The sequence below is a fragment of the Lissotriton vulgaris genome, chromosome 9 (genome assembly GCF_964263255.1).
Source record: "Lissotriton vulgaris chromosome 9, aLisVul1.2, whole genome shotgun sequence".
NCBI classification, from domain to species: Eukaryota; Metazoa; Chordata; class Amphibia; order Caudata; family Salamandridae; genus Lissotriton; species Lissotriton vulgaris.
The window spans coordinates 316,338,840-316,410,928 of record NC_141697.1 but is presented as its reverse complement, the minus strand read 5'-3'; positions in this window follow the sequence as shown (position 1 = coordinate 316,410,928).

The window sequence follows — 72,089 nt, the reverse complement described above, 5'->3', positions numbered from 1 at the left end:
GCGGCGTTGACTTACCGTGATTCTGAGTTCACCAAGTTGTTATTCTCCCGGTTTGCTTGCGCTGCGCCATTTTGGATCTGGCTGCGTGATCGCACAAGACTTTTCGACCGCAAGTACGTCATGGAGTCCCGCCATCTTGCACTGTGAGACTTTGAAAACGCGAATACGTCATAAGGGCACGCGATCAGGCATTGCGAGAATAAACAATAGCGAATACATAGATGCGACGCTCAGCTGACATCCGGCGGGAGATTTGAACAGCTTGCTTTCCCGAATTCCCAAAAATTGTAATTCTGCACAAGAAATAAACCTTCTGAAAATGATGATTTGAATCAGATAACTCCTCAGATTGACATTTGGCTGAATTTTTTTGTGCAAGGAGTCCATTTTTGGTGGGGTGGGAGGAAGGAAGTACCCCAGAGTCTCCAACTTCCTGTTCCTGTCCAGCAGGCTCCTCCCAGTGCTTTATCCATTTCCTGGTCACTTTTCATTTGCATCTGGAGCTGGAAGGATTACTCTTTGTGGCTGCTGCTGGATATTTGTATTGATGACTTTTTGTTTGGATCACTTTTGGATTTGAGATTTTACAAGTAAGTTGGTGTTGTTTGTTTGTGGCATTGCAGTTGCTGCACCTATAATGTATAAACTTTCTCACAACTTTAAAAAACATATATTTTGATCCAGGGCCTGGCCATGTGGGTGGGGGCCATTTTGAGGCCTGGTCCAGGGCCTGGCCATGTGGGTAGGGGTCTAGGGGCCATTTTGAAGCCAGGCAGTGTGCTTTGTGCCATAGGCCTGCACCCAGTCTGCCTGGCTTTCATCCATTATGCCCAGGGGTACTCAGTGGTGCATGGACCAAGTATTTCCGTGAGGTCTCTTGAATTTAAACATCATTTAGGGCATGGATGGCATTGGACTGGGGTGATTTTTGTGTGTATTTTGATTTTTTGGGTGTTGTTGGGGCCTGGTCCAGGGCCTGGGCATGTGGTTGGGGACCATTTTGAGGCCTGGCCCAGGGCCTGGCCATGTGGGTGGGGGTCTAGGGGCCATTTTGAAGCCAGGCAGTGTAGTTTGTGCCATAGGCCTGCACCCAGTCTGCCTGGCTTTCATCCATTATGCCCAGGGGTACTCAGTGGTGCATGGACCGAGTATTTCTGTGGGGTCTCTTGAATTTAAACATCATTTAGGGCATGGATGGCATTGGATTGGGGTGATATTTGTGTGTATTTCGATTTTTTTGTGTGTTGTTGGGGCCTGGTCCAGGGCCTGGCCATGTGGGTGGGGACCATTTTGAGGCCTGGCCCAGGGCCTGGCCATGTGGGTGGGGGTCTAGGGGCCATTTTGAAGCCAGGCAGTGTAGTTTGTGCCATAGGCCTGCACCCAGTCTGCCTGGCTTTCATCCATTATGCCCAGGGGTACTCAGTGGTGCATGGACCAAGTATTTCTGTGGGGTCTCTTGAATTTAAACATCATTTAGGGCATGGATGGCATTGGATTAGGGTGATATTTGTGTGTATTTTGATTTTTTGGGTGTTGTTGGGGCCTGGTCCAGTGTCTGGCCATGTGGGTGGGCGCCATTTTGAGGCCTGGTCCAGGGCTTGGCCAAGTGGGTGGGGGTCTAGGGGCCATTTTGAAGCCAGGCAGTGTGCTTTGTGCCATAGGCCTGCACCCAGTCTGCCTTGCTTTCATCCATTATGTCCAGGGGTACTCAGTGGTGCATGGACCAAGTCTGTCTGTGGGGTCTCTTGAATTTAAACATGATTTAGGGCATGAATGGCATTGGATTGGGGTGATTTTTGTGTGTATTTTGATTTTCTGGGTGTTGTTGGGGCCTGGTCCAAGGCCTGGCCATGTGGGTGGGGGCCATTTTGAGGCCTGGTTCAGGGCCTGGCCATGTGGGTAGGGGTCTAAGGGCCATTTTGAAGCCAGACAGTGTGCTTTGTGCCATAGGCCTGCACCCAGTCTGCCTGGCTTTCATCCATTATGCCCAGGGGTACTCAGTGGTGCATGGCCCAAGTTTTTCCGTGGGGTCTCTTGAATTTAAGCATCATTTAGGGCATGGATTGGGGTGATTTTTGTTTGTATTTCGATTTTTTGGGTGTTGTTGGGGCCTGGTTCAGGGCCTGGCCATGTGGGTGTGGTAAAATTTGAGGCCTGGTCCAGGGCCTGGCCAGGTGGGTGGGGGTCTAGGGGCCATTTTAAAGCCAGGCAGTGTGCTTTGTGCCACAGGCCTGCACCCAGTCTGCCTTGCTTTCATCCATTATGCCCATGGGTACTCAGTGGTGCATGGACCAAGTCTTTCTGTGGGGTCTCTTGGATTTAAACATCATTTAGGGCATGGATGGCATTGGGTTGGGGTGATTTTTGTGTGCATTTCGATTTTTTGGGTGTTGTTGGGGCCTGGTCCAGAGCCTGGCCATATGGGTGTGCGCCATTTCGAGGCCTTGTCCAGGGCTTGGCTATGTGGGTGGGGGTCTATGGGCCATTTTGAAGCCAGGCTGTGTGCCTTGTGTCATAGGCCTGTACCCAGTCTGCCTTGCTTTCATCCATTATGCCCAGGGGTACCCAGTGGTGCATGGACCAAGTATTTCTGTGGGGTCTCTTGAATTTAAACATCATTTAGGGCATGGATGGCATTAGATTGGGGTGATTCTTGTGTGCATTCTGATTTTTTGGGTGTTTTTGGGGCCTGGTCCAGGGCCTGACTTTGTGGGTGGGGGCCATTTTGAGGCCTGGTCCAGGGCCTGGACATGTGGGTGGGGGTATAGGGGCCATTTTGAAGCCAGGCATTGTGCTGTGTGCCATAGGCCTGTACCCAGTCTGCCCTGCTTTCATCCATTAGTCCCAGGGGTACTCAGTGGTGCATGGACCAAGTCTTTCTGTCGGGTCTCTTGAATGTAAACATCATTTAGGGCATGGATGGCATTGGATTGGTGTGATTTTTGTGTGTATTTCGATTTTTTGGGTGTTGTTGGGGCCTGGTCCAGGGCCTGGCCATGTGGGTGGGGGTCTAGGGGCCATTTTGATGCCAGGCAGTGTGCTTTGTGCCATAGGCCTGCACCCAGTCTGCCTTGCTTTCATCCATTATGCCCAGGGGCATCCTGCTGTTCTAACACCTAAAGAAGATGAGCCCAAAGAAAGGTGGCAGTAGCTCCTCTACCAAGAAAGTTGCCAGTGCCACTGACAGTAAGAAGGAGCAGAAGAAGCAAGTGGTGCCACTTACCAAGGAGACTGGGGTGCCGACCGACACTTTTTTTGGGAAAAACGAAAACTACGCCTGCAGCAGCAGTGTCCACCAGGAACCAAGCTGGGAGCAGCACCTCCACTTCATTGGTCTCAGTGCCACCACGCCAAGTTAGGCCCAAGCCCTTGAGTACCGCAGAGTCAGTTACTTTAATTTCTCTTTCACCATCAACCAGTGATGTTGGCGTTGACTCATCGCAAAGTAGCATCCAATCAACGCAGGGTGTAACTCTTCTGACGAGTGTTCAACTACTGCCGCAACGACATCCACAGGTGCAACAAGGAGAGGAGCAAGGAGAGGCACAAGGAGAGGCTCAAGGAGAGGTGCAAGGAGAGGCGCAAGGAGAGGCACAAGGAGAGGCACAAGGAGAGGCACAACTGCCCACAATACTTGTTACTCCAGAAGTAGCGGCACATCAGGAAATCGAGATTCATGCGGAGGTATCAGCTGAGAAAGCCACTCCTGATGATCCATTGTCTTCCAGATCCCCAGCAAGGAAAAGGAGGGCTAGTACAACTTCTTCTTCAAACCCCCTTCCTTCTGATGATCTAGATCTTGATTGGCACCCACCAATTCAGTCTGAGAGGGAGGCACGCCATGAGCCGACAAAGCTAGGTAAAAGGAAGGTTCCCGCAAGCCTTTCAGTTATGGGTGATGATGAGTCTGATGAAGAAGAAGTAGAAGTGGTGTATTCTGCTGATGCTGATGAAGAGTCTGATGATGACGGCCCATTCATCACAGTCGTCACAGTCGTCACTCCAGCCCCAGCGGCTATGATGCAGACAGACATTTTTAACCAATCCCGAAATGCTGCGCAGGATGTGGGCAGCATGGCACTGGTACCACCACCAACACAGGTAACTACTACACCAACAAGACCTACAGCTTTCATATTTTCTCTTCAGAAGGGCCTGCAGGGCCCTCCATCCAGCTCGACCTCCATTACCTCAAGTAGTGGTGCTGTAAGTGCACAACATAGTCAAATTCTGCCACACCCATCCTCCGCTTCATCTGGCATTGAAAGTTGCACCTCCACCACCACCAGAAAGCTCAACTCACCAGTTTGGGACTTCTTTAGTATTAGCAAAAAGGTGGAAAACCAAGTTATTTGTTTGATTTGTAAACAAGTAGTTAGTCGAGGTAAGCTTGGTACCAACTATGGTACCGGAGGCCAGAGAGGTCATCTCCAAAAACACCACAGCATCCAGTGGAAGGCGTACCTAAGTAACATCCGGAAAGCCAAAAGTACAAATCCAAATGTAGCTATTGATATTGCATCTGATGATGAGGACCTGATCGTGTAGGGGGAGGTGAAGAAGCAAGAGACATTTTATCTGGTACACACAGTACCCCTGGCAGCAGCACTGCAGTAGTAGCACACACACCCTCTACCCCAGCAACATCTAGGAGGCAGAGTAAGAGTCTGGTAGAGACACCAATGTGAAAAAGTATATCAATGAGCCTAACTGGGTTGAAGAAGTCTGGATCATCATCACATATGAAAATGGTCCAGACCACCATCAAAAGCATGTTTTGGTCGAAGGCGCTATTTGAACACAACCACCCAACTGCACGTCTGTATAATGCAATGCTGGCTAAAATTTTAGCACTGGAGCTTCTCCCTTTTTCTTTCATGGAAGGGGTGGGTTTTCTAGAATTTGTGGCAACAGTCTGCCCTAAATGGAAGGTTCCTAGCTGGTCCTATTTTGCCAGAGTTACGGTCCAGCACTACATCAAGATGTGTTGGACGTGATTGGTCAGCTTTGCAGAAGAGTGCTGTTCACACTATCCACCTGACAACAGACATGTGGACCAGTTGCCAAGCCGTTGATTACATGTGCATCACTGCACCCTGGGTCTCTTTTGCAGGGGTTAAAGAGAAGATAGCTGCATGTATTGACAGTGTCACAATTTTTCAAGCTACTCGGAAACATGCAACAGTAGCCATGTTTGCCATGGAGAAATCTCATACTGCAGTGAACATTTTGGAGGAGTTTGACAGTAAGGTCTTTCAATGTCTGCAGCCAAGAAGGTGCATGATTGGTTATGTTTCCACGGATAATGGCAGTAATATAATTAGGGCCATAGCTGATGGTAGCTATTTCAAAGTGCCGTGTTTGGCGCACAGCAATAACATTATTGTTCAAGATTTCTTGAAAAAAGAAAACACAGTCAGCAAGTTACTGACCATCTGCCGAAGAATCTGCACACATTTCAGCCATTCTTTTAAGGCCCGGAAGCAGCTGAGGATCATTCAACGTGACTGTAGAGTGCCAGTCATAGGACTCATCCAGGAGGTGGCAACACGTTGGAACTCAACCTTCTACATGCTTGAGCGTCTGTTTGAGCAGTACTTGGTAATCAATGAGTATGTCTTTCACGCACGGGGTGCTTCTATGAAAGACATGAGGCTAGAGGTAGAGGAATGGGACCTAGTTAAAAGCCTGACAGACATACTTTGTCCTTTTGAGGTCTTCACACGTGAATTCATCAGGGAGGACTGTACTTTGGGCAAAGATATCCCATTGTTGCGCATGCTAGAGCACCAACTGAAGGAGGTGTCTTCAACGTTACGAGTTGATGCTGAAAAGCAAGACGCATATCGGTTGGCGGGGAGCTTATTAAGCCGCCTAGTTGATAATGCAAGGCTTAAAGCAATACATTCAGAACAACATTACATTTGTGCCACTATTCTGGATCCTCGGTACAAAAAGGCACTGGCCAGCAATACATTCATTCCTTTTTCTGAAGTAGATGTTTCCAAGTACGAACATTGGCTAGCTCTGTCAGCCACCCGGTTAGAAAAAGAGCGTCAGGAAATTGAAGGAACCACCACAAGTACTACCGAAGCAGAAGGCCATCTGGCGTCAAGGTTCACTTCTGTGGCCAAAGGCAGTAACTTTCCCTCAGAGCCATTACCGACACCAGCAACCGTATCATCATCACCTGCACCAGGCCCAGCCATAATATTGTCGGAAGCGGATTGGATAACTCATCAAGGGTTTGCTCGTTCCAGTGTTGATGCAAAGGCAACAGATGGTACGCAAAGTGGAACACCCCTGGAGGACCTTGAGTGGATGGTACAGGCCTATCTGGATGACCCAACAGAGGTCTTCTTTGATCAGAACCCATTGGCGTATTGGTATGGGAAAAGGCCTCAATACCCACTGATCACCAAGATGGCTATAAATTATTTGGCTTGCCCATTAGCAAGCGTGTCTTCTGAATGTGTTTTCAGTGCTTCTGGTGCCATTGTAACTTCAAAAAGGACCCGCCTCTCGCCCAAAAATGTGGAGAGGTTAACAATGATCAAGATGAATCAGCACTTCATACCACCAGATTGCAAAATACCTGAATCCACGCAGGAAGAAGAGGACACTGACTTAGGTGACGGATGTTCTTCTCTGTTAGCTGACCTACTCCCATTTCAATTGACAGAGTTTGAGGATGAGCTCTACTTCCCTGACACCTAGACTTGAAATACTTACTTTTTTTTCATCCTTATTCACTTTTATTTCTGTGTGTCTTTCTTTGTTTTGCAACTTTTAGCAGAACAAAACTCTAATCACAACAAATCCATCAGCAGGACTGTCTTCGTCTTATTTCCATATTGAAGGTGCCGCTGTCTGCATTCCTCAAGTTCACAAGTTCACAACTCAGTCATGCTCCTCTATCCTCCTCCTCCAGGCTCCCCTTATCCATTTCGCTCAAGGCAGATGGCCGGATTATGCAGAATCAAGAAACTGTTGCTTCATAGACGAGTCCCCTCAAAAGAAGTGGGACTGGAATGACTGACTATGCTGACTGTTACTTCTGAAATTGACACGAGAGGCTGCCCTCTGGCCCTTCACTTAAGAATAACGGGCCAGATGTAGGTGGCCCAATATCGGTCGGTAACGGCCGAAATGACCAAATTCCGTCTGTTACCGACCGGTATTGGGCATTTGGGATGTAGGGGACCAAAGAGCAACTGAATCGGTAAATTTACCTAATCGGTAAAGTTTCCGAATCGGAAACTTTACCGAATCGGTAAATTTACAGAATCGGTAAATTTACCAAATAGGTAAAGTTTCCGATTCGGAAAATTTACCGAATCGGTAAATTTACAGAATCGGTAAATTTACCGAATCGGTAAAGTTACCGATTCGGAAACTTTACCGATTCAGTAATTAAGAAATGGAAAAAATGAATTTCGAGATGTAGGTACCCTTATAAATACGGAATTTGCATGAAATTCGGTATTTAAGAGTCAGTATTTACCATGGATTGAAATCAGGTGGTAACCAGGTGCAGGCTATAAAAAAGGCCCCAAAATGCACCACTTTAACCAAAATGGTGGCATTCTATGTCATTGCGAGGCGGCTACGGCTCCAGGCAGAAGGAGAGAGGGTCTGGAGGAGGGAGGAGCAGGTGTACAGGCAGAGGATCACTCTATTCCAGCTAACTAAGCCTGATATCCTACAGAGGTACAGGCTTGCCCCACAAACTATCCAGGACCTTATCAGGGATGTCCACCCACTGTTGAACCATCCAACCCCAAGGGCGTACGCCATCCCACCCCATGTGCAGGTGCTGTGCAGCCTACACCTGCTTGCATCTGGGAGTTACCAGAGTGTGGTTGCTGCGGTAGGTGGGGTGTCCCAGAGCTGTCTGTCCTGTTTCTTGAAAAAATTCCTTGACGCCATGTTGCAGAGAATGCATCACTACATAAGCTCCCCTGCAACACATGCAGAACTGCTAAGGACAAAGACAGACATTTATCAGATGGCGCAGTTCCAAAACATCATTGGCTGTATTGATGGTACCCACATACCAATATGCCCACCTGCTGCCACAGAGTACATTTATCGGAACCGGAAGTCCACCCACACCATAAATGTACAGTTGATCTGTGATTCCAAGTACGTGATCACTGACATAGTAGCCAAATTCCCAGGGAGTACCCACGGCTCCTACATCTTCCAAAACAGTGGGATCTACGCATGCCTGACAGCGGGGGAATTAGGCGAAGGATACTTGCTAGGTAACACACTGTGTGAAACTCCCTTGATAGGTATTGCAGGTGGTGTGTGTGTGTGTGTGTGTGTGCATGTGAGTAATGTTTTTTCTTCTTACTATTAGGGGACAGTGCATAAACCAAGTCAGAGGAGATACAACAGGGCACACAAAACAACCAGAAACATTGTGGAGCGCACCTTTGGTATGTGGAAGAGCAGGTTTTGCTGCCTCCATAAGAGTGGAGGGGCCCGCCAGTACACACCAATCACCTGCTGCAAGATGATTGCAGCCTGTGCAATGCTGCACAACCTGGCGGTCAAGAAGGGCACAGAAGAGGATATCTCAGATTATGAGGACCATGATGATGAGAAAGCAGTGCCTGAACCACACACATCTGGAGTTGCAACACCAACTGATGGCAGACGCAGACGGGAAGAGGTCACACGCAACTTCTTTTAAGCAAGTAAAGAGACACAGACAGGTGGAGTATGCACCCAATGTAGTTTAATAGTGTAATGACGTAGGTTTCTAAAGCACAAATGTGCAACAAAAAGTATTTAACTTCAATGATGTCAGTCCTGGTTCACTTCACCATGAACTGTAATAGTGATTTCCTTCCATGCTTCCCAGTGTCACTTGTATGTTGCTCCCCGTGCTCACTGTCTTGCTGGCCTGTGGCCTCAGCGTGGCACCCGCTCCTCCTCGTCTCTGGGACATGGGAGCTTGCAATGCTGCTCCTGCTTGTGCTCTCCTCACTTACAGGCACATCCACAGTAGCTGTTTGTGCAGTCTGGGCATTTACCAGTGCCTCAAGAGCACTGGTCATCCTGCCCATGCCCCTAGTGACCTCATTGGTGTTTTGGGTCATAGCCTCCTGCATGTTACTGCTTCTCCTGCATAGCAGGATGTGGCAGTGGCCAGGTGGTTCAGCGCTTTATTTTGGCCATGAGCACGCTGCCTTTCCTTGCGCCTTGCCTCAAAATCAGTGTCTAGTTTGGTGCATAGCAGCTGCACCGATTGGCTAATTCCGCGCATCCCTGCTGCCATCTCTTTGTTCACTAGTACAAGTTCATTGATGCCCTTCCCTATTTCTCCTATGTTATTGTTCAGGGACCTCATTTGGCGTTGGCATGCCTGGATGGCTCTTCCCTGCATCCTATGTATTCTCACCATGCTCCCCTCCAGACCACGAAACACACTTGGACCCTCCACAGGTGCATCTGCTGGCCTTTCATGGACTCTGCGGGGTATTGCACCACCATGGCCCAACCCTGCACTTGAGTGCATTGTACCAAAGCTGACATCTACAGGCAAGTTGTGTGTTTTGTCCCCCTCCATGTCAGCTGCTGATGACTCCATTTCTAGTAGTGGGGCCACACATGCCTCCTGCTTGGTTGTGATGCAGGTGTTGTATCATGCTCTGATGCTGGCATTTCAGGGGGTGACAGCAACAGAGGGGACTGAGATCTGCGAGGGGACACATGCAGCTCTGGAGCCATTTCTGAGTCTTGTGCAGGAGGATGGCTACTTGGTGCACCTGTGTCCTGTGGTATGTTCTGGGTAGTTGGACCTGGCTCCTGACTCTTCTCCCTCTCTGGTGGTGTGCCTTCAGTCTCCTGCGAACGCCTGCGAGACGTATCACCTGTGGACATATGAGCGTACATTAGCTAAGCTCTACTGTCTCAGAGTGACTTCAATTAAATATTGATCACATTAGATTTGTTCTCTATGCAATCATTTAGCTGACTTTGTGGTTGGTGTGCTGTATCACATGTTCTTACATTACCTGACTACATATACCATGATGCATTGCCCCTGTATAGTGCTAGCAGTACTGGACTGGGGATCACTTGCCTACAAAGGGTACAGGTAAGAATGATGGTATGGGGGGAATGCTGTGCATTTGTCTTACCTTTTTTCCTTGCAGCTCTGGCTGAGCTGTCTACTTCTCCCAGTCCGCAGATGCTGTCTGGTTCAATGGTTGAGGCCACCATCTCCTCCAGGTCAGTAAGGGTGGGTGCTGGGTTCTTGCCTCCGCCAGTTTTTGATGCCTGCTTGTGGTGTTCAGCCAATTTCTTTTTGGTTGGCTCCTGAGGTCGTAAAATCACTTTTTTCAGGTCCTCTGTGTCTCTGGTAGTCACCCAACAGCATTTACATTGTCCAGTATGTCCAGCCAGAGTTTCATTTTGGCAGATTCTGCCACAGTGAGGGACTGCCTGCCAAATAGTTTTTGGTGCACCTTCACCACCTCCTCAACAAGGACCTGCAGCTCCATGCTGCTGAATTTGAGCTACCTCCTCCTCTCAGGCTGCTCTTTTTCTTTGCTGCTTGCCATTTTGCAGTTTTAAAAGTGCACAAAACCCTTTCTGCTGCTCAGGGACTCAGCTCATCTCTAACTGCCTTTCCATAACCTTCTAATTAGTTGCAGCTGCCTGTGTAGCCACTTCCTGGTAGGGAGGGGGAGGGTGGTAGCACCTGATTGGCTGCCTACTTAAGTTTCACTTTTGTTTGCTTACCGATTCGGTATTTACCGAATCGGTATTTACCAATTTGGTATTTCCTATTCATTCCTATGGGCCAAAAGGCCCATAGGAATGAATGGGGAATACCGAATCGGTAAATACCGATTCGGTAAAATACCGATTCAGTAATTTCCGATTGTCCGATTCCGAATTTTACCGAATCGGTATTTTTTACCGATTATTTATCTACATACTATTTTCCGATTCTAAAATACCGATTCGGTAAAATTCGGTATTTTGGAATCGGTAAAATCGAACTAGCTACATCTGGCCCAAGATGCTGACGAAAAGTGGAACAGGTAATGAATGATGAGATGGCATGCAGTGGACAACACTGGCTGTCTGGCTCTGATAAAAGCAATTGCTGTTTGTTTGTAGTGCATGAAATTAATCCTATGTGTTCTGTTATTATTTGATCTTGTACACACTAAATGTAACTAAAGTCTACTCTGTTTACCTTGTTTAATGCAAATTGCACTTTCACTACGTTGCATGATTTTTTAATATGGAAAATGTCCTTGGACTCACTGTGTGTAGACTGTGACTGTATGAACAATATTGAGTTTGCCAACACCATGATGATTGATGATGAGTCATGATGACCAAAGTGACATATCATCTTTACAGTCACTCACTTGGATGGATGGATCATCATCGTTGATTTATGGAAAACTATGGCCATTTTGTGAGTGGCAAACAGGTAAACAAATCAACAACAACCACAGCAGAACTACATGTCTGTCTAATCGTGGTATGGAGTGGTTGAGCCAGTGTAGTGTTATGCCAGAGTCCAGACAGCGGTTCATGTAAAATTGCGGCTATGTGGCTTGCTGTATAAAATTAGATCTGCTTTGTCTGTCTGTGTCAAAGTGGTATGCTACATGGAGGTTGGTTCACTCAGTGGTACCTGCCTTGACCGTCTGCATGGCCCTGGCCTGCTGTGTGCTAATTATTATCCTGGAAACAGAGACTCAGAGTAGGCTTTTTAGAAATGATGCATATATGTAATACTGTCGCCTCTGAAAGTGAAAGTGTTATTTCTGCACTACACACCGTACCTTATATTTTTCCTCCGGGGTGTTTTAATATCCCTTTCTGTTTTTCCATCGATAATTACAGGCCGGCACTTACCCTGTGCGATGGGAAAAACATTAACTCAGGCTTACCATAGCAATCCACAATTCCGCATCCGCTTGGCAGGCAGTGGACAGTGTGGTGACCAAGATAGATCGACGGAGCGCCCGATGGAATGGAGGAGTACCGCGAATAAGAGGAATGGCTGGATACATGCAACTTCCCAATTTGACCAGGACATCTACAACATATGGTTACAGTATCCACTTCACTTATCCTTATCTTTTAAATAATGTTATTGTTGTGAACTTCTATGAGTTCGACTCTGTGCGTTTGCTCTCTGCGTCAAATTCATCCCTACAGCTATTTGATAAGTTTCTTTGCTATTTTTAAAACTAATGTAATGTACTACTAAGTGTTTATTCTCTCTGAGGGCAGATAGGCAAGTGAAATTGTGTAATTACTGCTGCCCTGTACTGTCTAATTGTTTAGTACTAGTTAGTAAGTTGTAGTAAGCACTACTTTTCAGTAACCTAACCATCCATTTAGCAAACAACTTCATGCATGCACTTCCTTTATGTCCCTTAAAAGATTCATGGATATCTTCGTATCCAAAGATTTATTTTTCTTCATTTGTTGTTTGTCCATGCTGTGATTTTTTTCTCTCTCCAAAAAACTTTCCTAAAAACCCTCATTCCCATCCATTTTTCAAACCCTAACCCTCTTCCCCCAGGCTGTGTGGTTTTCATTGAGGTGTGACTAAATGACACCAATAATTCCACATGCTTGCTGGGGAGGATAAGGTCAAAAGCAACAGAAAATCAATTTCAAGACAGGTCAAGGAATCCGAGGATATATTCTTATTTTGCTTGACACACACCCATGAGAATTTGCAAATCAATTCAGAATTTCATGTACTCCATCCAGTGGATTCATCATCAACAACATCCTCCTACACGTGATGAAAGCTTACGCTGCTGTGTCCTTCAGTACTAGTTCTTGTAGTAGCCATAATCCACACAACTAGTAGTTAATTTTTGATTGAATACTTTAGCATTGCTTAGGCTACAATTTATGGCACTGTTCTTGTGTACTGTACTATCATACTGTTCTAATGCTCCTCTCAGGCCACTCAATGTCTCATTTCCTTTTTTTTCATATGCTGCTACTGCCAGTGTGTACCACTACTACTACCACCACAACAAAGCCATTTAATCCGTTCAGGATTCCATAGCCAACTTTAATCGCCATTTGCCATGCAGCCAGCCCTGTGCCTAGCCCTATTCTCAAACACGAATCAAAGGTAAGATAAGCATTTTGGGGGAGGAAGAATAATGGAGTAGGAGGAGAGGAGAGACTGACGGTAGTACTAGTAAAGTAGTAGGACAATTGAATTCACCAACTCTGTCAGTAGCACTTTTGTACAAATTTGGAAGATTACTTAGACAATTTGAATCAACCAGCCATTTAAGTTTCAGGAAAACAAACATACAGTTAACCCCCCTGCCTCCCCCAGAAAACAGTAAAAACGCGTTTGCTATGTTTAAGTGGAAAATAAATAATTATTTCGACCCTAACAAAAATAAACTATCCCACAAGACCCGACCCACCCCCCTCCCTAACCCCAACCAATGTCCATGAAATGTCCCGAAACGTTCCAAAACCCCAACGCCCAATTTCCCCCCCTCCAAAAGTCTTAAAAAAAGCGGCAAGGGACAGTCTCTACTTTGGCCGGCGGTGTCTTGTGGGCCAGGAGGTCACGCAGAGATCTCCGGAGGGCCTTGAGCAGGACTTTCTGCCTCTCCACCTCCTGCTCAAGGTAGGCCACTCGCAGGGTAAGGCGGTGCACAAGCGCCTTACAGGTACTGTGGGGGGCAGCTGTTGGTTTCGCTGCTCGGCGGCGGCGGGTGGCTGCCAGACCACAGCGCTGTACCGTTGGAGGATTGTGCTGGCTGTATAACCCGGGGCAGTGGAGGAGGATGCTGCTGTTGTTGTTGACTGAGAGTCATCCTCCTCCTCCTGAGCCACCAGCCGCCGATATTCGGTGACAATTGCCTCCAGCTTCCGGCACCTGGCCCGGATAGCCAACTCCTTCCTTGATAGTTTAGAAGGAGTATCTATACGAAAAAAGAAAAAATAGTATAACCAATACTCTTTAAGATTAACACAAAATAATTCAACAGAAATTTGTGTCACAGTAGCACAAGCAACTTGCTAGCATAGTACATAACATTTGTGGCACGTATCTATCTAACCTCCCACTTTGTCGGCCTCTGCTCTAATATTAGTGGGAGTTTCAGGAATTCTGCTAGCACTATGGACTCACTACATTAAACTCAGACAGTACACCAGTCTTCTTCTTCTCTCTTGTTTAGCGAAATTAGTACGTAAACTTGTGGAAGCCGGCATAATGCCAGCGCAGTCAGCTTGCACCCAGGAAAAACAGACGCAAGCCATGATGAAGCAGACTCGGGTTACTGTTATCAGCACATGCAGGAAGGGAAGCTCTTACTTTTCTATTACGGGTGGCACTGGCCATACTCTGTTACAAGGGCTACTGCTCAATTAATTTAACTTTCACCCTGCCCTGCCCCTGACTACTACAAAAGGAAAATGAAAAAGATAATATGATCATCTATCCCTTCACATGATATTTGCTTATATAAGGGATGACTTTAGGTGCTTTGTTTTAATTGATTGAGTGAACACCGATAGGCCACACATGAATGACAAAGTTGAAAAAAATTATTAACATAGGTAGTGAATGGTCCCCCGTAATCGCCGGAGGAAGGCACTTGTGACTTGACTTGATAATGTGAACTATACAATATAGATACACAATATATGCTGTGCTTGCAAACTGCTGTTAGTCAAGGGAGTATTCTGAAAAATTACAACTTCTACTTTGCTCGGCTTTGCTACTCTGGCACGGACGTGCAGTGTTACATGCTCTTCAAACTAACACTCTTCATCCAGTGAATGTCTACTCTGTCTACTCTACATACACATATGCTATCTATGAGGAAGATACCATCCAGGCATCCATCCATTCAAAGTAAATGTCAATCATTCTTCTTAATGTCTCAACTGGACAAACCTTACTTTTTCTCACCGAAAAACACCCTTTTTATTTTATTTTGTAAACCGCCACCCATGCATCCATGCTGGACTTGCATTTGAATTTAACCCAAAGGATATATTGCACACACATACAGTTTCTGTTTCACCTACCCAGGCAGTCCTCTTTTCTTTCTCATTCCACCCATCCTTACTTCAACCGGCCATGCATCAGATTCCTACCAGCCACCTCTGCCTGCATTCAAAAACACGTATCATTGTTTGCCAGTCATTAATTCAACTCGCTTGTCCTTCCTCCTTCCTTACACCCTTCTTTCCCTTTTCGTTCACCCCATCCTTCAAGTTCATCTATGATCTGACTTGGCTTCTCGATAAAACTTTCACAGCTGAGTTGAAGTCAAATTTAGAGGAGTCCATTGGTTACTCGTCAACTCCCGCCGCTATTGCTAATGCGAAGTCAAGGGTGACTGTCTTCTACCTGGTTGACAAAAACTTAGTTCTAAATTTGTAAGTCTTCTTAACAGTAAAGTGTATTTGTACTGTACAACATACACCCCTGCAGCCAGCCTACTCTGCAATCTCAATAAGTGAGGAATATAATAGCTTATCGCTGCCCGCCACTACCGAGGCATCCCCCACAGCAGTTCCTGCAGCCACTGGTGGCACCGCATCCGCCCCTTGAGTGACCACCTCCGCGCTGGCCCCAGCACTGGAATTTCTCTGTGCCGATGGTGTTCCGCCTAGAATAAACAGTTCATATTTTTAGATGCCATATATATACCGCTCCCTATTCTGTCTAGGAATGAAAAAAAATGTTACTACATAAAGAAATGTAATTATTTGTGACTCTCTAGTCTAAACTAAAAATTCCCATTTCGGAAGGGGAGGGTGTTTTTATTTATGCTTAGCCATAACATGCTACACTTTTTTGGCACAACTGATGAATGCTTGCTTTTTAACATGCACCATTTTTCCCATAACAGACAGAAGATTCCCTTCTACGAACAAGAGCAATATGTCACTCATCATCATCATCACCAGTACTTTAAGTTCCAACCAGGTGAGGGGTCTCCCACAATTAATGTGTAAATCATCCACTGTTCAGTTTTCATGAGTTACCCTTTCTCTTGTATGAAGTTGATTTTAATAAATGTTTTTATATAATGCACAATTTAAAATTAATATACAGAGAACACACAGAGCTAGTTGTTTTACTTTTAATAAAGCTTTAAAACTTACATAGACTCTATGGTTTTTGGTCATGAGTGAGTGAGCGAAAGGGTTTGCAATTTGCAAGCATGATCCCGCGATTCTGAGAGTTTGGGACTCTGACTCCGTAGTCTTATGTTCTTGGTTGTATAATCATTGGGGATCATCGCTGCATTTGGGAGCAAAATAACGACTCTGACACACTAGCTAGTCAGTAAGGAGATTGGGGGTTCAACTTCTGTTATGACTGAGGTATGTGGAAAGTCTAACTACGCCTATTATCATCAATGCCCTTTTTCTTGTCCATAGTTCTGTATGTGCAGAATAGTCCCTGCAACAGTAGTAGTATGTCCTCCTATCCAATCAAAAAGTAAACTAGTATCTTATTCTTGGTGGCCATTGAAATTTTATTGTTGGGAATTGTCAAAGCATAAACATTAAGAAGACTTCAATAGACAATATGGACAACCCTGAGGACTGCACTCAGTGCCTAGACCTATTGCTGAATAGGAGTTTTGTTTACCACCTTTTGCCAACTGTGCAAGCTTAGCTATCTACACAGACAGACTAATAATAATAAATAGTAGTAGCACAGAGAGTCATAGTAGAGGCAGGATAGGAATTTAGAAACAGTTTACAAGAAGATCAAAGACAATTTAGGAAAAAATGGAATTATGATGAACGTTTGGAATAAATAGGTGCTTTAAAAGTTAGGGAAGTATAATTATTAATATCAACAGGAAAACTTACTGGGGCCAGCAGAAGAGCCCTCGGCGGACCGATCCTGGCCTATCTGCTCTGCCGACGCCACCACCGCCACCTCTGTCCTCTTGCCCCTGGGAGGAGCTGATGTGCATGAAAGAAATGTTATAAGAAAAAAGGGGTCCTAACCAAATTGTTTCAACAACCAATATATGCACAACGTTAATTATTTCAGTGAGCCTCTTGAGTTGACCTGCTCCATTGAATCAATCAAAAAACTTTTTTGCTACTGCCAACAGCAATACGCAAATGATAAAGTACCTGACACAAACCAGAGATTATTTGGAAAACATATGGAGTTTAATGGATTACTCCATCTGAAATAGTCATTTCTATATACATTTATACAGTTATATACATTTTATTCTAACGGTAAAAATAGAGAGCAATCGGCTTCTAAAGGGGTGCAAGAAGAAAGAGAAAAGAAGTGATTGTAAAGGAAGGGTGTAAGCCTCAAAAGAAAAATGTGACAAGTGAAATATTTTAAACAGTTTCAATGTTTTTGCAGCTGTATATAATTATTCAGCTTATTTAGCAAAAGACCACAATAGATGACTGCTGTTATTTCATTTATACAGACATGTATGACATGTATAATGTTTTACTGGATGGTGGTCCTATTTGCACATGACAAGGGGGCGTCGACGTTTCGACCCGTCTTTTGGTGCAAGGGCGATTAGGAGCCTCGACCTGCGGGTCTTCCTCAGGACTGATACGGACCCGTTTTTTTACCGTAGACTTCTCAAAAATTAACCCACTGTTAGCTAATGGTGCGTTTTTACCGAAGTCCCCGTTCCGTTTAAAGGGCAACCGCTGAGCGCTTTCCTTCTCGCGTTTTGCCGCCGCCACAACGATCCGCTGAGTCAGATCCAGGCATCAAAAGGAAAGCGCTCAGCGGTTGCCCTTTAAACGGAACGGGGACTTCGGTAAAAACGCACGGAGGCTCCAGAGTCCAATTGGTATGACGCCCGGGCGACATATAAGTGTCCGGGACGTTCCCCCCTTCTTTTGAACTGTGTCTGTATCAACTTTGGAACATCTAATACAGACGCTAATCCACCCAAGTTGGGTGGTCTATCACGTTTATCCATACTATACGTCCATCCCCGAACAGGAGGACAGAGGCCACCCATTAGCTAACAGTGGGTTAATTTTTGAGAAGTCTACGGTAAAAAAACGGGTCCGTATCAGTCCTGAGGAAGACCCGCAGGTCGAGGCTCCTAATCGCCCTTGCACCAAAAGACGGATCGAAACGTCGACGCCCCCTTGTCATGTGCAAATAGGACCACCATCCAGTAAAACATTATACATGTCATACATGTCTGTATAAATGAAATAACAGCAGTCATCTATTGTGGCCTTTTGCTAAATAAGCTGAATAATTATATACAGCTGCAAAAACATTGAAACTGTTTAAAATATTTCACTTGTCACATTTTTCTTTTGAGGCTTACACCCTTCCTTCACAATCACTTCCTTTCTCTTTCTTCTTGCACCCCTTTAGAAGCTGATTGCTCTCTATTTTTACCGTTAGAATAAAATGTATATAACTGTATAAATGTATATAGAAATGACTATTTCAGATGGAGTAATCCATTAAACTCCATATGTTTTCCAAATAATCTCTGGTTTGTGTCAGGTACTTTATCATTTGCGTATTGCTGTTGGCAGTAGCAAAAAGGTTTTTTGATTGATTCAATGGAGCAGGTCAACTCAAGAGGCTCACTGAAATAATTAACGTTGTGCATATATTGGTTGTTGAAACAATTTGGTTAGGACCCCTTTTTTCTTATAACATTAATCACCCAGGTCCTCAAACCACATTGGGTTACCCCATTCCAGTAATGGTGCATGAAAGAAAGACACAAACATGGATGATTGTTGTCAATGAAATCAAACATTTAAAAAAAACAATAACAAATTATTTTGCGGAAATAAACAACAATTGCACAAAATTTATTGACCTATCTGATGTGGTCTACTAAGATATTAGTATTGCTGGATTCGCGGACCGTCTACTTGGAAAGTTATGTAACTCACTAAACCAACTACAAAAAGGTTCTACTAGGAAGGGCAGCACTCAGCAGCACGCAAAGTGACAGACACAGTCCGTCATGATTGCAGACCACTGAAATTTCCTACTAAATAACAAGTCATAATATACTCAACCTATCAATCCACCACCACTATCTCTTCTTAGTGGCAGGAGTACAAAGGAAGTACTGGACTTTAGTCTCTAGTCGCTCTAGCATTACGCAGTTCTGTAAAGTACACTCATACATAATCACTCAGGCCAAATGAGCACAAAATTGAAAACAAGTAAGTATAATAGCACCGCCACTGACTAAGCAGGCGAGCACCTGCAATCACAGAAGCTTTTGAAACATAATTTACCTCCAATGTAATCGGCAGCATTCTTGCTCTTACATATATTTGCAATATAACACAGAGCAGAAGAAAACAAAGTAGTCATTAAATAGCTACTAGTACTCACCAAGCCCAGGGATCTCGACGCCAAGCAGGTCTTGTTCCCGGTCCAGTATGTCGGACCACCGGTGCGCCACCTGGTTGTAGGTGCTCCGGACCCCTGACTCCTGATCCATGGCTCGGCACACTTTACCCCATAGCTGGCGACGCTCCCAGAGGCTGTACCCGGTACCGGGCCTGCCGTGTCGGTCTTGGGGAGGTGGCGCTGCACAAAGAAGACCAGTGGGGCCACCTCCACAGTGCTGAAGATCTCCCTTCGACTTACAGACTCCCCCCTTAAACGCCCGCAAAGCTCCCTTTGCCATGGTCCTGGGTTAAAGAAAGGAAAAATAGGAAAGAATAGGGAAAAAAAACTAAAGAAAAGAAAGGAGACAGCAAAAGTTAGTTATTAAAGTAACAAAAAGTAGAAAAAAACACAAAATATAGATGTACAAAAATATAAAGATAGATAATGAGTAAAAAAGATTTTAAAAAGTTAAAACAAACAAAGGATTACAAAGATTGAAGCAGGATAGAAAAGGCATGCCCAGAACCATAGCAATGAATGAAAAACAATATGGCTGCGCCCATTGCAACCACGTGGGTAAGTTTGCTCAATATTTTCCCAGCGAGCACGCAAAAAAGGACGCAAACACGCAATTGCGCCCCGGGAACAGGAAATGCACAACGCGAACATGCAACTAGCGCCTGGAAACAGAAATACACAACGCGAACAGTGAAAACAAGATGGCCGTGCTCATATACGACCGCATGGGCAACTTTGCGGTAGTCGCAGTGAATAAAAAATGTGCGAACTCACAAAAATAAAAAAATCCGCAATCTCATGAAAGTTCGCATATATTGCGAACCGCGAGTACGCTTTCGCGCGAATTCGAGTACCGCGAATTCGCGAAATTTGCCCATGCTTAACTATAACGACAATACCCCTGTTCCCAGGGACACAGGGTTACTCTGTTGACTTTAATCGCATTACAAATCGCTACAGACACTTCATTCTGGTACGCAATCAGAATGAAGTGTCTGTATCGTCTAACTCAATGGCAGTATGGATCTAAGTCAGGCAATCCTAACTTAGATCCATACTGCCATTGAGTTGAACGCTACCGACACTTCATTCTGGTTGCGTACCATAGCAATATAATAATACCACACAACTGTTTTAACCCTACCAAATACAGCAAGTACTTATGGTATGCAAAACTGCACTAATATACAATATACTGCACATGGCATATGAGTTCGGGCCAGATGTGGCTTCTGCTTTACCAACTAACTATGCAATAGCCAGAAAGGATAGAGATCTTGGGAGGGGAGGTGGCATTGCTGTAATTTTTAATAAATCCTACAAATGTAAACTGGAAGATTTACCTTTCACAGGCTGTGAGGCAGCCTTATTTAAACTTACCTTGACCCCTCAATTTACATTCTCTGCAATTCTTGCTTATCAGCCCCCTGGACCATCAGGCCCCTGGGCTTCATCATTTCCAGATTTAATCATTCCTTATCTTCGGCCAATTTTACCATTCTGGGTGACCTTAATCTCCATCTTGAAAACCCTGAATGTTTAATCAGAAGTACGTTAATTTCTCACTTTGCAGCTATGAATCTGCTGATCTGCTATAACGGCCCAACTCAGACAGCAGGTCATTTACCTGATCCCATTTTTTCTAACCTATCCTATGTTCATTGCTTCCCTGCTCTCCCTCTATGCTGGTCCAACCGTAATGCAGTCAAGTTTCCCTGCACAGTTCCGGTGAACCTGATTACAGCTGTACCTCAAATTCATTCTAATTCCAGGAAGTGGAGTAAACTAGATATGGATGCTTTTAATAAACTCTTGTCGGATAGTGCTTCCACTATAGATCAAATATTGACCACCTCTTTGGCTAAAATACAAAACTAGATTCTTAATGCTATTGATCACTGTCTTCCACTTTCTACTAAAAGATCCTATAATCATCGTCCACCTGCTCCTTGGTTCACGGAGTCCCTAAAAACTGAGAAAACTACGTGAAAATCTCTAGAAAGACACTATTCACCTGACTATAAATTGAAATTTAAAAAAGCTTTAAAAGATTTTCAAGCCCGTTTTAAATCAGCTCAGGCAGATTATGTTTCCTTCACCATTTCCAATGCACAGAATTATTTGTGCACCTTATTCACGATGGTAAAAAAAGTAGTTTCTTCTGACACACGGCCCACACCCCTTATTTTAGATGAACCACAATGTGACAACCTTGCCAACTTTTTTGTAAATACAGTGGAACAAATACATTCTTCACTTTGTAAAACCCAGTTAAAGGTCCCTTCTCCATTGACCTCTGTCTCTGGACCTACCTGCATTGCTGAACCTATCATTAAGCTAGAATCGTGGGAACCTCTTGATATTAATTCTTCAAAAGAAATCCTAGGCAGAATTAAATTCTTCCTGTCTCAATACTACAGCAGCTTGAATTACCATCTAGGATGTTATTCATAGAGCTACTCATTGCTTCCTCACTAGAGGCTATGGTTCCATCTGACTGGAAACATGCCTTGGTCCTTCCTCTCTTGAAGACGGCTAACGCCGATTGTGCCCAGCCATCAAATTTTAGGCCAATTTATTTGCTTTCTGTTTACTCTAAATTTCTGGGAAAGCACATAAACCTACAACTAACTCAGATTACTGAATCCTCCAACTTTTTACATCCCTCTCAATCTGGCTTTAGAGCCAGTTTTTTGACTGAGACAACTCTCCTTGGAGTTACAGAAATGACACACCACCGCCTGGAATCTGGGGACACGGTGGCCCTTATATTACTCGATTTGAGCACCGCATTTGACATAGTGTCTCACACTGTGTTAATCAAATCCATGCAGTCCCTTGGCATTTCTAACCCAGCACTTGGTGGGTTTTCATCTTTTCTCATCTAAGGCTACTTCTAAAACGTATTTTTCCCCGCACGGAGTACCCTAGGGCTCCATTTTGAGTCCCCTTCTGTTTAATATATATATTAAACCTTTGTGAGTGATCGCAGAAGAGGCTGGGCTGTCTCTTTTTCCCTATGCGGACGACACCCAAATCATCTTCTCCCTTTCAACTGAAATGTTGTCCGGACCATTAGTTCTTCAGGCTGGTTTGAGTAACATCGCATCCTGGATGCAAGCTAATTTACTCAAACTTAACGGCGAAAAGACTGAGGTCTTGATCTTGGGTAAAAATAAAAATCTCTGGGCCCCCCAGCACTGGCCTACCGAAATGGGCACCCTACCGCTGCCCACCTATCAAGTCCGCAATGACAAATTATCGATGAATCAGCAGGCGGTGAAGGTGGCAGCCACTTGCTTTACCATTCTGAAATGGTTGAAAAAAGTCATCCGAATGCTCCCAAGCCATACCCAAAAAAAAGTTGTCTAGGTGCATGTGACCTCCAGATTGGATTACGGGAACATCCTCTATTTGGGGGCTAATAAGGATGTAATACTGAAACTTCAGGTGGTTCAAAATTCAGCCGCAAGATTGCTTTTCTAGATTCCTAAAACATCTCCCACCTCTAGCGCCCTGAGAGATCTTCATTGGCTTAGGGTTGAAAGCCGTAAACAAGTTTAAAGCTTTGGTATATATGTTCAAGATCAAGGCCGGCACTGCTCTTCAATATCGGCAAAAACTGGTCCATCCCAATCAACCTTCCCATTTGTTAAGCTCCACTACCCAGGGAAAATTCTCGGCTCCCACAGTCAAACTTACGAGGACGGGAGGTAATTTGTTTGCTTACTTGGGTCCATCCCTGTGGAACTCTCTCCCCATAGAGCTCCGCAGTGAAACAATATATGTGAACTTTCGTAAAGTTTTTAAAACTTGGTTGTTTAATAAATAATCTTCACTTTCTCTGCTCCTTTCTGTTCCTTCAGGCCGGTGCTGGGAAACCCTTGTTGGGTAGCTGTGCGCCTTATAAAACCAACTTAACATAATATAACAGAAAGACTGCCGTTCACTGTTGCGGAAATACCCTCTGTAAGTTAGATAATCCCTGGGTTCATTACTCTGCCAATTTCAACATTTTGGGCCAGATGTACGACTCTTGTAAATTGCACCTCAAAATTTGCACTGGATTGCGAGTCGCAAATTGCGAGGCGCAATTTGCAACTACTACAGTGTCAGAGACACTGATTGCCATTCCTAATGGGCTCGCAAAATGCGAGGTCATGTATTTTAATGAGCCCCTCGTAATTTGCGACCCCATTTGGAATGGCTGGCCCTCCCAGGGAGGGTGGCCTGCTGGGCTCAGCAGATCTCCATGTCTGGAGGCCCGTTTTAAGAAAAACGGGATGCATTTAAAAAAGAAAAATTAAACATTTTTGTTTCATTTTGTAAGGGCAGGCAGTGTTCCCTGGGACCACTGCCTGCCCCTAAAAACTATTTTCCCTGCATTTGCAAAGGGGAAGGGGTCCCATGAGGACCCCTTTCCATTTTCTGAGTGCATTACCACCCTCTTGAACCGAAATTGCAGTCGCAAAACATTCATATATGGCTTTGAAGTCGCTATTAGGAAGGGAACGCGCCTTCCTAATAGCAACTCACAAAAAGCTACTTTGCGAGTCGCAATTTATTTGCAACTCGCAAAATAGTTTTGTACATGGCCCACAAGGATTTAGGATACGCAAACGGGTCGCAAACCCGTTTGCGCATGTTAAATCCCATCATATATCTGGCCCTTAAGTTCCAATACTGCTTAGAACACCATCATGTGGGAAGATATGAAGCATTAGGGAAAGGGTATGCAAATGAGTATTAGGAATTACCTTTGAAATACTAGTGTCAGAATAAAGAAACTAAAGTTTTTCTCAGCAGTCCGGCAGCGAGAATGCTGTGAGTGGTTCCTGAGTGTGCAAGAAAGGAAGTTTTTACTCCATAGAGCTTGCAATGTTTCTGTAGCAAATTTATCGTGCTACTGAGCTCACTGCCCTGAGGCGTGAGCCGGGTGGTTACTATTTTTAACTTTTTCTTAATCTTGTATTGTTTGCTATTTCCTCTGTGTCCTTTCCCCCCTGGCATTAGCGCTTGCCGCTTGAAGACCATTGCGGCGCTGCTGATTCACCGACTTTAATTTAATTTAATTTAATTGCGGGTTTATATAGCGCTAGGAATCGACTCCTGGAGGAGTATCTCCGCGCCTCGACCGCTGGGGAGCCCGTCCTGGCTCACCCTGAGAGATGGTCCCTAATGGGTATCTCTGAGGTGCGACCAAGCATCCCCGGCGGTCTGGGGGGGCCGTTGTGAAGATGAGGCAAGCTAATGCCCAGAGTTGCTAGTGTGGTCCCTGACTGGAGTAGGCACCGAGGCGAGAATTATCGAGCCCGCTGACCCTGGTCCATGACCCTGCCGCGTCGGGAATCGAACCCTGGTCCCGGGCCGTCCTCTGCTTACGGGTCTGCCGCCTCTAACCAGTGAGCCACACCACTTTAGGGTGAAGGAACCAGCTCCTTTTAAAATACATCTCTAATGCACTCAGTTTAGTGCCGGCAGATTTACTTGCCTTTCCCCGCAACGACCGGCCGACTGCAGGGCCTTCATCTCCTGGGGCACGGGCTGAGATTTCAGCGGCGGCCATCTTTGATAGAGATCTCCTCTTCTGGCGCTCCAGTCGCCGGTATAAAAATATACGGCCATGACTCCGTGCAGCGGACGCGTACAGCGGGCGCGCCGTATTCGCGCCGGAGTCAAGCCAGAGTCCTGCCCATCTGCGCCTGTCCGCGATCGACCGGGGCGCGGGGCAGGACCCCTCGGACCTTTAAAGCCTATAGGCCCGATGGGTACGCATAGGGACCCATTACACTATAGTAAGCAGGATTTACTGTCCTTATGTCAGAGCCCGGAAAACCGCTGTTACCATACTCCACAGGCTGTTTCATTACCCCCTTATTGCGAGATGTGTGACCAGATTCTTCAATTTTTGAGGAGGGATGGGAGGGAAGAAGCTAAGTTAAATATGCTATTATTGAATTGTAGATCCATGAAAAAACACAAAACTGAGATTTACGATCTGTTGAGAAATAGTGGCTCGGATGCACTGTTTCTCACTGAGACATGGATGGACGAAGCCTCGTCTCCGGATGCTCTCGAAGCCATCCCCCCTGGCTACAGCCTACTTAGATTAGACAGACTTAAGCAGCGAGGAGGGGGGTTAGCCCTCATTTATAAATCAGATTTGGAATGCACTCTATTAAAGGCTACACTACCTAATAGTGAGAGCGGCTTCTTCACCATAAGAGTTGGACCCAAATATTTTGTTAATGGATTACTGATATACCGCCTGCCAGGAGGTGCAGCACAGTTTGGGGAACAACTTCTGGAACTGATAACTCAATCAGCGCTCAGATATAAAAGGTTTCTCATCTTGGGTGATCTAAACCTCCACTTTGATGATTTAGAGTGTAGAGAGGCACAAGCTGTGGTTGCAGCACTGAAACCCCTGGGGGTCAATCTGCTATCTACAGCCCCCACGCACCAACTGGGCCACCTCTTGGACCCTATTTTTGCTAATTGGGAGGGTATTAAGGTTTCATCTCCGATCCAAACGATTTGGTCGGACCATAGCATTATTCCGTTCGAAATTGATAATGTGTCCTCAGGAACTAGACGTAGGATACCCCTACTGCAGAAGCGCAGGGAATGGAAGACATTTACTCCAGAAACGTTTGAAAATGCCCTATTAGAACATCCCCTGCCCCTAGGCAATACCTTACAGGAGGCATGAAGCAGCTATGAGAATTGGATGTCCAATGCTTTGGATGAGGTAGCGCCTTGGACACTTAAACCCCCGGCAAGGCAATCTAGAACTGCCCCCGGTTCTCAGAAAACCTTAAATTAGCTAAAGCCAAATGTAAAACCATGGAACGGAGTTGGAGGAAAAACTATGCTCCCGAACACAAAGTACGTTATAGAACGGAATTAAAAAAATACCAGAAGCTAGTGAGATCAGAGAAAAGTATCTATCTTAAGAGCAGAATTGAGCTAGCGGACAATCCCACCAGAGAACTCTTTGTAATTTATAAGGAGCTCGCGGTTCCATCTAGACTTGAAGCTCAAGATACTTACTCTAATGAGATATGTGACTCTGTAGCGGATTTCTTTGTAGACAAGGTCGACAAAATCCATGCCACCTTTAAAAATAGCGTCGATCTTTCATGTAACCATGTGGACGTAAGAGATAGCTCTAGCCTCATAAGGAAGTCCCATCTCACATGCTTTAAAACTCCTGAAAGACATGAACTACTATGTATCGTCAACAGCATACAATCTGGCTCTCCCTGTGATGCGTGCCCGCCGGCATGCTGTAAAGGAGTCATGGAGAGCATGTTGATTGACCATATCAGTCACATGGTGACACTGTTCTTCCAGGAATGTCATGTACTCGACTCGTGGAAAACAGCTTAGGTTATTCCTCTAAAAAAGAAACCCAACATCCATATCTCTCAACTCCAAAATCTTCGTCCCATTTCCCTTCTTCCCTACTGTTCAAAAATCGTAGAAAAGGTGGTTAAAAGGCAGCTCATGGAATATCTTGAGGAGGAAGCCCTCCTCCATCCCTCACAATCAGGATTTAGAACTGGCTACTCTACTGAGTCAGCCGTTCTCTATTCCACTGAGTGCCTTAGACAGATAGTGGATGAAGGAGAGACAGCAGCGTTGGTTTTATTAGATCTGAGTGCAGCTTTTGACACCATGCTGCACACAACGCTGCTGTCTCGTCTTTCTGATATGGGGGTGGCAGGATCAGCATTAGCCTGGATACGATCCTTCCTGGCCAGTAGAAGCTTTCAGATGCACTGCCCACCCTTCAAATCTTCCCTCAGGAAGGTGAGCCATGGGGTTCCCCAGGGCTCGAGTTTGAGTCCTACCTTATTCAATATCTATATGGAACCCCTGGCTCACGTAGTGGAGGCATTAGGGGTGGGTATTGTTAGCTATGCTGATGACACCCAATTGATATTCAAGCTTACGCCCGACCACAGAGAAGATGCCACTAACTTTTCTAACTGTCTGTCATCAGTGGCATCATGGATGAACAACAACTGCCTGTGCCTTAATGGCGAAAAAACAGAACTGCTGGTGGTTGGGAAAGCCTCATCAGCTTGGTCTCACATGTGGTGGCCCACCGAATTGGGCAGTCCTCCCATTCCTGTGGTTTCGGTAAGAAATCTTGGCGTATTGCTTGACTCAGACCTCTCTTACAAGTCCCACGTCAGCAAGGTGACTGGTAGGTGCTTCAGCATACTGAGGGTCCGTCGGAAGGTCTTAGATCACCTTCCTACTGGAGCCAGAAAGACTATTGTCCATGCCCTGGTGACCCCCCACCTTGACTATGGGAATGCTCTGCTTGTAGGTCTGAGTGAGAAAGGCCTTCACCAACTTCAGTGCGTTCAGAACGCCGCCGCACGCCTCGTGCTCGGGCTTCCTCGCAGAGCCTCTGGGAAGACCGCTCTGGCCAAGCTCCATTGGCTCCCAGTCAGGGAACGGATTAAATTTAAAGTCCTTTGTTTTGCGCACCGCATCGCCCAGGGCAAAGGCCCAGGTTATTTAAAGAACCTCCTCATTGCACATCGCCCTATCCGGAATCTGAGATCGTCCGGCGCGATGCTGTTCAAACTTCCCCGTATCACCAGAGACAGGATGAGTGGTCGTTGTTTTAGGTACCTGGCCTCTAAACAGTGGAATGAACTCCCGCTCCACCTCCAAATGGGGGAAACTCAAAACGTTTCTGTTTCCTACTACGTAAACCTTCCCTCTCTTTGGCTCTGTCAACATCTGCCTCATGAAATCTAGCAGTAGTCAGCGCGGGGACACACTGTTCTTCTGTGTAACCAGGCGCTTAACAAATGGCTTATTATTATTATTATTATTACTTGAAAGGTTCCCCGGTAGCCATGATCTGTCCAGCTTTTAGAGTACTCTCGAATTAGAGATTTTTGATGTTGAACGATTAAGGTTGCTGTGGGATGAGACGATGCATTGTCTACCTGTCAGGGTTTCTTCCATGGTCACTTGCGGCGCACAAGTATTATTTTCACCTTCCTGTACAGTTAGGGAGGTACCACTGTGTCCTTCGATTAAGCTTTTGAACATGCATTTTGATGACCTGTGCAAACTGAAAACTGTTTCATTTTTGAAAGATGTGGCCCTAACATCTGCAAAGGAGTCATTTGATCTTCAAGTTGCAAGGTCTTCTGAAATACAGTCACTACTCCAAACTAATTTCCCACAGCATTTTGGGGAACTGGTGCACAACATTTTTAACATGTCTCATTACACGAGGGTAGCACACTTTTTTTAAGTTTAGGCTCTGGCTTAGTTAGCACCTTCCAGACAGTTTTCAAAGTCATTTCATTATATATTCAGTCCATGATGTGAAGGATTTTGTGAGGTCTTCAGCTGGTTCTGTTCCTGACTGTGTTTTTTATTTTTCTGGCCCGCAATGAATGTCCCATTTCAAGATTGAAGGGAACTGGCACTACCACATGCGTTCCTTTCCCATGAACACATGGAACAATGTTTTGGCGCACTCCTGATTCAGGAATTTAATGAGCATTGATTCTTATCATTTTGACATGTGTGGCTTCACTGTGTGCAGCTTGTATTCTGCTGCCTCTTCAAGTGTGCATTTGACTTGTGACTAGGAACGCAATAGGTTCATCTTCTGGACATAGACTACTGGTGGACCCCTCAAAAGCCATTTGTATTGCTGTTCTCTGCTTATTCTGTTGCATCTGAATGCATTCTATGAACCCTCCTGGGATGCTACCACTCCTGGTGAATTGGATCTTGGCTCTGGTCCTGCGGATTTTCAAATGTCGATGGCCACTCCTTCAGCAGCTGTTGTAGGGGTTGAATGGGAACACATTTGCTTCATATACTTAATCTGAGGTGTGCCTCTGGGATCATCATCTGCCACTGCTGGTAACAAAAATGTTTTGTCTACCATGTGGAATGCATAAGAAATTGGCTATTCCATTTGGTGGGAACGTTTTGTTCCGACTTGTTTCTAACATCTTAAATTCCTTTAAAATGTTTTTTATCCACTTTTATATTTTTAAACAATGGCTTTCTGTATGCTTTGGTTTTAAAATAGTATGATTGCTTTTTTAAATATATTTTAGATTTAAAGCACCTTTTATATCAACATATGCTGTAGCATTCCCCTGGATAGATTTCTTGTGGTTCTGGTAGGCCTAAGAAGAAACACTGCCATTTTACATATACATGTTTCAAAAGTTGCCTTCTTTCCCCACACAATGAGTCTCTTTTACTATGTTAAGATACATAGCAGTCCATCAAGCCTTCCTGCTGGACTGCCAAGCATCATAATAAAAGGGCAGGAATGCACTGTATCTACATGTTACAGCACATTCCTGTCCTTCTCCTTGCATCAGTGCACAAAAAGCAGCCATGCGCTAATGCAGACACCCTTGCATCATGTTGCAAGTGTACATGCATTGCGGGCTGATTATTTTTGTGCAGTAAGAGATGCCATCCTGCATAAAAGTAATCATTGATGGCCGTTTCCTCTTTTTATGCATGCTGCAGACTGCAGCACGCATTGAACATAAAGAGGAAAAAACGAGGAGAACTGAAAGTATTTCTCCTCGTTGCACCACTCCTAGGCCTCCCTTGGGGGGGCATATGATTCTTATGCATTCCCAGCTTTAAAAAATGTTGTAAATATTGGAATGTGTCATGTTCAATAGGATTTGCATGGGAACACCCACGGTAACTTAGGAATTCCCCTTACACGCACAGTAATGCATGAAAGGGGCCCATATTTACATGGCCATGGAAAGTCACGCAGGGTGACTTTATCTGTCCTTTTACATATGGGCCAACCCATGCAGTGCTGGTGCATCAGAAAATGTGACGTACTGGCGGGGCAATGGGCTTGTAAATAAGGCCCAATAACTTTAGGCACACATTTGCATACGTGACAATGCCGGACTAAATTCTCTGAATCCAAATTTCTTACAATTCCACTTCGTAAGTACAATATCATGACACCTTGAACATTCGGCACAAGGCCTGAAAATGCATTGTGCAAATGTTGTTGTTTGTTATTCTTCTATAAGGTGATGGCGCTATCACAGAGACAATAAACAATGTCAGCTTGGATGAGGCCTTAACACGGAAGCATGAATGCTGTTGTTATAAACACATGAGCATTTTCATACTCAAATTAAAGGAGCACTTTGCTTTCATTGTGTGGTCATTGATATCATCGGCATTTCAGCACAACTGATTCCTTTTTAACCTCTGCGAGAAGCGACGTCCAACTTGTGACCAAGACTGGGACCCACATTCCTTGCCTTCAGGGGAATTAGATCATCCAGTAGGGGCCTCTTGGCATAGTAGGAGCACATGATACGCAGAACTTATATGGCAGCATATATACATTGTTTTAGCAAAATGGTGGAATCGTTCATTCTTTTTCCAGTCCTTATATTGCTAATCACCATTGTCTGCTTCAGCCTATTAATCATTGCATCACATTTATTTTATACAAGAATTGTGATGGTTCAATATTATTGAAAACGCCCCTTTGTATATTTGCTGCATTACTCTCTGAATGAGCAAGATTGAAAACGTTCTAGATCTATTACCACAATTCCTTTGGGTTCAGTGTTGTCACTTCAATTCAAACAAGCTTTATTCGGGTGTAAGAAAAACAACCATAAAAGCAAAGTAAAACTCATGTACAGAAATGTTGCAGTGAAAATTCTTTTTCGTTAAAAAAGCAACTAATAAAACAGGAATAAACATACTACAAAAGTTAAAAGTTGATACTATGCATCAAATACTTTCATTGCCTATATAATACATTTTCAGCCAGAAACAAGCTGTTAGATAAGTAAGTGCAATAGAATTTTTGTGTCAGGAAATAATTCGGATCCCACAAATGAATGAGTGGAGAAAGACACTACTTAAATAACAAAAGCTAGGATCATAACAATGCTAGCAGATAAAATACATGAATGGGTAAAAAAGTTTAGGAATTTCAGAAATTGACTCCCTATAAGCAAGTAACAATACTAACAGTCATTGGGGAAGACTAGCTAGCTAAGGACTACGATCCTAGTTCAGTCCAAGTTCTGCCTATGTTTGATAACTAGCTTTAGAAAAATCGCTACTTTTCTAGCGAATGGTTCAGCGTCTAGGAATTGCAGAGCTAGGTAAGCTGGGCGGCATTTGCGTAGGCACATAATCTTGAGGATTGGCAAAAGCCAATAGTACCTCAATTCCTGATAGAATTTACAGAAGAGTGTAATATGAATTGTCGATTCGGGGGAGCTGTCATCACAGGGACAAGGTTGAAGAGGTTTATTCCAAATGTTAATTTGAGGGAAGGTAACTAGATGGTGAAAGCTGTCCAGTCTGAACCTAATTAATAGGAATCTTTCATAGCCCGTAAAGTTGTATGTTAAATAAGGCTGAACCATAGGTGTTGTTTGGATCTGTATTGAGTGCTGATCTGTAACTTTTGGGACCTCACTAACAAGATGAAGAGATTCTAAATGGGCCATACAGATCTTTTTAAACTTCTTACATGGAATTACAGCTATTGTGGTGGGGGATTGATAATACTGGATCATTACCGAGGTCACTGAAGAATTTTCTAATATAAGCGATCCAGCTAATCTTTAGTGACATATCGAGGGAGATGCAATCCTCTATGATTTCCCTGCAGATAGTCATCTCGCGTGCTGTCCAGATGCGATGCCACAGGAGGAGGGGTTGAATCCGGATCAGATCTAATAGGTAGGACATACCCACCTCCAAGTGGCAGGCATACGTGGATGTACCCTGGGGTACTGCCAGGAGGAATCGTAGAAAGGTGTTTTCTACTTTTTGCACCTCATCAATTTTGGCGTGTCCCCAAACACCCGCCCCATAAAGTGCACTTGATGTGCATTTAGCTCTGTAGATTTCTAATAATTCTACAGTAGGGCGCTTGCCCAGTTTATTTGCAAACTTAACTGGCGCAGCAGTTGTTCTAATAAGAGAGAGTTTCCTAGATTCTATGGCAGGCTTCCAAGAGCTTTTCTGGTCAAATATTATTCCCAAATAAGGATACGTGGGAGTATTCTCTATCTTTTGTGAATCCACAAAGACTGGCTTGGTGTTATTAGTCCTTGACCCTGCACCATGTCAAATGTTTTCTTGATGTTAATCTTTAGGTCGAGGCTAGCCATATATGTGCTGTATCTTGTCAGAGCACGCTGTAATTCTATGGGGTGAGAGCCAAAATTACTTCGTCGTCCGAGTAAGACCGGGATTGGGCGCTTTTTTATTGTGGGGAGGTCCCGGCTTCCCGTCAGCATTGCCTTTTCTAGGCCGTTTGTGTACAAGTTTAATAAGAACAGGGCCAGGACACAGCCCTGCCTTACCCGTTGATCCACTCTGAACGACTTTGTTAGCTCGCCCCCCATGCCGTATCTAACTCTGGCAGTTGTGTTTGAGTATAGTTCACGCAAATACATTAAAAGGGGGGACTCTATACCCATGTCTGCCAGATTGACCAGAGCGTATTATGATTGACGCAGTCAAAAGCTGCAGAAAGGTCGACATATGCCATGTAAAGGGCCCCTCCCTTGGCGTTTACTTATTTCCCTATCAATAGGGATAAGTTAAGTGCTTGCTCAGTAGTTCCCAGACCCTCGCGGAACCCAAATTGCAGGTCAGAAAGAACTTTGTTATCTGAGGCCCATAGTTGGTCTTAGATGACACGACCAGCCACTTTCCCCAACAAATCCAAGAGGGAGATTGGACGATAGCAAGATGGAAGTTGCCGGTCCCCCTTCTTAAAGATTGGAACGAGGATTGACTGGGACCAGGATTCAATAATCCCCAAATCACAAGTTGCCTGCAAGACCCTTATTATGAGAGGGGACCATAGGTCCAGTTTGGACTTGAAGTGATCGATTGGGGCCCCATCAGGGTCTCGGGCCTTTCCATTTTTGCTGTCCTTAAGGGCAAGTTCTACCTCCTCGTGAAGTATATGAATGGTTAACGGAAAATGCGTCTGCTCTGGCCCAGGTGGAGTAGGCGATTTGCAGTTAACAAAGAGCCGAATATCCGCTCGAAATACTCGACCCACACATGCTCATCAATCGCTATTTCCATACTGGGCTTGTCTGTAATGTCTGTTAAGAAGGGGGACTTCACGACCCTCCAGAACTGTCCCTCAAGGTGCAAGATCTATGAAGTTGCGTCCAGAGTTCTTGTTTGAGGATATTTTTCATGGACTTTAGGGGTTGATTGTAAGTCCTTCTGAGAACTGCGATATCCTTAGGGTTTCTGTCTTTTTTGTTTAGAGCTATTTTTAAGTTTTGGTGTGTTTTGGTGCATGAGCTGTCAAACCACCCCTTAGTTCTAATTTTCCCTGCTTTCACTTTAACAGAAAGAATTTCCTTGATTGCTGTTAGTAATTTAGAGAAGTTTATCAATATTCCCTCGCTAGTGGTTGCCGGATCTAAACACTTTTCGAATTCTTGCCTGCAGTTTGTGACCAGGCTTGGTATAATAGTCTGCGGGTCCACTTTTTCCCATTTCAGTGAATAGCCACTGATTCTGTCCATTAGAAGGTTATTCTGAGCTAGGAGGATTTCAGTGTTAGGCCTCTCATAGCCCTTGTGGACTTTTAAAGTAATGCTATTCCAATTCCAAATCTTTATTTCAATCACATGATCATAAAAGATGTACAAAATTTACCAAATCAGCTGAATTTTTTTAAAATATCAATATGTCATTAGCATAAAATACATTGAAGGTTAAAAAGAAGATGATAATAAAAAAGGGTGGCAGTGAATCAAGGGGTAAGAATTTTCAAGGTTCTTCAATCGGGTTCGGTAATGCTATTCGGGTAGTGGTCACTAATGGCAATATTGTGCGTTTTACAATTCAAAAGGCTGTTCCAACTGTCCCTGATATAAATATAAAATCTATTGTACTTAGCCCTCCTCTACCATTAAACGTGGAGACAACTGGACCTGGAGGATTTACCAGGTCATTGACGATGGTAAGGTCTAAACCACCCAAGATTTCGTTAAGTGTGTGCCCGACAAGAGTGTGAGGAAAATGAGTTATCGGGTCATTATTTTCAATCATAATCCCACAGAGTAAGTTGTCACTATTTTTACAAAGGGTCTGATTGAAGTCTCCACCCCATATTATAATCAACTCCTTACGGGCTTTGGCAGCTAATTCGTGAAGACAACAGTCTATCTCCCTAATTGTTTTCACTAAGTCATCCACAAGTAAGTTGTTGTAAAAGTTTACTACTACCAGGGCGCTAACTTTACTTTGATGAAGGGTAAGTATTTGATTGTTTGATTCCAGTTTGACGGAATCAATACTTAAGAGTTGAAGGGTGTTGGAAACATAAGTAATCAATCCTCCCTTTGCCCTGCCCGAAGTAGATGGTAAGGCTGGGGAAAAGAAAGTTCTGTACCCCTGAGTGTGGAGCTCCACCGTTGTCCATGTTTCCTGTACACCTATAACGCTGTAGTTATGGATAAAGTCTAGCCAAGTACTATTTCCAACCTTCGGGCGTAAACCTGCGATGTTCCAAAACAGGATGCCCAAAGAAGGGTTAAGCTGGGATGTTTCAAAGTTAGATGCAACTTCCATGTCTACCATGCAGTAGCAGGGGTGTGCAGGGTTAGGTAAAACTTCTTTAATTATGGTACCACTATGCTCTAAGCTAGGTGAGGGTGAGGAGGTGTCGGATACATTGGCCACTATAGGTTGAGTCGAGAACCTGGGCGAGAGTCAATCTACCCGCTCCAAAACCGAGAGATTATCATAGTAATTAAAGGTTGGTACATTATATCTCACCCCCCTCCATCCAAATGGACTCTGTTTGCAAAATTCCTATGTTGGCTAATTGCATGTATTGGGGGAAGTTGAGGGTAGAAAAAACTCAGATCCTTGGTGAGTATATTACTCTCGGTAAACTGCGGGGCCAGCTGAAAATATGTTCTACGACCCGCCTATCCCCAAAGTTTAGGACGATACAATCCCCCGAGATTTCCTTTCTTCTATGTTCCAGCCAGCTTATCCTCCTAGCGAATAGTATTTTCCCCAACATGCCAGGAGCCAGGGGCCTGTTGTTATTGAGCCAGAGGGCCGCTTTATTGCGTAGCTTGGAAAAAGATTCTAGTCTTCCTCTGGGTAGCTCCGGGGCACCTACCAACACGACCGTATACAGTAGAGATTGCGGGGGCAAATCTATACGCGAGAAGGACCTACTTGGCTTATTAGAGGGAGAAAGGTCCTTTGGTACGCTAGTGTTTGCTTCCGCCTGTCCCTTTACGTTAGTGCCTTGGACTGACAGTGCCTCCATTCCTCCCAATTCCTTTGATTCCACTATTCTTAAGGTTTTTTGTGGGGGTCTACCCGTGGAATCATTGAAAGTCCTTGTATTTTTTGTTAACCTGCTCCGGTCAGGTAAGGGTTGGGAACTATTATTTGAGGGAGTGTTCCGGTTAGCAGGGCAGGGTTGCTTTGTTGGTAGCTTCGACTGTACTACTCTAGGTGGCTGCCCTGAAGTAGTCTGGCCGGCAGCCATTACTTTCTCCAGGTTGTCTAATTTATCCCCTATGCGCTTTACCCTTTCCAGGAGGGGTGCCATTAGGGATTTCATTAGAATCTCTATTTTACTAAATAGTCCCTCATTATGTAATGGAGAAGTTACAGGGCTAGCTGACGTTTCCTTGCTACCATCTTAAGGACCGCTATGATTGATTGAGGCAGGTGTAACATCTGGCACAATTTTTTCTGTTGTTAAGCCCCTTATTGTGGTTGATATAGAAGCAGTCTTTTTCTGTTTCTGTTTCTGCTTCTGAGCACCCACTGCCCCCTTAGCAGTTGTGAGATAGTGTTCTGAGTTACAATTATTTGCCTTGAATTTAGCTTTCTGGCTTCTGGTTGTGACCCTGGGAGTGACATGCCCTATACTTAGTGGAGAAGCAGGAGTCGAAATTGGGCTTGTAGAAAGACCATGGATCCCGGTAGCTGGACGATCCTCAACCTGGGGCGGGGGGTCAGTTAATGACTCATTAACGAAAAAAGTGGGGGTCAGAGATAATCTAGTTGTAGGAGGAGGGAACTCTGGGGATACGTTGCCTCTAGTAGGGGGGCTGCTATGTGTATTTAGAGCGTAGTGAATGCCTGGGAGGGATACAAAGGATGGGGCCAAAAGTGAGTCCTGTGAATTGATGGTAGTCGTGGATATGTTAGTTGGTGGAAAAGGCAGAAGGGATCCAACAGGAAGTGAAAGGCGTCTCTCTGTATGCTCAATGGCATTAGCCACCACCACAATGCTTTTCTGGAGCATTTGGTCGATCGCCGTCAGGCTAGGTAACATAGGCTTAGAGACCCTCTGACTTTTTTGCGGGCATGACTAAAAGCTGTTTTTTCCCTGTTTCATGCATTTAACAAAGAGCAATAAGGGGTAAACAAATACAAAAACTCCAAAATTTAAGACAGTTACTCTAAAGAGTCACACTATGGCATATATCGACAAGGTTGACCCGTCTACAGGAAACCAAGCGAGGGGTTAATCTTACTTCTATGAAACAGTGTCCAAGAAAAACTAATTTCCGCAGGACCAAGAGGGGGGGCCCAGCCCGGCCTCGAATGGCCTTGAACGGCCGCAAACGGTGCCGCCCTTGTCCCGGACTTCTCCCGGGACGCTCCCGCGCCGCGGGGATGTTGTGGTGGTTAAATCTCGACTGAGGCTGTGGGCGTGGCGATGGTCCGGGCCAGGTGTGCTAGACCAGAGGGAGTCCTGGGACTTGCAGTCCCCCACAGGAAAGCGTTCAAAGTTTTGCAAGCACCACTCTCTATCAGGGCGCTGTGGGGCAGGACTTTCAGCAGGTAGTTCCGCGGCCAAAAGGAAATAATCACCGTAGAAGGGAAATGCCTCGCATGGGAAGAAAGCCTCGTGTGCGCGCCACAGTCACCTCAACCGGCAAGGTGTTTTAGAAGCGCCTGAGGTCGTGGGCGTGGCGATGGTCCGGGCCAGGTGTGCTAGACCAGAGGGAGTCCTGGGACTTGCAGTCCCCCACAGGAAAGTGTTCAAAGTTTTGCAAGCGCCACTCTCAATCAGGGCGCTGTGTGGCAGGGCTTTCAGCAGGTAGTTCCGCGGCCAAAAGGAAATAATCACCGTAGAAGGGAAATGCCTTGCATGGGAAGAAAGCCTTGTGTGCATGCCACAGTCACCTCAACTGCAGCGGCACCCGCGTTAGTGGGTGCGGCAAGGTGTTTTAGAAGCGCCTGAGGCCGTGGGCGTGGCGATGGTCCGGGCCAGGTGTGCTAGACCAGAGGGAGTCCTGGGACTTACAGTCCCCCACAGGAAAGCATTCAAAGTTTTGAATACGCCACTCTCAATCAGGGCAGTGTGTGGCAGGACTTTCAGCAGGTAGTTCCGCGGCCAAAAGGAAATAATCACTCTAGAAGGGAAATGCCTCGCATGGGAAGAAAGCCTCGTGTGCGCGCCACAGTCACCTCAAGCGCACACACCCTAGTGTTGTCATATTCTAATGGTTTCCAACCAATCGTTACCTTGCCAGGTTTAGTGGTACTTATGGTGGCACTGTGAGCTAGCAGGTATAGACCAACATATCCCGAGGGGGTGCACAGAATCAGTCTGGCACCATCACAATGTTTATGTTATCTAACAAACTAACAGTTCCTATTGAAAAGGGGAAACAAAAAGACAGTCACAATGTACAGCATGCTGGAATGGGGCATACCTGTCTGATACCAGACAGAACCAAGCAACATTTAAAAGGGTGATAAAGCAAACCCTGCTTGTCCTCGTTAGGCCTGTCAATCACGTGCTGGGCATATGAGTTTGAAGCGAAATTGCTGCCCACCCTGCATGCTCAATGTGTATCTGTCCACAACCTTGTGCTCTGCCACTGTCTGGCTCAGCAATGGGAAGGCAACAGAACAGCCTCTCCTTCTCATCATCCTCCCTATTTGAAGTCTGGAATTGTGCCGCCCCATAATCCCCTGTGTTTGTGTTGCCACTGCCTATCACCATTAACCAGTAATAGGTGTACACTTCATTGTAACACAAATGTAGTATTGACTAATGACAATTCATTCCTACTAATTCCAATCAACAAGACGGCAGGGTTTTTTTTGTGGGACCAACAATGAAGTTATAAAATGTTTTCTATAGATGTACCACCAGCTGTGAAACGCATGGGCTACCAGTGCCGCCAGGTTCGAATCTGTTCTATTTTCACTGATTGGCAAATCCTTTCAGACGCTTGATTCACCATAACCTGCTTGGGGCACTACTATATAGAAAGGAACTATACTGTTCACAAAATGAATTGTGTTTTTATACTACCACGATCATGGCACCATTCAAATTAACACAATAGTAGCCATTTAATCAGCATTGAAAGAAGAAAGACTCTTCTTTTGATCTTACCTGTGAGCTGTAGGGCACACACAAACATTCACACACACACACCCAAACACACAGCTGTTGTCATCCTTGATGTGCCAAAAAGGTATTTGTGAGAGCACATTTCCAGTCCTGATTCATAGAGTTATGGTTGATGGAATTCTAGTACAGGAAATAACATTTTTCTGCAATGGAAAATTTAGGGTTGGGGTGGATGTCTCTAAAGGAAAAAAAAAACCTTTTCACCTTTTCAAGAAATTTCCCACTCCAAAAAGGCATGCAATTTACTAATTTTAAGGGCAGTTTTAAGGGCATGATTAAATGTGCCCCCCCCCCCGATTTGAGTGGAAAGGGGTTACTCCCTTATGAGGCTACTCTGAAATTGCTTTTTCGGGGGGGGGGGGGGGGGGAGAGGGGGACAGGGTAAACATTTCCAATGGGGGGGGGGGAGAAAATGTTCGCAAACATGCATTTGCATCATATTTCAGTTAAAAATTTGATATGCATAAATTTTGCACAAGTGAATGTTCTGAAAGTCACTAATTGGTATAGATTTCTAGGAATACTCTTGGGATTTTTTGTTAGTACTTTAAAAGAAGGGAGTTTACTCCAAATATACCAGTAATCATAGGGGAGCAAATGTCTTACTTTCAAACTAACTCTTTGTGAATCGTGCTGATTTAATCTAAGTAGGAGTGATTTTGAATATTCTGTGTTTTTTTCTGAAAATATGCTATGGGTCGACAGCTCATAGACTATCAATGGACATACCCGTAGTTTAGCCCAGGGGTGTAAGTAAAAGGGAGAAAAAACCTTGCATGTGTAGTCAGCTTGATAGGAGCAAGCAGGTTGAGTCCTCTCTATGCATTTCCCTTTCTTCTTAAACTGAAAGGCATTTCTAAATTCTGTTCAGACTTAATTTGCTTAAGCATGCATGAGAGGCCACGGGAGGGATGGGTTTATTCTGGCAGACACCGCTAGCAGTGCTGTGACAGGAACTTGATTTTTGTGTAAATTTAATTTTAATTGCATGCGTTTCTAGCGACACACCAAAATGATTCATATTGGCTTTATGTTTCCAGAATTTCCCAGGAGAGACTTCCAATTCTTTTGCTAATTTTATGGCACTTTCTTCTCACTTGTGCATGCTCTTTGTGCTCAGAGATTTACCCTGTAAGAGACGGATATTGTGAATTTTTTTTTTAAAAACTTGAAAATCTATTAAGACTGGGATTTCGAGGGTGGTGACATATTTCCAATAAGCTTCTGTAAGCCCAAACCTCGGCTATACGTGGTAATTGTTTTCTCAGCTTGTTATTTTTATCATTGGTACATTTATACAGATCTAAAACACAATAAATGAAGAATCCGTGCATAAACGGATATGGATTGCTTATATTTCCAACTTGCATTCTGGGGTCAAAATCTGAAAGATGCATATGTTTGTGTACAGGTGTTAATTGTATGGGCATAAGTACCCTTTTTCATTCCCCAAGATGTCATGCATTATAGTGCGGCAGCAAAGAAATTAGAAAAAGGGAACATACATAGGGAAAAGAGAAAGAAAAACAGGAAATGAGAGCAAAAGAGATAGAATATGAGTGGGTAAGAGAGACAGGAAAAAACATAGGGCATATTTTCAAGGACTTATCGCCGAGTTAGAGGCACTTTATCGCAGCCAAAGTGGCGATAAATGTATTGTTCTATTCACAAGCTGGTGCTAACAGCCGATATCACCATTTTTCCTGGTATTGGCATCAGCAAAAAAACATTGCCACAGATGCCACTGGCAACTAACGCTAATTATATGCAGAGTAGGCATTCCCGTGCAAAAAGCCGCAACGACACCACTTCGCAACATTCGCAACGGCCAGCCAGATTGTTGATAAGATCCCAAAACATGCAATAAGGCGTGTTAGCATCAGAGATTTAACACCTGCTCTTACCTGGTGTTAAGTCGGACGACAACCTGCACCATAAAAGGGAGCCCAGTCCAGAGCCACACCTAAAGAACAATAGATGCCATGGAGCTATTAATCATGCAGCTGGGACACCCAAGAGGGCCACAATACCCACCGCCACCACCCCCAGGAACCCCCTCCACCCCCCTACCCCCGGGCCCTACCCCGGCGACCCCCTCCCAGACAAAGATATTTTACATCAACTTTACGAAATTATGAACAAAACAATTTGCCTGATGTCGCACAATTACAACAATTGACATTCATTTCTGGTCAGAAAAAGGAGAATCATTCATTCATCTTTGAATTTCCAAACAAATTGTTTTATTCAAATTAAACTCAAAACATCTATTTGGAATGTCATGACGGGTCTTCTCTGGACAATCTGTAAGTCACAGCCTGCAAGACAAAATTCAAGATAAGACGGTGCGACATGCGCTCATCAAAGGACAGAGAGAGATAGAGAGAAAGAGAGAGCAAGAAAGGTAGAGAGAGAGAGAGAGAGAGAATGAGAGTGAAAGGAAGAGAGGGAGAGAGAGGGAAAGAGAGAGAAAGAGAGAGAGAGAAAGAAAGAGAAAGAGAGAGAGAAAGGGAGGGAGGGAGAGCGAAAGGGAAAGAGAGAGACAGTGAAAGGAAGAGAGGGAGAGCGAGAGTGAGTGCTGACACTGCGGACCCAGGTCTCAGTGCTCACTTCTTGCCACCTGTGTGTCTCCAACCACGTGCCAGTATACACTGCAGTCCACCCGGTCCCCTATCTGAAACAGAGTCCAGATTGATGAATGGCAGAGTTTATATCATTGCACACTTTTTTTTGAAAAGGCAAATACCCAGGCAGACTTTCAGTACAAAAGCTGGCTATATAAGGAGACATATTAATATACACAAAAGTGATAAAAATGATTACTGCAATGGACTGGAATGATATCAAAAGAGATACTTTTTAATATAAATATAAAAGGTGAATGGATACATATAATTGACGATTTACACAATAGACAGATTTATCATAAGATTTATGTGACTGTTTTCAAAATATATTAAAAAAACATCATAGTATATAAAAAAAAAGGACTCTTTCTTTCAATAATATTCTCTGATTATGGAGAATAGGGCTGTGTGTCAACGCGTTTCGACAAAGTCTTTTGTCTTCATCAGGACAAATGGATATTCAGCCACTTTTTCTAAACGGAAAAATATAATAATAATATTTAAATAACTTTAAGATCACAGTGCATTGCTTTTATAAAACATAAAAATGTTCTTCAATTGATCAAGTTTCTTGGCCAGACTAATGTAGTAGTACAAAAAACATTGAGAAACGTAGTTGGAAAACATAAATATTACATATTCCGCAATTTTTACAACAACACTCCATCCTTAACGTTATAATTACAAACATATTTGAAAGTATGTATCAGAACCTGGTAGAGGTTGGCGTAACACTCATAAAACTTCATATTCTAGAATGGTACCCCTAACTAATACTGCAAAGTTATACTAGTTTTTAAAAAAAAAAGAGATTTCTCATTGATCCCTATGTCTTCTATTTAGCGTTTATTCGAGTTTGTTAAACAAGAAGAAAGGCCTATGTTTAAGAGTAGGAGGGCGTGAATGTGGCAAGTTCATGTTAGTCAATCAAGTTTCATTGCGATAAGTTCAAAAAAGGCCTTTAGTTAAAAAGGAAGAGTTAAAAAATGCAGAGTCTCTGTAAATTTGTAACCCACTGGGTTTTTAGAAGCCAAAACTAATATCTGACAAAAAACGAGCACAAACATGATTTTCTCCACTTCATTAGGTTTGTTCTTTGTTCATAGCTATTCTTACCTAAAATATATAATGACCAAAAGGATTCGAAGTTGATGTAGGGAGTAAGGCACCTCTCCTTTTTTTCGATCCGGAGTAGGTATGTGATAACTGTTCAAAGGAAACAACATTTTGCTATTTAAGTTCCTATTGCAATTTGCCCGTGGTGTACAGGATTCTCCCTCTTTAAAATTTTATGATCATATCGGATAACATTCTCACCTGTTTAATCAGTGTTCACTGCCTCCATCTTACTACCACCTAAAACTACTCTTCGTCGTCTTTTTTGAAAAAGGGAGGGAAACTTCAAGCGTTCGCAGCCATTTCCGTCATAGTGGAGCGATTGGTAAAAGCCGTTAGTTCATATAGCTAAAATAAATACATAATTATGTGTCAATTTGCTTTTAAGAGGACACTCTAGGGGTCTCGATTAGCTTATCTTTATTCATGTTTACCTTTTATATTTGTCGGTTATTCAGATAGACGTGGTAATGGACAGAAGCCGTTGGTTATTTCAGAAGGACGCGGTAATGGGTAAAAGCCGTTGCGTGTCCTAACTCCGCTCGCATTACCCAGGGGCTGTAGTGCAACTCGGATGTTTGTTGATCAGAGTACGTCCACTAAACACAAAAAGGATATCAAAAGATCACTGAGTTACGAATGGGGTTGAAGGATGACGGGGGAGGACTTAACAGAAACTCCGTTACACAGAAACTCCGTTACACAGGATGCGGAATTACGTTAAACTAATACGGAGTTTGTGCGTAGTGTGCCGAGTTCTTACCTTAAATATAAATTCGCGGCGCTCGAGACGTCTCGACCTCCCTCAGTAGTTCGTTCAAAGAAAAGTGATTACCTGTAGTCCTTCTACCAACGCTATTTTATTTCCTGAATAGGCTCCGCCCCTCTTCATTTCCTGAATAAGTTCCGCCCCTATTTAAAGCGGTACTTTGTTTATAAAGGTTACAAGTTAAATACTCGGAAAAGATCCGTGCATACAAAGTTACGAGTGAGATACTAGGATCACTGGTTAAGGATTTAATAAACGGAACCACAGAAGTAGCATTCTAGCATTACGCTATTAGTCCATAAACTTCACTTCTATATCGTCATGACAACCTTATAGTGGTGTCATATTATCGCGTTTTCCCACGGCAATTCCTGATTTAATCCATGATTAAAGGTCCCAAGGGTGAAGATCCAAAAAACCTCTCTTTTTCTACGAATTTCATCTCCTCCTTGGTTCTTCTGCAACTGAATTCTTTCTAAGATACGCCATTTTAGCTCTTCAGGTTTGTGGTTATATTCTAAAAAATGGTTTACCAAAGGTGCTGTGGTTTTCCGAGTTTTAATGGCTGACCTATGCTCGGTTAGCCTGGTTGTTATCATACGGGACGTCTCGCCCACGTATCCAAGATTACAAGGGCAAACAAGTAAATACACAACATTCTTTGGGTTACAGTTCCAGAGTTCCTTGGCTTAAATTTTTGTTTTATTGAACTCCATTGTTTCACCCGTAATGATGGTATCGCAAGATTGGCAAGAGCCACAGCTAGAGGTACCTTTGATGGCATTTGCTCCATCAATTGATTTCTGGATAAAAGGGGTGCTTCTAGTGTTGCCCTTATGGCGAGAGTGGACTACTTGATCTTTTAGGTTCTTGTTTCGCTTGTGAGCAAACATGGGTTTCTGTAATTTTTGTTCGTTATCCACAACATTTAGTAAGTGCCAGTTCGAGTTAATTATCTGCCTAATCGTGGAGTCCATAGTTGAGTGTTTAGTAATGCATACTAATTTTGGATCTGCCTTCTGTTTTTGTGAATGTAACAGAGTGTCTCGATCGTAAAATCGGGCTCTCTTGTATGTTCCTCTAACTAAACGATGTGGATATCCTCTTTCAATGAATTTACGCTTCATGATTTCAGCTTGGGTGTCGAAGTCCGTTATGTTGGTACAGTTCCGCCTTACTCTCAAAAATTGAGAGAAGGGGATACTGTCTTTCTGACAACGCGGATGGTAGCTTTTGAAGTGTAAAAGAGTGTTTCGAGCAGTGGGCTTAGTATATAAGTCCACTTCGAGAACACCTTCTTTATTCTTAATGTTTATATCAAGAAACTCAATTTTAGATTCACTAGTGTGTGCGGTGAACCGTAGATTTTCATCCGTTAGATTCAGCCATAAAAGAAATTCATTCAGAGTCTGTTTCCCATCGGTCCACACAAAAAAAATATCGTCAATGTAGCGATACCAATGGGAAACAGACTCGAAAAATGGTGCCATCTCATTAAAGATGAACCTACTTTCGAACAGGATCATATAGATGTTGGCTATTGACGGGGCCATTGAAGCCCCCATGCTTACACCCTTAATTTGCAAGAATAACTCTTCGCCAAATTCAAAGAAATTCTCTTTCAACACCAAAGTCAAGCAATCTTTAACAAATGACTTGGAGCAGGGAATCTTGTGCAGATCGATAAACCACATTGTGGCCTCTATCGCTTCTGCCTGAGGAATATTACTATACAGTGATTCCACGTCAAGGGTCACTAAGATATCATTACCTTCATTAAAAGCTAAATTCTCGACTTTCGCATTTATCTCTCCAGTGTCTTTTACATAGGATTTTGAAAGTGAAATATAAGGGCGTAAGATACGATCCAAATATTTCGACAGGGCTTCCAAAGGAGTTCCAATCGTTGAGACAATTGGTCGATACGGTGGATTTCTTTGGTCCTTATGAATCTTAGGGAGTCCATATATGCAGGAAACATTTCCCTCTGATTTATTAAGGAAGTCATATTCTTTTTTATTTATTATACCTTCATTTACAGCTTTTGTAGTTAGCCTATTTATAGTTTTCACTATTCTTTCGGTGGGGTTAATTCTGATTTTTTTATAAAAGATGGGATCACTTAGCATTTTAGTCATGTTTTCTTCATATGTATTACAGTCCACTAGGACTATGCCTCCACCTTTGTCACTATTCTTGATTACAATGGTGTCATTGTTTTTTAACCTTTCAAGGGATTCGTGTTCTTCTTTGGATATATTATATCTAGGTTTTGGTATAAATCTTAAAGCTTGATCTAGCCGTTTCAGAACGACTTTTTCGAATATGCCCACTTCTGGTCCTACCTGCTGTAGAGAAGGAGTGAATGTAGACGGTAAGGCCACAATATTGTTGCTCATACTGTCTAGATCCAATGGATTATTTTGTAAAAAGAATTTCTTTAATCTGATTTTTCTTAGAAAGGAATGGATGTCTTGATAGAGTTCGAAAATATTCACTCTTGCATGGGGGACAAAAGATAAGCCTTTGGAAAGGAGGGACAGATCAGAGGATTCAAGATTATAGGAGGATAGATTAAATATAGGGATTACATCCCGTTCCTCCAATATTGCTTGCTCCTCGTCTCTAGATACTGCTGAGGTTCCTGGGCATATTGATTGGGTTGATAGTTGCCCCTTGTGTGGTTTTGGAACCGGACTTTCTGACGGCCTCCTCTCCCCCCCCCGGTGACCTAAAAAAGGTTGACGTGCATTCCTTTGGCCATTTCTGGGGTCAAAGGGTCTGTCATCCTGATATCCCATGTTGTCTTCTCCCTCTGAATCTGAGTTTGAGGCTGAGGAATGAGAGAAATTATTTATCCTATGTTGGAATGTATGGTTATTTGTTCCAGGTTGTGAATCAGTTTTATAAAAGCCTTCTACAATATAGGGGTATGTTTTCTCTACTGAATAAAATCTCTTATCCTTCACAAATTTGTCTTCCTTTCTCTTCTTTAAATATTCAGAGAATGATGATATATCTTTTTTAATTGTTTCTAATTGTTTCTCTGCTTCTTCTGCAGTTGTAGATTTTTTTAATTTATCTTCAAGTTCTTCTATTTCTTTTTTAATTTCAGCAACTAACCCTTTAGATGTGGAGATGATCAGGATCATCAGATCCCGTGAACATCGACTAGCGATCATGCTCCACTTCATCAAAAAATCTTTAATATCCACAAAAAGACCCGGAATATTTCGAATCCTAAACCCCATGGGGATTATGCCATTCTTAAGATAATTCAGCATAAACTCCCCATGTGCCTCTACTCTAATTCATTTCTTTTGTAGATGTATCAGTTTATTATAATCACTGTTGTTTTGTGGATTGCCTGTTTGGTTAGTACCAAAATCTACATTAGTTCCTACAAGGGTGGCAAATTCCTCATCCGAGAAACCAAAGGTTTGAAGGTTGGATATTATTTTAAAGGGTAACCCTAAAAGATATGCAGAGAAATGTTACGCCAAATTCTAGGAAAAAACAACAATATACAAGTCTTACTATGGAGCGAAAACACTCAAAAAACGATAGTTTCCAACAACAAGGAATAGATAGAAGAGAAAGGTCCCACACGGATAAACCGTGGGTAATATCTTGTAGGTATCAAGGACCCCCTGATGTGGATAGGACTCCTGGGTCAGGGACAACAATTTTTTTGAAAAGGCAAATACCCAGGCAGACTTTAAGTGCAAAAGCTGGCTCTATAAGGAGACATATTAATATACACAAAAGTGATAAAAATGATTACTGCAATGGACTGGAATGATATCAAAAGAGATACTTTTTAATATAAATATAAAAGGTGAATGGATACATATAATTGACGATTTACACAATAGACAGATTTATCATAAGATTTATGTGAGTGTTTTCAAAATATATTAAAAAAACATCATAGTATATAAAAAAAGGACTCTTTCTTTCAATAATATTCTCTGATTATTGAGAATAGGGCTGTGTGTCAACGCGTTTCGACAAAGTCTTTTGTCTTCATCAGGACAAATGGATATTCAGCCACTTTTTCTAAACGGAAAAATATAATAATAATATTTAAATAACTTTAAGATCACAGTGCATTGCTTTTATAAAACATAAAAATGTTCTTCAATTGATCAAGTTTCTTAGCCAGACTAATGTAGTAGTACAAAAAACATTGAGAAACGTAGTTGGAAAACATAAATATTACATATTCCACAATTTTTACAACAACACTCCATCCTTAACGTTATAATTACAAACATATTTGAAAGTATGTATCAGAACCTGGTAGAGGTTGGCGTAACACTCATAAAACTTCATATTCTAGAATGGTACCCCTAACTAATACTGCGAAGTTATACTCGTTTTTAAAAAAAAAGAGATTTCTCATTGATCCCTATGTCTTCTATTTAGCGTTTATTCGAGTTTGTTAAACAAGAAGAAAGGCCTATGTTTAAGAGTAGGAGGGCGTGAATGTGGCAAGTTCATGTTAGTCAATCAAGTTTCGTTGCGATAAGTTCAAAAAAGGCCTTCAGTTAAAAAGGAAGAGTTAAAAAATGCAGAGTCTCTGTAAATTTGTAACCCACTGGGTTTTTAGAAGCCAAAACTAATATCTGACAAAAAACGAGCACAAACATGATTTTCTCCACTTCATTAGGTTTGTTCTTTGTTCATAGCTATTCTTACCTAAAATATATAATGACCAAAAGGATTCGAAGTTGATGTAGGGAGTAAGGCACCTCTCCTTTTTAGATCCGGAGTAGGTATGTGATAACTGTTCAAAGGAAACAACATTTTGGTATTTAAGTTCCTATTGCAATTTGCCCGTGGTGTACAGGATTCTCCCTCTTTAAAATTTTATGATCATATCGGATAACATTCTCACCTGTTTAATCAGTGTTCACTGCCTCCATCTTACTACCACCTAAAACTACTCTTCGTCGTCTTTTTTGAAAAAGGGAGGGAAACTTCAAGCGTTCGCAGCCATTTCCGTCATAGTGGAGCGATTGGTAAAAGCCGTTAGTTCATATAGCTAAAATAAATACATAATTATGTGTCAATTTGCTTTTAAGAGGACACTCTAGGGGTCTCGATTAGCTTATCTTTATTCATGTTTACCTTTTATATTTGTAGGTTATTCAGATAGACGTGGTAATGGACAGAAGCCGTTGGTTATTTCAGAAGGACGCGGTAATGGGTAAAAGCCATTGCGTGTCCTAACTCCGCTCGCATTACCCAGGGGCTGTAGTGCTACTCGGATGTTTGTTGACCAGAGTAGGTCCACTAAACACAAAAAGGATATCAAAAGATCACTGAGTTATGAATGGGGTTGAAGGATGACGGGGGAGGACTTAACAGAAACTCCGTTACACAGAAACTCCGTTACACAGGATTGGAGTTCTGGACTTTTTGGTTCCGTCCAGAGGTGTCAGGGTACAACACCCGAAGACCCCGGAGTTCCACCTGCCTTGGTGCACAAATGAACAGAAACACGGGCTTCTTGATGGTGGCGTCAAAGACCAAAGGTTTATTACTGCAGGGACACAGAAGTCACAGAATCTACACACGGGCAGAATCTAGGAGACTGTTCGATTTGTACAAAGTGGGTTGCTCCTTATATACCAAAAATTGTGCTCTAGGCAAATATTTCACATGTCGGTACATTCCCAAACCTTTTGTGTCTCTAAACAATAAATATTTGGCGTTTACACAGGAACTGTCGATAATATCTGATACCAAACATCACGAAGAGGGGTTCCCACTAGTCCATCACAATCCCTTGTCAATATTGTATTCAAGAGCCGGACCGCCTCATCGTAAAGTTCGTTACCTCCCCCTAATAAAGGCCCAGAAGGAAAGGAGCAGAGCCAGGTGCAGAAGATAGAAAAGCGGGATAAGAGATGTTTGTGGGTTGTAAATGGGCAAGGCTACCGGCTTCGGCCGCCTAATCATGATCAGGTACAATGGACAGGAAAACCAGTTCAGGTGGGCTGGCCTCGGGCAGAGGAGGCAGCCTTTGTCGAGTCATGCAGCTTCAGCGTGATCTGGTTTAAGGTGCACGTGTCATGTAAGAGGTGAATCTCCGGCTAAGGCTACGTGTCTTTGATCAAAGTGAAGTAAATGAAATGATCAGAGGCTATTGCATATGTGAGGGCAAGGAAACACAAAATGGCGGCCACGATCTAAGATGGATGCCATGTGTATATCAGAAATGTGTCAGTGGAAGGAGTGCTCTTGCTCGTAGCGTAGCGAAAACACTAGGATATACTAAATGGATCATTTGCGGTTCACTGATACCATTTTTATGTATTTCCGACAAACTTAAAAACACGGGTTCAAGTCGTCACGGAACCGTCACGGAACCTCAGACCCTCCTTTTGCCCTTACATAGGCAATTACTCAGTCTATGTCAGAGTCTAGTTCTATGCTCATCAGGTCAGTGACATGTTGTTGTATCATCATCCTTTCTCGTGTCTTTTCTCCAAACGCAGGTGGTTTTCTAAAACAGGTTGTAGCACAAAGACTACACAGAGCAGGACCACACTGGATAATCAGACAACATGAGAATAGTAATATTAAGATGACACCAATGACCATTAGAACCTTCCATCCCCACGCTGAGATCAGAGTCCAAACCCACTCCATAAAGGACCAGTTTCCCTCATCTACATGTATGGAGTCCGAAATCTTGTGCAACTTAGAGATCGCCTCGTAAACTGTTGGAGCATTATTAGGAATAAAGACACAGCAGCTCGATTGGATCATTCTGCATACCCCACCTCGATCTGCAAGTATAACATCTAGAACCATACGGTTCTGCAATGTCATGAGCCTATCCGCCTGAAGCTCAGCTGTCAGATTGCTAAGGGCACCAGCAGTTTCGGTAATAGTAGATTCAACTACCCGTGTTAGCTGACGTATGTTTCTACTATTGGCCATAGGCCCCCAGAACGGAAGGAAGCCTTTGAAGAAGTCTCCAGCTTCCTGACCAGCGGTATCTTCCTTGCTGAAAACACCTCTAGCTACTCTTGTTCTGTAATAATCCGGCGAAGCAGTGTATGTTGGAGGCAACAATCGAGCAATATAGCATGAACCTGAGAAGTCAGCAGGCAACCATGTATAAGCTCTGTCTCGACAAATGAAGTAGGTACCCCTAGCAGTAAGGAAGGCAGGGGAAGAGTTAGCCGGAAACACATAAGTCTCTACGCACTCACTTCTCCCTAGCTGAGCTCTCGGATTTCTCCCGTTACCTTGCAAACAGACCTGACCTCGGTGAGGTACGACCCAGATTGGAGTTGAGCTTTTACGCTTGCTTTCTCCTAAACTAAGGCGATACTCTGAAGTATTCCAACTTAAATATACTCGCAATTCGTCTCTAGGGTAAGATGGAGTATTATTGACGTCCTTAACCATGTCAATAATTCCCTGGACTAAAGCTTTGTTGGCAGAGTTATATTTAGTGGAACGTGGTGGGCGTGGAGGATAGGTTTCAAGGGCATAAGCAAAAATGGTTTGAAGGGCCTGAAATGATCCATTGTAGCTAAAAGGCAAAACCAGATAGGGAATACCTTTATCCATAGTGTGGGGTATTAAGCCACACACCCAGCAGTCTGTAGTGTTAACTACCAGTTGGTGTTGGTGTAAGAGCTGTACAAAAGTGTTGTTGATGAATTCTGAGCGTCGAGCTTGCTCATGTTCTGGAAATGAGTGAAAAGAGTGTATAGAAGAAACAGTAGAAATGGCTGGATCAAGGGGAGGCACTGTAGAAACTGGCACAAAAATCAAGTTTATGCTAAAGACAATTCCACCCACCAATGTTGCTAAAACAAAAAATGTAATGGCACACTGCATCAAGAAACATTTGCTGTGAAGAATTCTATTTAGTCTGTTTCTGCGAACGTAAATCACATTTTCTCGTTGCAGCGCAGGAAGTTCCATCTTCTACAATCCGCTCGCGACCACTGATGATGTGTACGTAGATGAAAATGCCTCTGTCAGCCCTGGGAGTTCCCAGTACTAACAGAAAGATCGACCTTGTGTCAGACCCCTGCAAATTCAAACTAGGCACACAGCCACGACCCTACGGCTACCCAGACGGCAAGGCAATTTATTAAAAACAATAAACAATAGCAAACTTCCTGGCTGAAAAGCAAAAAAGTCCAATGTATATAAATATCAAAATCACAATATGCAGTTGCCTGCTTTATTAGTTCGTTTTATGGCTTCTAAGGTTGTATTTCTGCTTCGCTGGTACTGTCTGATCGGAAAATAGTGTATCACTAGCAGTTGTTGTAGAGTTTAAGTTCGCAGATGGCAAAGTTTCTTCTGATGCTGGAGACAAATGTTCAATGTTCAAAGTAGTCTTTTCAAGAGGAGAGTCAAGTTTCAAAGTGTCAGAAATCAAATTGGCATCGCTGAAAGGGACAAATTTTGGAGTTAATTCAGATTCGGAGGCACCAATTCCCTTCTTCACCCAGTCGTCGTAGGGCAGCGGCAGTGGAACACGCTTTACGTGAGAAGCGTGGATCCAGTGCTTGCGACCAGCAACACGTACAGCTGTCCTCGTTGCCAGCAGGATTTGGAAGGGGCCGATGTAGCGAGGCTGAAGATTCTTTGTCCTCGCGAAGTTCCGGACCACAATGAAGTCACCCGGTTTCAGTTGATGCCCTGGACTCTCCGGAGGCTTTGGCAAAGCATCAAAAACCTGTTGATGAATAAGACTTAATTTAGCAGTCAAGTCGTAAAGGTAGTCTATCAACATAGGATATTCAATGGAGCAAAATTGTTTAGGCCTTGGCACACCCCAGACATTTGCCGGGCGGCCAAATACAATCTCATATGGAGAAAGCCCTATTCTAGAATGCACTGTTGCTCTCGTTGATAACAAGGCCAAAGGAAGTGCGTCTGGCCAGGCTAAACCTGTGGATGCTTGAATTTTGGCTATTTTAAGCTTGAGGGTGCCATTGTAACCCTCAACTAAACCAGCAGACTGGGGATGGTTCGCACTATGAAATTTCTGTTTCAATCCTAGACCAGCACACACACTCTGCATAACTTTCCCTATAAACTCACTTCCGTTATCTGACCATACAATCCGTGGCATTCCAAACCTAGGGAAAAATTCCTTGAGAAGAATTTTGGCAGTGGATAGAGCAGTATTGTCCTTTAGTGGGTATGCTTCTATCCACCTGGAAAAAGCACAAACCACCACTAAGACGTATTTTAAATTGTTGCAGCGTTCCATGTGAATGAAGTCTAACTGAATCACTTCAAATGGACAGGAAGGAGGAGCAAAATGACCAGCTGGAGTTGGAGTTCCCTTGCCAGGATTATGCATCAAGCACACCATACAGTTTTTCACCACTCTCTCTGCACACTTACTGATTCCCTCATTCTTTCAAACCGGAGCTAACATCTTACATATCCCTTTAGAACTTATGTGCGCCACTCCATGCGCCATCGTCACTACTGCAAGCACATACGCATCAGGCAACATCCAACGCTGCTGTTCTGTCAAATCGATCCAACATCCATTCGAGTCCAATTTGCCCGTACTTTCTCTCCATACGCGTTTCTCTTCCTCAGTCGCTTCTTTCTGAATCTCTTTCACACTTTCCATAGTGTCTTCACACATTCCAGACTCAGCAATCCATCTTGCAGACGTAGCAACATACATTCTACTCATCATGTCTCTAGCTGTCTGTTTAGCTGTTTCATCAGCAAAGGCATTTCCCCGACCAACATCATCCGTGATTGCTTTATGAGCACTGCACTTCACAATCGCAACTTCAGTCGGTAAGGTTAGAGATTCCAACAAGTCGTTAACTAGCTGACCATGTTGAATCTTAGTCCCATGGGACGTAATGAAACCTCTTTCTCTCCACAACCGGCCAAAACTATGGGCCACGCCAAATGCGTACTGACTATCTGTAAACACATTCACTCTCTTTCCCTCAGCTAAAACACACGCTCTCGTAAGAGCTATTAACTCTGCAGCTTGGGCAGAATTCTGACTCACTCTTGCAGTCTCCACAATCGTCTTCAAAGTCGTTACCGCGTAAGCAGCAGTCACATCACCATTCTCCAATTTAAAACATGACCCGTCCACATACAGCGTACCATCCGGGTCGGATAGGGGAGTATCTTTAAGGTCAATTCGTCCTTTTGTCTCTTCTTCCGTTTTAAAATAACAGTCATGTGGCTCGGAATCACTCGACTCTAGATCAGTCGGCAACAATGTTGCTGGATTCAATACATTGCATCTTTTGATCTGAATATGACTCGCTAATAACGTCAGCTCGTAACCAGATAATCTCGCACTAGTAAGGTGTTGTGTCTTCGTTCGGTTCATGAGTGTATCCACTGCATGAGGAACCATGACCACTAGCATATTGTTCATCACCAAACCAGCAGATTGTCGAATGGAAACTGCAGCTGCCGCTGTAGCCCTCAAACAACTAGGCAATGCTCTAGCTACCGGATCTAATGTTGATGAGAAATACGCACAAGGGCGTTGTTTATCACCAAACTTCTGTGTCAGGACACTCAACGCGCAACCTTCTCTTTCGTGAACGTAGAGCGTGAATGGCTTACTGTAATCAGGTGTGCCCAATACAGGAGCTGAACACAAAGCTTTTCGTAATTCAGCAAAACTCTTTTGACATTCATCAGACCATGGCACCGGACTCGGAACATTTTTCCCAGTCAAAGCTACCAACGGCTTTGCTAAAAGTGAAAAATTTGGGATCCATTGCCTACAGTAAGAGGTAATACCTAGAAAGGCACGTACTTCCTTCTGTGTGCGTGGAACACTCATCTGCATAATTGCTTTTATTCTTTCTGGGGTCAACTTCCTTCCCTCCTTTGACAAGAGGTGACCTAGGTAGGTTACTTCTTGGCAGCAGTATTGCATTTTGGAAGGTGACACCTTATGATTCAAATTAGACAAATGATGCAATAGTGAAATTGTAGCCGCTTTGCAAGTTTCCTTGTCATCGGCAGCCACCAAAAGATCGTCTACGTACTGTACTAGGGCAGAACCTGGAGGAAGGACAAAAGAATCCAACTGACTTTTTAAAGCTTGACTGTAAATGGATGGACTTTCACAATAGCCTTGTGGAGCGCGTTTAAATCTGAAGCTTCGACCTCCTAGACAGAAGCCAAAAATATCTCTGCTTTCCTCGGCTATCGGAATGCTGAAAAAGGCATTTTTCAAGTCGATGACTGAGAACCAATTGGCTGTAGCGGGAATCAATGTTAGCAAGGCAGTAATGTCTGGCACTACAGGAAACTGCGGAATTACAATCTTATTAACTTCTCTAAGGTCTATGACAAACCTATAGACTGGAGGCTTTGTAGGATCTGTTCGCTTCAGAATCGGTAAGACAGGACTGTTACAGACATTTCCTCGCGTTTCTTCAACCACATCTTTCTTAATCAAATCTTGCACAATCAATAAGAGTGCACGTTCACCTTCACTCGATATTTTATATTGAGGAATTCTTGGAAATTTTACATTCGCTTTCAAAGTTACTACATATGGTGGAATTTCTAGTAGACCTACATCATTGGGACCAGTCGCCCAAAGAGAATCAGGGAGTGAACGTAGCTCCGGCGGGAGTGCGTCCATTGACAAGTACATCGGAGAGGTGAGTCTTTTACCCAAAGTAAGCTGTACTCCTTCCGGAGAACAGTACAATGTCGCATATAGTCGTTTTAACAAATCTAAACCAAGCAGATTTTCATTACAACCTGTCGTCAAAATTAAGGGTGCTTTCAATTGACACGGTCCAACAGAAATAGACAAAGGACCAGATATCGGGTTGTACACAGGGGCGCCTGAAAAACCTACGGAAACATTTGTTGAGCCAGACAAAGGTGCGCCAGGGAGTTTCGCATGAATTATAGAACTTTTTGCGGCACCAGTATCCAACAGAAACGGTTCGACTACACCTGATGTTGCTACTGCGACATAAGGCCCACTCTGATCCACTGGAACTGATACTACTCCCTCTCTCTGTCCATGGCTGTCCTAGTACCCATTTTGTTGAAATCCCTCTTCAACTTCACAATAATCCTCAACAAGATATTGCTGAGATCTATTCTGTTGAGCTGACTGTACATTTCTTTGATCAAAATGATTGGAGGGACGATCATTCGTTTGTGGAGGCATAGCACCTCGTCCTCGTCCTCTAGAATTCTGCGCATAACCACCACGACCTCTCTGAGCTGCTGCTGCATTATTTTGCGCTAAGATCTGACAATCATTTTTATAGTGACCCTCTTTCTTACAGTACGCACACTGATTCCACTGGTATTGAGGCCTGGTCGAATTATAATCTGTCTTTTGATACGAATTCTGTTGCATATTAGTCTGATTCGTGCGAGGCGGATACGCCTGCTGTAAAAGAACTTTAGTCTTTAAATCTTTCGTTTTCTTCTCTGATTTCTCCTTTTCCTCTTTATCCCTATTTTCGTAGTACTGTGCAGTCGCAAGTATTTGCGCTGTCGTAGATACAGCCCACGCACTTTCTGAGTCTTTCAATTTATTGCATAATTCAGGTAACAAATTATGCACAAATTTATCGACAAACAATCTCTGTCCTCCTTCAGTGCTCATATCCTGACCACTATGGTCTACAAAAGTCTCTTCGAACCTCGTGAAGAAGTCGGAGACACTTTCGTCTTTCTTCTGCTTGCATGCGGATAATTTATCCCAATTAACACGCAATGCTGGCATCAGAGTCTTCATTAAATCTATTATTCTACCTGGCAGATTAGCAATCAAAGGTTCGGGTTTCGCACCACCTATTTGTTGAGCATCTGCTGCAGTGATAGCTGCCCAATCACCACCTAAAGCAGCCTGATGATCCTCTCTACGAATTTTAGCCCATACTGGTTGTGGAACTACATTACCAAACAACATATCAATGTCGGCTAAGTTCATTATACAAGCCTCAACTGTCTGTGTCAATTCCTTGTAATATCCGGCTGGATTCTTACGTGGATCTGGTAAGGCCTGTTTCACTGCTAACACTTCTGCTCGCTTCCACGGAATATGTATCCATACTCTTTGGAACTGTGCTGGAGTGGCCACAATACCAGCAACCGCATCAGCTTGCACAGCTTCGCGCCAAATTGGAGGAACCTCCCTCATAGGATATTGGCGACTTAGCTTCATTTTACCTTTCTCTAAATCTCTCGGTGAACGAAGAGATGGATCATTCCTAAAACTTAAAATAAGTTCCATCGCTTCTTTTATATTATCACCCACTATCATTCCTGCAGCAAACTCTTTTTGAATTTTAATTAAATCCTCCAAGTCTGATTCAACATCATCTTCCTCTATTTCCTCACGTAACAACGAGCACATCTCGTCGAAGACGTATCGCTGCGTTGGCTCTCCCCATTGCATAAATGTCTCAAACACATCTTTCGTACTATATCTTCTAACTTTTGTAATCCATCTGAGAGCTGTGGAGTCTAAAACTCCCCGTTCCTCAGTACTTGGAAGCTGACTCCGTCTCTGAACAGAGTCAGGAGTAGGAGTCTTAATCAAGGTTTTATATATAGGAGACAGCATATTAGTAACAGAATCAGTAATTCTTCGACGAACAGAAAGTGGAGTTAGTACACTCGCAGACATAGAGAACGCAGTAGAGGTAGGAATAGATGACGAAACAGTAGGAGTATCGAGGAAAATAGTTTGAGGACCAATAGGTACAGTGGTAGGTATAGGAGCGGGCAGTGCGGGAAGAGGAGGAGCTGTAGGAACATTTACATTCACCACGGGAAGTATAGGAACTTGATTCTGAGGAACAGGAACAGGAACACCAGGTTGTCCAGCAACCGGCAATTGAACATTCGGTACAAGTGGAGCCGCAGCACCTTGTGCGTACGGTGGAGGTGAACGTAACAGATAGGACAACAGAGGATCGTTTTCGGGATCCTCCAGTATCTTAGCCATTTTCGATGGCAAGGCAGGGTAGCACTTGTCAATCGCTAAGTTATGCTCTCTAATGGCTACATCTATAGCCTTTTCGCACTCATTATTTTGCAGTTGTTTAGTTGCTTGCTCTAGAGTTAACTCCTCTTGCTCTTTTTGTTCTTTCTTCAACCTTTTCATTTCTCTCTGTTTGGATTCTTTTCGCCAATAACGGAAAGAATCAAACATTGCCGGCCGGGCTTTCTTCCTAAACAATTTCGCTTCTAGATTGTCGAGAATCTCTTGTTCAAAACTACCATGCAGTGGCCAACTAAGGACACCATCCTTCTTACAATAACGGACCCATATCTCATTATAAGTTATAGGACCCACACCATACTTACAATATAGGTCATATAGGGGAGTCCCAATCGGAGGAACCAGACAAGAGTCCTCTAATTGTGAGTCACTGTTGCAACTAAAACAAGACAACATTTTCCGACTTACCATTTTCAGTCCGGAACACAAAACAAACAAACACGGAACAAATATGTGCACTCGAACCAAGAACTTAGGCCTACCAAAACGAACTGATGTATCGATACCCAAAACTGAACCAAATAGATTATCGTAACCAGAACAACTAGTGATAATCTTACGAAACCAAACCAAACCAAGAACCGATCAAGGATTTTTAACAATCCTCACAAAAATAACCAGCTAGCTATCACTAAATACTTAACTGAGTCACTGAAGACGTCACCAAGGAGAAACCCGTCACGTTTCGCTGTACTAAGGACTGCACCACTTCGGGTCCAAGACAGGGCGACGGTCAAGGCAACGGCCCACTGCAGCCGTCCTGAACGGGAACCCTCGTGGAAGAGAACTTCAGGGCCACTTTTGCGATATGCCGGGATCGATGAAGTGGGGCGCCTCCCTCAGGAATCTTCACACGAAGCTTCTCGAACTCTTCAAGCTTTTGGACCGGTACCGAATGACGTCGCCCCACGTTGGGCGCCAATTGGAGTTCTGGACTTTTTGGTTCCGTCCAGAGGTGTCAGGGTACAACACCCGAAGACCCCGGAGTTCCACCTGCCTTGGTGCACAAATGAACAGAAACACGGGCTTCTCGATGGTGGCGTCAAAGACCAAAGGTTTATTACTGCAGGGACACAGAAGTCACAGAATCTACACACGGGCAGAATCTAGGAGACTGTTCGATTTGTACAAAGTGGGTTGCTCCTTATATACCAAAAATTGTGCTCTAGGCAAATATTTCACATGTCGGTACATTCCCAAACCTTTTGTGTCTCTAAACAATAAATATTTGGCGTTTACACAGGAACTGTCGATAATATCTGATACCAAACATCACGAAGAGGGGTTCCCACTAGTCCATCACAATCCCTTGTCAATATTGTATTCAAGAGCCGGACCGCCTCATCGTAAAGTTCGTTACCTCCCCCTAATAAAGGCCCAGAAGGAAAGGAGCAGAGCCAGGTGCAGAAGATAGAAAAGCGGGATAAGAGATGTTTGTGGGTTGTAAATGGGCAAGGCTACCGGCTTCGGCCGCCTAATCATGATCAGGTACAATGGACAGGAAAACCAGTTCAGGTGGGCTGGCCTCGGGCAGAGGAGGCAGCCTTTGTCGAGTCATGCAGCTTCAGCGTGATCTGGTTTAAGGTGCACGTGTCATGTAAGAGGTGAATCTCCGGCTAAGGCTACGTGTCTTTGATCAAAGTGAAGTAAATGAAATGATCAGAGGCTATTGCATATGTGAGGGCAAGGAAACACAAAATGGCGGCCACGATCTAAGATGGATGCCATGTGTATATCAGAAATGTGTCAGTGGAAGGAGTGCTCTTGCTCGTAGCGTAGCGAAAACACTAGGATATACTAAATGGATCATTTGCGGTTCACTGATACCATTTTTATGTATTTCCGACAAACTTAAAAACACGGGTTCAAGTCGTCACGGAACCGTCACGGAACCTCAGGATGCGGAATTACGTTAAACTAATACGGAGTTTGTGTGTAGTGTGCCGAGTTCTTACCTTAAATATAAATTCGCGGCGCTCGAGACGTCTCGACCTCCCTCAGTAGTTCGTTCAAAGAAAAGTGATTACCTGTAGTCCTTCTACCAACGCTATTTTATTTCCTGAATAGGCTCCGCCCCTCTTCATTTCCTGAATAAGTTCCGCCCCTATTTAAAGCGGTACTTTGTTTATAAAGGTTACAAGTTAAATACTCGGAAAAGATCCGTGTATACAAAGTTACGAGTGAGATACTAGGATCACTGGTTAAGGATTTAATAAACGGAACCACAGAAGTAGCATTCTAGCATTACGCTATTAGTTCATAAACTTCACTTCTATATCGTCATGACAACCTTATAGTGGTGTCATATTATCGCGTTTTCCCACGGCAATTCCTGATTTAATCCATGATTAAAGGTCCCAAGGGTGAAGATCCAAAAGACCTCTCTTTTTCTACGAATTTCATCTCCTCCTTGGTTCTTCTGCAACTGAATTCTTTCTAAGATACGCCATTTTAGCTCTTCAGGTTTGTGGTTATATTCTAAAAAATGGTTTACCAAAGGTGCTGTGGTTTTCCGAGTTTTAATGGCTGACCTATGCTCGGTTAGCCTGGTTTTTATCATATGGGACGTCTCGCCCACGTATCCAAGATTACAAGGGCAAACAAGTAAATACACAACATTAATCATTTTTATCACTTTTGTGTATATTAATATGTCTCCTTATATAGCCAGCTTTTGTACTTAAAGTCTGCCTGGGTATTTGCCTTTTCAAAAAAATTGTTGTCCCTGACCCAGGAGTCCTATCCACATCAGGGGGTCCTTGATACCTACAAGATATATCATTGCACACGCCATCATCGTTTGCCTGCCCCTGCGTACACAGGCTGCTGCACCCCAGCCCCTTCCATCACCCAGCGGTGATTGCCCACCCCTGCACACCCAGGCCTCACGGCTCACCTTCCGCCACTGGCTTGTCACCAAGAGGGCCCACCACATGCTGATGCAAGCTCCAAGCCCGGGACCCACGGCCTTGGTAGCCTCCACATCATGCAGCCCCGCACTGCGGGCCACCAGGTCACACATGTGATTCTGGGTCCTGATTTCACAATGGCAGATATCATATCAGTGCACACGGCATCATTGCAGGCTGCACACCCGCTCAGCTCTTTAGGTACCACTAACTCTGTAAACAGCAAGGCAACGCCATGTGACGGTAGGCCTGCGCTACCTGCTGGCTCAGGCCTACACTGCGGGCCAGCAGGGCTCAAACAAATCCTTACCAGTCCGGACCGCCAGGGCTGCGCATTATCGCAGGCTGGACAGCCGCTCAGCACTTAAGGTGCCCCTACCTCAGTGCACCAAAAGTCGCCGTCCCGTGGAGGTAGGCCCGTGCCGGCCGCAGTGTATCCGGTGGCACCAACTCTGTGCAATGCAAGTCATGGACCCTTTATGATTGAGTCTCGTGATATGCCAGGCAGACGCAGCCATGTCACCTCCAGCAGTGGGGAAGAACTGGGACACATAGCCTCGTCCTCCCCCCTTTCTACATAAGTCAAGTGGGCTGGGTCAGCATACGGTCAGCATAGGGGTGTGAATAATTATCCCTGGGCTCTGGGCGTGGTTAATTTCTGGGCTGGTCAGAAAACCAACTGATGCGTGTGTCTTTGTTGCAGTGTCGGCGCCACACAGCCTGCAATCGACAATGTTGCATGCACCCGGAGGGCGGCTGCACATGAAGGGATTGCACAAGGGGCGCAAGACCGCTTGGGCTCTTGGCTCATACATGCCAACTGTTGTGTGTGTATCACTGTTGGTGCACCCTAAGCCTAAGGTCTAGCCTCAATTGCAGTGTGAAAGCCACATCACATTTCCAGAATGCAAGCAGTAGTCAGACTAACATTAGGGATGAAATCTACTTTGTCTCAATACATAAGGCGTTGGGACATCTGCACCTCCAAACTTGGCCTTACATGCGGCAGGCAGCCCCTGAGAGAGATACCATAGCAGATGATGATGACCACCACACTATGCACAGCGCTAATAAAAGACCAACTTATCCACACACCACACACAGAAGTCCTTTAACGAGGTACTCTTGTATGGAATGCCCTTGACATTTACATACACAACAACCCCTATGTCTAAACGTTGCACACACATATGACTCATTGCTCCGAGCTGTGACATATCATCCATATAACTGCTGCAGGTCAGAAGAGTGCCAGTTCTATGAGAGCCACCAATGCAATGGTAGAACATCCCGGGTACATGCACAACGCCTGTCACGTGGAACTGTACAAAGACCGAATGCTGCCTGTTAGTGTCTGATGCATTGGTCTGCATGTTGTGACCCTTGTCGTGCCCATACTGACACACATATGCTAATTAAGTCTACGCACCTTCACTAGTGTACAACTGTGATGAGTGTGGTTTAGAATGACAAATTGTGTGCCTCAATGAGCATTGTCCAAACACAGTGATGGACTGACTGACGCATTTCACTTAGGGGTGAGTCCCTATTGCCAGCTCCACCTCTGTGAGTCAAACATTGTGGTTGGGATAGTTGCTGATAGACCTGTGCTCTTACGTGTCTCCAGCATTGTGAGGAAGGTGTCCAACTTCTTGCCATGTGGATCAATGTGATCGATGACTACAGGCTGTGTCCACCCAGTTGAGTGTGAGTAGGTATGCGAAGAGATGTTCTGTTGTCAAATGTGATGGGGACACTACTTTACGCCTGCCAACAACTTTGACATTTCATACAAAGCCCTTTTTCTAACATTGCAAGGGTCAAAGTTGTGAAATTGCACAATTGTTGTTTCATAGCAATGAGGCCACAGCTCCTGCACACATTACAAGTCACCTCACTGCATGTGTGTGTCACGGTCACACATGTGCATTGCTTTCATTCCCTGGGTTGTACGTTTTTGTGCAATCAATGTCCTTACATTCATCCATACTTTCATACTTGATTGATTATGGAAATTACACATCTGTGTGAATTTAAATGATTTATTCACATTCAGTGGAGCGTCGGAGCTGAGCAGTACATGGCCATGAAACCCCCACATTACATTGTAGCCCAGTGGAGGGCCAGCCAGAGTCATTAAGGGGTTGACAAGTATATCGGAAGAGGAAGAGTACAGTCCGCAGTCTGATTGCTCAGTCATTGGTCAGCAAACAAAATATGGCAGTCCATGGTGAGTGTCGCAGAGTGTTTCGGTGAACAGTGGGAGGTGTTGTTACAGGGCATGATGCAGAGGGCAGCACCAAGCTAAAACAGGGCTTATGGCGGAGAAGATTGCTACTGGCTCCTTTTTAATACAGAGATGGAATTAACCGCATCTTCGTCCTCTATCTCATGTCATCAGTGATGTATTTTGTGATGTCATCAGTGATGTCATGATCTCACTAACCATGTCATGAGTGATGTAATATGTGCACTTATAAACAGTGCATTATGGGGGCATAGGTTATAGTTATATCAGGTAACTATAACTGTTGAATTTCACTGGTTTTGTACAAGTGAAATTTGATAATAACTATAACGTCCTTGTAACCTTTGTTTTTTTTCAGTGAATTTAAAAGGCTTTTTAAATGTAATTTCCAAAATATTTTGTGCTTCTAACGTTTACTTTTTTTGTTAATTTGTGGGGTTTATTTTTAAAACTAAGTGTATTACAATTTAGTTTGATTTTGAAGTTAGTTTTTTTTGTACTGTATTTATAAATATACGTTTAAAGCATAACACTAGCTTATGTACTTGATTTAAAGCAAATGATCTTTTTAAAATGTAATTAAACAAATTGTATTTTTTAAATAATTTGTTGGGGGTACTGCAGTACTTTCACAAGTCTGTAAGCATTGACAGACTACTACTCTATGGTTTTTAGTCCTGATCATGTGATCAGAACAAATCTGTGAGTCAGCTTCAGCGGATTCTCTGAAGATGCAATAAATTACTCCATATATGTTCACTCTATGTTCACCCATCCATTCTTAATAATGACATGATTGTGAACATATTTGCAAGTATAGATGAACCACCTTATATCCAGACCGGATTTGTGATACACACTCAAACCTTACCTTCTGATTGGATATATTAAGACCTCACCCTTGCTCATGGAAACCACACCAAACAGCACTTCTCCAGGGAAGTCTCTGGAAGGAGGACTGAGAACCAGTGGTACTCTGCTTCCAAGATGAGCATCCACAACTTGTTGAGGATGAGGAGGAAGACACACCACCTGTTAGAAAAGAAAGTGACGTGTGGAAGCACTTTCCTATACCTTCTTGGGAAAAGAGGGTAACAGCAAAATATGCATATTGCAATATTTGCGGGAATCAGTTATCCAGAGGGACTGCATAAAATGTATTGATATGGGACAAGTTCTGTGTGGAAGTACCTAAAAAAAACATGAAAGGGTCTACAGCTAGATGATGTGAGAGAAGGACAAAACAGATGACCTCTACAGCATACTTGGTAGAAGCATCATCAGCTGCAGTCAATACAATACCAGCTGCCTGTGAGGAATTGATTTACATGGTTATTCACTGCGCAAAATGCCATGAGTGTATGCTGGATGTGTTATTGGATGCATTAGTGTTTGGCTGGGTGTGTCAGTGCCTGATTTGGTATATGCCTGGCCGAGTCAGTGTCCGTGTTATTGTATGCCCAGGTGTGTCAGTGTATGCAGTAGTATCCTCCTGGGTGTGTCATTGTATGCATCAGTTTGTGTCAGAGTTTGTTATTGGATGCATTAGAATTAGATTAGGTGTGTCAGTCTCTGCATTGCTGTATGCCTGAGTATGCCAGAGTCTGTAGTATAAATCCCCGCGTCTCTTAGTTGTGTGTCTGTTTGATCCTGGGTGTGTTATTGGATGCATTAGTATTTGGCTGGGTTAGTCAGTGTCTGCATTGCTGTATCCCTAGGCGTGTCATTGTCTGCAGTGTAAGTCTCTTGGTGTGTCACTGTATGCATCATTGTGTGCCTGGATGTGTCAGTTTATGTGTCAGTGTGTATCTTGGTATGTTAGTGATGAACTAGTGTCTGCCTGGCTGTGTTAGTGTTTGCATCAGTATGTGCCTGGGTGTGTTAAAATATGCATCAGTCTGAACCTGGGTATGTCAGTGTATGCATCAGTGTGTGCCTGCGTGTGTTATTGGATGCATTACTGCTTGGCTGGGTGTGTCTGTGTCTTCATTGCTTTATGCCTGGGTGGGCTGTTGCCTGCACTAGTAAGTCCTGAACCTGAGTATGTCAATGTATGCATCAGTGTGTGTTATTGGATGCATTACTGTTTGTCTGGGTGTGTCTATGTCGGCATTGTAGCATGCCTGGGTGTGCCAGTGTCTGCACTGGGAAATCCTTGGGTGTGTCAGTGTGTGCATCAGTGTGTCTGGGTGTGTCAGTGGCTGCATTTTACGTCTCTGAGTGTGTCACTGTATGCATCAGTATGTGTCAGTGTTTGCATCAATGTGTGCCTCTGTGTGTTAGTGTATAGCATTAGAATGTGCCTGCATGTGTTAGTGTATGCATCAGTATTTGCCTGGGTGTGTTAGCATGTGTATCTGTGTGAACCTGGGTATGTCAATGTATGCATCAGTGTGTGTTATTGGATGCATTACTGTTCGTCTGGGTGAGTCAATGTCTGCATTGCAGCATGCCTGGGTGTGCCAGTGTCTGCATTGGGAAGTCCCTGGGTGTGTCAGTGTGTCTGGGTGTGTAAATGACTACATTGTACGTCTCTGACTGTGTCACTGTATGCATCAGTGTGCCTGGGAATGTCAGTGTATGCAACAATGTGTGCCTCTCTGTGTTAGTGTATAGCATTAGAATGTGTCTGGATGTGTCAGGGTATGCATCAGTGTGTGCCTGGGTGTGTTAGCATATGTATCAGTGTGAACCTGGGTATGTCAACGTATGCATCAGTGTGTGTTATTGGATGTATTACTGTTTGTCTGGGTGTGCCTATGTCTGTATTGCAGTATGCTTGGGTGTGCCAATGTCCGCAGTGGGGAGTCCCAGGGTGTGTGAGAGTGTGCATCAGTGTGTCTGGGTGTGTTATTGGGTGCATTGGTGTTTGTTGGGTGTGTCAGTGTCTGCATTGCTGTATGCCTGGGTGTGCAAGTGTCTGCATTGGAAAGTCTCTGGGTGTCTCAGTTTTTGTGTGAGTGTCCCTGGGTGTCTTATTGGGTGCATTAGTGTTCGCCTGGCTGTGTTAGTGCTACATGCATGTGCAACTGGCTGTATCAGTATGTATATGGATGTTTAAGACACTGTATCAATGTTTGACTGAATGTCTAGTGACCGGGTGTGTTTGTTTTGAAAAATGTCACTCTGACGGGTCAAACGAATAAAATGAACCTGAAACTTGTTGACAGGCACTGCTTTTAAAAATAACTGTTACTAATTTGGGGAGGCATCAGGAGAAGCAGGCAAGAATGGATGTCTACTCCCTAAACCTCTAGGAAAGCTTTCCCAAGCAGACAGCTTCTCCTTTGGTAGTCTATACGCACCCCAGATTTTTTTTATCTGAAAATAACTGAAAAATTAGACCCTGTACAGGGCTAAGTATTCAGCAAAAAATGCAACTCAGCTAAGCTGTTAAACTGCCATTACAGTGCATTTGACAATACAAGCTCCGTTCCTAGTTTGGATTGAATGCTGCAGCTGAGGACACATCGCCCTGACCCTCGTCCTTCCTTTTCTCTGATGCTTCTGCTTGTTTTGTCGCTGCTGGAAGTTCGGATAGCGACAGACAACTGTGGGTAATTTATAAACAAGTTCAAAGTCTGCAGGATTCGTCCAAAAACTCAAAAATCTGCAGAGAACTATTTACATATTGGCCAGTCTGTATCTGCAAGCAGCGGCCAGGAGTACGTCGTACAGGGGAGGGTGGCAAATTATTTGACCTGGGCTCGGAAATAAAGTTGTCCTGGAAAAAACATAATGTGCGTTTTCCATTGGGTTGGACAATGGCCTTCAGTGTATGGTACAGTTGTTCCGTCATATATTATTGTTTTCCACTTTCCACCTTCGCTTTTGAAAGATGATTCACTCTCATAAATGTACATGATTGAACATTGTGTTTCTAATTTTCTTTAAAAAAATATGTGCAGTGCAGTAATTCTTTCACAGCATTAACAGCTTTTTTAGTTCCATGCTGAAATCCCGCAACCATAAAGCTGTCACTTCTAAATCTATCTGCTGCTTGAGTCATGTTCGCGTAGGCTTCTGAGAAGCGAGGGAGATGCATTCTTTCTGACATGCATTTTATTGTAAATCACAGATTTATTGGGTTCTACAATGAATGATATTGACAGCTCCTAATACACAACATAAATATTTATGATGCAAAATAGTAAAGCATACATTTTTGCAAGTTGGAATGACGATAAATTCATGGCCCAAAAGAAAAATAGACGAAACGGGGACATTGTTTTGAGTTCATGGCAGGCAAAACTGTACATCGTGTTACAAAATCAACTGGCCATAAAAAATAAATATAAAAAATAAATAGTGTTATCACTTTCGTTTGTCAAACTAACCTTACACAAAAACACGCTACACGCGTACTTACTCACCCCTGAAAGTGTAGATGTTCTCAAATGTTTCTTTTTGGTCTAGTTTTTTCCGTTCATAATCCCTAGGGACGTCTGAAACTGCAGATCGGGCACTTGTCAGGGACAACTTTGCAGTGCCCTTAGAATGGGAGAGAGCGTCCCTTCCTTTGCATCGCTCCTTGAAGTTTGAAGGGGGTAATTGCCCCCTTGATGTCTCTTCTGCACTATCCCTGGCTGCGTTTTTGGGGTGCATGGTTGCATTCAGGAGAGTTGCTTACAGCCCCCCCCCCCACACACACCAAAATTAAGTACAGATGTTTGAGACAGATGGGGCCTCTGTGATATCATACTTTTTTAGTGATTGTAATGTGTGTGAACTTTAAGCTGTAGGCAGGCACCAAGCTCTTCACAGACATTAGAACCAAGGCATGTGGTAAATGCGTTGTAAACACTAATGGGGCGCCTGTCTTTAGGATTACACTGAAATGCCCCCAGACATTTACCTTAGTATAAGACTGAAGGCTGCAAGATGGAGACAACCCCATCTCACACTTCTTCCCTGTTCTCCTTTGTTTGAGAACCCATCTTAAAGGGATCAACATAATTTGACACAACAGCAACCACCCATAAGAAGTGTTTATGCCTCTGCACATTTGTAGAGGTGTCATTCCTTACAACTCTCTGAGAAGCAAAACACTCAGCCTAACTGACTGGATATTGGAACTGTGAGATAAACTGGGCATTGACAATGGATATATGTCCAACTACAAAACCTAGTGAATATAAGCTGGAGCTGCCCACCAGCTCACTGGTGATCTTTTTCAATTAAACCTGCATGGACCCGATTCATGGTGGTGCATTCAGAGAATGGAACTGCAGCGTGACTTGCCCTGCTGTCTAAGATGAAACCTAGAGACCCACCTGAAGTTTTTCTGTTCCCTGCTTCTGTGGTCTTGTCTGTATGCAATCACCCACCCATCCCAAGGAGGCTAGAGAAATTAACTAGTGCCTAGAAGCTCTCTCGAACCATCTTCACGATACCAGAGATGGTATGCAGAAGAAACAATCTTGAGGACTACTGATGGTAGAGAACTCCTCTTAATACTCCTAATCATAGATGGGGAAGGACTGTTGTGGGATTGACGTGTAGGGAATACTAATAAGGACTGGGACTTTGCCTGGTGATCGCACCTCTCACTGCACCAACGTATATAATTTTGGCTTTTTCTCTGACCAACCACGTACTCGAGCCTATCACCTGCTTGAGTAGCCAGTTAATAGGACCCAGAGACCCCTAACATCTGTTGCATGCCTTCCATGCTCAGCTTACCTCTTTCTTTGTTGATGGAAGCATTCATTCTTAGGCATGTATGTTTATATAAGACCAAAATCACCTCTTCTTTACGCTATGCGTGCAAGGTGCAGGACATGAGTTATCAGCACACTTTTGAGGAGGCAGAATGACATATCTGTTATCAGATTTACAATTTGAATACACTTGCAGCTCCCTATGCTTTGTGCCTGGAGTTCACCTTATTATCCACTATATGCTTTTACCCTTGCTTCAGTCTTGAGGTGGAGAACTGCACTCCTCTGTGGGGAGGTTCTTTATGGCCAGCTTTATTTTTTTTCCCAAATATTTATTGAGGTATTTTTACATTTTTAACAGCCACTCCCTTCATCCCACCCACCTACCCCCCCTCCCATCCAGGCATATTGTTCTATATATACATAGTCAGGTTTATCAATCTATACTAATATAATAAAGAGAGAGCCCAAACCTTTGAGGCGGGTAATCTCAGGAACCACAGCACCAATCACAACACCCAATACAGCGTTGGAAAGGGCAGTTGCAGCAGAAGGACATAGGCTATGCAGACGCCCACCATATACATTTAAAAGGTAAAAGAACCGTGCCAGCAAAGTAGTCCCTTGTGGGCGTGTCTGCGTTGTGCTGTGGGCGTGTGCTGGGGGCGTGACAAACGCTGGGGGCGTGTGGTACGTTCCGCCCTTCATGCCATGTCTCATATCGTGTGCTGTGGGCGTGTGCTGGGGCGTGGGCGTGTGCGGGTGCGGGATTCGGGAAAACAAAGCGAGCGTTGAGCCCAATATTTCATTGTTTTTTCTTCCCAGGTTCTGTACATTCCATCTCCGGGTGTCCACCCTGCTCCCTTTAAATATCCCTGCACCCCATAATCATAACCCACCCTTACTCCTTAAAATACCCCAACACCCTTAACCCCTTCCATGCTCATGACGAGCTCAGCTCGTCATGAGGTAGCCTGGAGCTGTGCTCATGACGAGCTGAGCTCGTCATGACACCAGCAAAATGGCAATTCCCAGCACAGGAGGGGAATTGCCTTAGCAGCCATAGTGTTAAACACTAACCCATCTTAACCCTCTAAATATACCCTGTACCTCAAAATCCAAACCTACCCCTGAACCCTAAAAATACCCCTGTACCCCAAAACCCAAACCTAGCCCTGAACCCTAAATATACCACTGTACCCCAAAACCCAAACCTACCCCTGAACCCTAAAATACCCCTTTACCCCAAAACCCAAACCTAGCCCTGAACCCTTAAAATACCCCTGTACCCCCAAACCCAAACCTACCCCTGAACCCTAAAAATACCCCTGTACCCCAAAACCCAAACCTAGCCCTGAACCCTAAAAATAACCCGGTACCCCAAAACCCAAACCTACCCTTGAACCCTAAAATACCCCTGTACCACAAAACCCAAACCTAGCCCTGAAACCTAAAAAAAACCCTGTACCCCAAAACCCAAACCTAGCCCTGAACCCTTAAATTACCCCTGTACCCCAAAACCCATACCTACCCTGAACCCTTAAAATACCCCTATACCCCAAAACCCAAACCCAGCCCTGAACCCTAAAAATACCCCTGTACCCCAAAACCCATACCTATCCCTAAACCCTAAAACTACCCCTGTACCCCATAACCGAAAACTATATCTGAACCCTTAAAATACCCAAACACCCCAAAACATATACCTCAGTACCCCAAAACATATACCCCTATAGCCATACTTACCTTATCCAAACATTTAAAAAAAACATGCTTTTACCATTCATGCATTTACAACGAATTTCGTTGTAAATGTATGCGTGGTAAAAGCATATAAAATGTAATGCCATGCGTTATAATGGCATTGCGGAGTCATGGTACTTTCGTAATGAAAGTATGCGGAGTGATGGTACGCGGAAAGAAAGTTGCGGAATAATGGGTGTTTACCCTCCCCTGGTAGTACATTGGTGGCACGGCGGCCCACATCTCCAGCAACATACTCATATTTCTTCACCACCCATTTGAAAAATGCACAGGTCTCTCTCATTGATGGCCAGCACCGACATACACTTTTAGACACATCTCCCGCCACAAGTTCTAGAATTGCGAACTTTAGAGCTGGGGAGCTCCGTTTGAATCTCGTCATCAGCTCAACATCCTGTGATTCCAGGCAAATCGCTTTGTCTCCCCGTGCCTACCACAAATGAATGTGTTCTTCTGTAATGTAAATTGTGCTCATGCCATGTTGTCGAGTTCGCGCTATATAATATTGCAAGTAAAAATAAAGTAGGGAAACTCGAGTTCACACACTACTGAACGAGCACTCTTAAGTGCATCAGCATTGCACTGTGAATGGGAGCGTTTCATAGGCCTGTCACAGATAAGAAATGCTATCAAAACGAAATCCTACAAAACAATATACTACTGGCCGGCAGCAATTCATACCCGGACAACGTCGGGACGGGCTGCTAGTATTATTATACATATTACATAATGTTTCAGTCACATTAGTCACAATTTCACAAATATACATTATACATTATGGTCCAGGGTGTTGCATCCATTGTACAAGGGGATCCCAAATTTCTAGTCCCTTCTTTTTCTTTTTCAGTCCCTTCCGTCTATAAATAGCTATCTCTAAGCTGTATGTTGCTAACAGTCGTGCCTGCCATTGTTGAAAGGTCGGTGGGTTTGGATCCAGCCAAACCGATGCCAGACATATTCTGTAAACAGCCATTGAAATAAATAAAAGCCCTTGTATTCAGTTTGGTCGGATATCCCCATCCACTCCTAACATTATTTCCCCTATTGAGATTTCTATTCTTGAGTTCAAAATTTCTGATAGAAAGTAGGAGATTTCCCGTCTGATAGGACTAAGTGTGTCATATGTAGCAAACATATGTATTATATCAGCTTAGTGTAAAGCGCACCGTGGACAAGTCCGTACCTTTGCCAGTGCTCCACTTAGCTATTTTGTTTGGAGTATGATACAATTGAAAGTATGTTGTGTAATATTGGGCTTCTAGCTTAGTCGACATTATTAATGATTGAGAGAGCTTGAATGTCCTCTGAATTGAGCCTTCGGTTGTGTCTAACTTGTTTTGCCATTTTAGGGTGTGTTCGTCCTTATCATCCGGGAGTGTGGAGACTAAATTATTATAGATTTCCCCAATTTTAACTGTAGTGTTTCTGCTAATTATTTCGATTGTCTGGCTTTTCTGGAATTTTGCTCTTCCACCCCCTTTTTTTCATTAAAAAGTCTCTAATATGTAAATATTTAAAAAAATCTCTATATTCTAGGCCAAATTCGTATTTTAACTCTTCAAATGATTTAAAGCCTGTTGGGGTATAAAAGGTACCACATCGGGTGATTCCCGACTTAACCATCTTTTCATACATGTGTCAGTGAAAACCTCTGGAAGGTTGTTATTCCTAAAAAGACACGTATAGTAGGAGAACCTTCCGATCCTGAGAAGTTTGCGTATATGATTCCAGGCGGTATAAATGCCGGCAAGTGTTTTGAAGCAGACTTTCTTAAAGTGACAATCGTATGTCAGTCGCCACAGATGTTCTCCTGCTTCGTCTCCAAGAATGAGTTCTTGTGGAGTTGGAACCCCCCCTCTTGTGCAAAATTCTCATTCGGGCCCAGTAGCACCTTGCTGTATTTCAATATTGTAGCCCACCAGTAGACCTTGAGATTAGGGACGGCAAGGCCTCCTCTATCTTTCGGGAGAGAGATATATCTATAAGCTTCACACGATCTTTTATATCCCCAAATGAAACGGGAGAATATGTTATCTATATCTTTAAATATCTGTTGATCAACATGTAGACATATAGTTCTAAAAAAATATA